This window comes from Elephas maximus, chromosome 24 (genome assembly GCF_024166365.1).
Source record: "Elephas maximus indicus isolate mEleMax1 chromosome 24, mEleMax1 primary haplotype, whole genome shotgun sequence".
NCBI lineage: Eukaryota > Metazoa > Chordata > Mammalia > Proboscidea > Elephantidae > Elephas > Elephas maximus.
In genome coordinates, this window is record NC_064842.1 from 11,855,531 (window position 1) to 11,927,619 (window position 72,089).

General features: G+C 41.0%; 1 long non-coding RNA gene and 1 pseudogene across 1 annotated transcript; both read right to left on the reverse strand.

The window, feature by feature from the left end:
• Nucleotides 1-12,049: 12,049 nt before the first annotated feature.
• Nucleotides 12,050-46,039, reverse strand: LOC126066732 (uncharacterized). The gene is made up of 3 exons (XR_007515235.1): nt 45,716-46,039; nt 13,036-13,156; nt 12,050-12,225 (listed from the first exon to the last, which is right to left on the reverse strand). It is a non-coding gene; the product is annotated as an uncharacterized LOC126066732 (long non-coding RNA).
• Nucleotides 46,040-68,675: 22,636 nt separating this feature from the next.
• LOC126066726 (zinc finger protein 131-like) lies at nt 68,676-69,854 on the reverse strand (annotated as a pseudogene).
• Nucleotides 69,855-72,089: the final 2,235 nt, after the last annotated feature.

The window sequence follows — 72,089 nt, forward strand, 5'->3', positions numbered from 1 at the left end:
ATAGGTTAGAGACCTATCCAGCAAGAATAGCCCAGGCGGCCTTTGGATTGTCACACCACTCCCTGTGTGAGCTACTCCCACCTCCCTAGGAAACGGGATCAATGCCTCCTTTGGTATAGACACAAACTACCCTGATTGCCCTTCCAGTGCCCAGGAAGGTATCCTTGCCTTCTACTTCTGTTTCCACTCTGAGGACTGAAATGTCAACCATGGAGTGTCACTGGAAAACATCTACTTTATCAGGACAGATTCTGCGATGAAATGTCCTAGTCAGCAACCCCTTGGCAGGGTCCCTTGTATGTCCTGCTTAGCCCTGAGCCCAGCAACCCACTGGGCTTTGACAGCAGAGTCACTCCAGTCCCTTCTGCAGCACCTGGGCCACCCCCCGGCTCATTGCTTGGTCCATGCCATGTCCTCCACTAGGCACTGCTGAATATTTCACCCAGGAGTTTAGGACTGCCCACCTGAGCCAGTAACTCTTTCTTCATTGGATTTTTCCTCTGAAGGCTGTCTGCAACTCCCTCCCTTCTGAATGTCTGGGCTGTGGCTAAATTTGGAGTGTCCAGGAACTTGTTGTCTTTGAATCTTCATCAAGACAGAGATGTTTCCTTGTGTGTGTATTTCTAGCGTGATACTATGGAGAAGGCTCTAGATTTAAAGTCAGAAAACTCACAACAATTTGAATTCTGCCTCTGCTTCTTACTATTTAACCTTTCTGAGCCTCAGTTTCCTCATCTGTGAGGTGGGGGTAAAATCATTTTACAAGGCTGCTTTGGTAATCAAAAATAAAAATCTGAAAGCACCTAGCACAGTGCCAGGCACACCAAGATGCTCAGTAAACATTAATTGAATGGGAACCCTTTTTCCTTGGTGATCTACGACCACCCTCTGGTGTGTGTAATGGGATACTCTTTGGATCTGACACTGGAGACTACGGTGGAGACCTTGGAAGACCCGCTAGCATGTCATCAATGTGTATCCACTAGGCTATGAGCAGGTTTGTAAATTCCAATGTTTCTGCATTGTTCTTGTTTATTTTATGTAATTTTCCACATTTAACAGAAGATCAGTTGGTGTAAAATTTAATTAAATTTATTTTATTGTGACCTACATAAGGAACATCACAAGTAGGAAAGAATTGTTTCATTTGAGCCTTCGTGGCTTCAGTCTTAAACATTAATAACAGCTGTATCGTATATTATTATGGGCACCTTCCACGTACATAGAAAAATGTCCCCAATGGCAGCGGAAGCTTCCCTTGATTACCCATTTTGCCTAATGTATGCATATAAATGCACATATATTTTTATATCTATGTTTACAGCTTTCTTAGTTAAGTGTCTGTGATCCATTCATATAAGATAAAACTTAGGTATTTCATACAGTTTGAAAACCTAGATGCTTGCCTTATGCTGCCTTACCCCACCCAGAGGGAGAGGTGAGGGTGCAAGTCTCCAGGCCTGCCTGACTCTGCTCCTGGTGGTCCCCCTGAAGAATTGATGCTGGGCGTCTGCAGCCTTCTGCTCCAGCCGGACTTGGGAATAATCCTCAAGTAATCTGCACCCTCCGCCCTGGAGACTTGGCATTTGCCCTCGTGGTTAAGTCAATAAAATGTAATAGGAATGGCCTGGACTACTAAACTGGGAAGTTACCCAGGATGCCCACTTGAGTTAGCCCACTTTGGGTGGTGTGAGCAAAGTGTCCCCTATGGTAGAGTTGGGGCCAACTCCTGCTTCCTCACTCCCAGTCCAGAGCTCTCTAGGGACCAAAACTAAACCAAACCCACTGACATCGAGTTGATTCCGACTCATAGCGACACTATAGGACAGAGTAGAACTGCCCCATAGAGTTTCCAAGGAGTGCATGGCGGATTTGAACTGCCAACCTCTTGGTTAGCAGCCGAGCACTTAACCACTAGCCACCAGGGTTTCCTTTGTAGGGACGGGCTTGTCATAACAGATGGAACTTGAGGAGGACTTTAAATATCAGTAGTACTTGGATGACTTGACGGGAGCAAGGAGGGCATTCCAGGCTAAAGTTTTGAAAACACAGTTTAATGTTCTAATGCTTGATAATTAGTTCACATGTCCAGCCTAACTGTCCAACCTAGACCATGACATAAAGTTCAGAGAGAGAGTTGGTCTCGTTTATGTCTTCTCTGTCCTCCAAAACACTTACCACAGTGCTGGACACATAACAAGTTCATAATAAAAATTATTAATTATTGCTCTGAACTTCACTGTTGTTGTTGTTGTTGTGGGTGCTGTTGAGTTGATTCCAACTCATAACGACCCCCATATGACACACTAGACCTGCCCCACAGGGTTTTCCTAGGTTTTTAATCTTTGCAGGATCAGATCGCCAGGTCTTCCTCCTTTGGAGCCACTGGGTAGGTTTGAACCACAAACCTTTTGGTTAGCACCCAAGCCTTTAACGCTTTGCACCACCAGGGCTCCTTGAACTTGACTGAGTAGGAGCCAGAATGGTGGAATTTTGTGAGTATCTGTAAAGAGTACTTAGTTGTTATGTCACATGAATAATGTGAACACCATTGAAACATAACCCAGTAACCCAGTGCCGTCAAGTCGATTCCAACTCATAGCATACCATTGAAACATAAGAGGATCAAATTATGCTTAACCACTGCCTATTCTCAACTGGACAACCAGCACAAAAAGGCATGATTCATCTGAAATCCACAATCAAAGGGACTGCACGTCTCTGTTTTCAACCCTTCACTCGGAGAATGCACATAGTCAGACTTCAGCTGAACAAAATCAGAGGACAGAGGCCACCAAAGTTGAGCCTGGTGAACTGTATCTTAAATAGTCTTCCTACTTTCGTGGGTGAGGGTAATCCATGTTATTAGTGTGGGGGTCAGTTTCCATTAAAATCATAACCAGAGAACCTAATATCATCAGATTTCAGGCTTTATGTGAGGCATGTTTCCCTGACACAGAGTACCATTATCCTCCTTACAAGGGGGGTATTTGAAAGCATTCCACACATTAATAGTAATAATAACTACCCTTCATTGAGTACTTCACTATGTGTCTGTCATGAATATAAGCATTTCATACAAATCTGCTCATATAAGCTGCTCAGCCTGCCTCTGACGTATGTATCATTGTTGTTAGTAGTCGTCGAGTAGGCTCCAGCTCATGGCGACCTTACGTATAACGCCATGAAACATTGCCCAGTCCTGCACTCTCCTCACAATTGTTGGTATGTTTGAGCCCATTGTGGTAGCTATTATGTGAATCTGTCTCATGGAGGCTTTCATTCCTTTTTGCTGACCTCTACCAAACATGATGTCTATTTCTAGGGATTGGTTTTGTCTGATGACGTGTCCAAAGTAAGCAAGCTGAAGTCTCACCACCCTTGCATCTAAAGAGCATTCTGGCTGTACTTCTGCCAAGGCTGGTTTGTTTGTTCTTCTGGCAGTCCAGGTATATTCAATATTATTTGCCAGCCTAAGACCCAGTTTATAGGTTCATAAACTGAGGCTTAGAGGAGGCAAGCAATTAGCCCAATTTGGCCCTCGGCAGCCTGCCTACAAAGCCTGTGCCCATGGCTACTGAACTCACTCTGCCCTCGGCAAGAGCCCAAGGAAGCCAGTGCAGAAGTGGCCTCAACACTTATCTCCCTTTCTGCCCTCTGTCTTTATTTTTCATGAGAATTTATACAGGAAATAGGGGGTCAGAAAATGAAGCTTGGATCTACATCCCCAACCTGTGAGAAATTAGGCCAGCTAGGTATCTTTGAACTTTTCCGTGGTTGCTGCAGTGGTTCTCAAAGTGTGCTCCTGGGCCAGCAGTATCAACATCACCTGGGAGCTTGTTAGAAACGCACATTCTTGGGCCCTGTTTTAGTTATCTAGTGCTGCTGTAACAGAAATACCACAAGTGGATGGCTTTAACAAACAGAAATTTATTTTCTCTCAGTCTAGTAGGCTAGAAGTCCAAAATCAGGGCATCACCTCCAGGGGAAGGCTTTCTCTCTCTGTCGATTCTGGAGGAAGGTCATTCTCATCCATCTTCCCCTCGATTAGGAGCTTCTCTGTGCAGGAACCCCAGGTTCAAAGGAAGTGCTCTGCTACCGGCACTGCTTTCTTGTTGGTTTGAGGTCCCCCCTCTCTGCTCACTTCCCTTTCATCTCTTGTAAGATAAAAGGTGGTACAGGCCACACCCCAAGGAAACTCCTGTTGCATTGGATCAGGGATGTGACCTTAGTAAGGGTCTTACAACGCCACCTTAATCCTCTTTAACTTAAAATTACAATCACAAAATGGAGGACAACCACACAAAACTGGAAATCACGGCTTAAAAAAGTTGACACATATTTTGGGGGGACACAATTCAATACATGACAACACCTAACCCAGACCTACTGAATCTGAAACTGGGGGTGAGCCCAGAAATCTGTGTTTTTAAAGCCCTCTGGGTGATTCTGATACAGGCCAATGTGTGAGAACCCCTCAATTAGTGGAATAACAAACAGACTGAGAAGGGAACATGCATTGAAGCCAGCAAAACACAGGAGGGTGGAATTCTCAAAACCAGTCTCGAGAATTTCATATTTACACAATATCCTGGGACTGGAAAGTTAAAAGAGAATTTAGAGGCTTTCTAACACAAGCTGCTCATTTCACACTTGGGAAAACTGAAGGTCAGGAAAGTAAAGCAAAGAGTTCTTTGTCACAAAGCGAGTTGGTGGCCAAGCCTTACTACAGAACCCAGGCCTGGTCTCCCAGCTCTGAGTTATCTGCCACTAGCTCACTTCCCTTCCAGTTTCCAAATATACCCTCAACAACTATGACTTCTCCCAAGCCAGTGCTTAGAGATTGGGTAGAAGCAATCTTTCTCCTTATCCTGACATAAATATAAATAGCGCTTTCTTTTCTTACATTTCTACTCTGCATTGATACTATATACTCTCAATTTTCAGAGCAATTTATCAAAGGTTTCATTCAAATTAGTATAATAATTTTATTTCCTCTTTCATCTCATAGCTAGTCTAGGACTGAAGTTGTTACATTTTTAGTTTTTTATTAGGAATTCACACATATTTTTTTTCCTGAAGAACTCAAGGCTATGTTTCTTTATCTCTTTGGAAGCTAATCATCTCAGATGACCCCGACCTTGATGTGCTCAGCAACACTGCTAACTGCCTTTGCTGAGATATGGGAAGCCATCTTTCTAAAGCCGCTCATTGCCATCACCAAATCTACTTTTTCCTACTCTCAAATAGCAAACCAAATGGCCAAAAAAAATTTAGTCAAAGTGATTGATTTGTGGGAATAACTAAATAATTGGCATTCAAGATGATAGGCAGTTGCCAGAATTTTAATATTTCCATCCATAGATGGGTTATTTGCTGAGCTGTTTTTGTTGCGTTTTATAGCTTGCTTGCTTGCCTTCTCTTTCTTTCTTCCTTTTTCATTTTCTCTTTTTTTCTTTCCTTCCTTCCTTCTTTCTTTCTTTCCTTCTTCCCAAACATTTCAGAAACTAGCCTGTTCAGTGGTAACCCCATCCACATTGAATGTTAAAGATGCTCTGAGTCCACACAGAGCTGGGCACCTTCCCATCAGGCAGGAAGGAGATACAGTCTTAGCTCTTCAGTAAATTCACTCAAGCTCTATCTCCACAGGGGTCATTTACTTTTCTTTATCTACGTTAAACTTCCTTCACTTTTAAAAAATCAGTTAAGTACTTACTATGCTACATTTTGGAGCCCTGGTGGCAAAATGGTTAAGAGCTCAGCTGTTAACCAAAAAGTCATCAGTTCGAATCCACCAGCCACTCCTTGGAAATCCTGTGAAGCAGGTCTACTCCGTCCTATAGGATTGCTATGAGTCGGAATCGACTCAATGGCAATAGGTTTGGTTTTTGGTTTATGCTACATTTTGGAGTTCCTAGAAAGTTAATGTGCTCAGCTGATAACCAAAAGTTTGGACATTCAAATCCACTCAGTGGCACCTAGGAAAAAAGTTCTAGGAATCTGAAATATGTGCTTTTGAAAATCCTACGGAGCACAGTTCTATTCTGACACATGGGGACGCCATGAGTCAAAGTCAACTCCGTGGCAACTGTTTTATGCTACCTTTTTGTAGGGGATTCTGGGAAGTCCCAGGGAATTAAAATATTTTTAAAAATTATGAATCCACACTCTGAGAGCTTGCAATCTAAATCCAATAGCAAGGATATGGCCATTGGTAGTAGCAGGGCAAAGAAATTAGTATTTAAAACAAGAAGGCGTTGAACTGTTTTGCATACTAGAGAGTAGCCTGGCTTGTATCAGAGCAAATTGTTCTTTATTAAAGTATTGTTTGTGTGTGAAAGGTAAATCTTCCCCTAGGCCATGAACTGGAAGGAATAACAAAGAAGGAAGAAAGAAAGAGTGTGCAAATACTCTGCTTGGGAAAATTTGGAGTTTCAGAATCAGTCACAAACAACTGAAGACACTAAGAATGTGAAGGAGAGAAGGTGACACAGAAGAAGGGCCTGGGGAGAAGACGGGGAGGAAAGAGAGGCCAAGAAGCGGGGGAAGCACCAGCAGCAAGAAATCCCCATGGTCCTGTGTCACTTGAGGGGATAAAGAAACGAGGGTGAGGTCAATGTGGGCCAAAATGGGATAGTAAGAGTAGATGGCATGAAAATCTTTTTGTACTAAAGTAAGCTCGGTCACTCATGCTCTTCAGCCCGGGTCTTTTTTTCTTTATTTTATTGAATTCATAGGAAGTCCTTAGGGCAAGTAAGAAGGGATGCAACTCCTAGGACCAGTTAAATTGACACTTTAATTAAAAACAATCTTGTTCCTTTTGAAAATCCTAAAATGATATGCCAGTATAGAGCTAGCGATTCTAAATCCTGATCTAGTGAAGGATCACTAAGAAATTTTTAATAATACAAAGTCCTGGGCCCCACCACAGATCTTCACCACCAGGGCTAATTACAAGAATATGTTTTTTAGAAGCCCCCCAGGGGATTCTGAGTCACATTCAGTGGTCTGTGCCAAAGCAACCTGAAAAATATACAGAAATTTTGCAGATGATTATTGTCAAAAACAATAGCAAATTCTGACTCCTTCTTTTTGTTAGGTTGATCACCCTTGTTCTGCAGCCTGGCTTCTCAAACTATTTCTGACTACTGATTAATTCAGAGGGATTTGTGGAGCAACCTCCATGTCTATTCCAAATTGTCGCTGAAAATAAGAAAAGAAAAAATATGTCACAAGAATAGTAAGGAACACTGCTCTTCATTTCAAGGACCAGTGAAGGATCAGGGCAAGTTATTTACAATCTCCTTGGAAGACAAGACTGTATCACCCAAGGTGACCCTGCCATGGACCATCAATGGTGTTCTGATTCCTCTCTGAGAACACTGCCCTGGGAGAGCAAGCCATGAATCCAATATATCAGTATCTCTTACCAAACATGCAGGAATGTCAGGGCAAAGGCATCATCCATGCCTAATGCCCAAAAAGGGCCCTGTCTTCCCCACTAGCCTGAATCTGACTCATACCCCACATACTGGGTGGCTTGAGAATTGGGATTTTGAGATGTGAGTCAGCAGGCTCCTGATACCCACATAATATTTTCATTGTGAGCTGTGACACTCATCATTAGACCATCCACCAAAAGAGCTGCATTGGTCAGTTGTTCATTTTGGTAGATATGATCTAAATCTTAAATCATAATCATTAAAAAGTCAACCTCCAAAGTCATAACAGATTTAAGACTTCCAGTGGTGTCAAACAGGTGGTCAGTAAATCAATCTGTAACACAAGCAAATTAACTGAATTTTTTTTTTAATTACCCTGTTGTTATTGTTGTTAGGTGCTGCCAAGTTGATTCCGGCTCATAGAGACTCCATGCACAACAGAACAAAACACTGCCCAGCCCTGCGCTATCCTCCCAGTCGTTGCTATGTTTGAGCCCATTGTTGCAGCCACTGTGTCAATCTGTCTCGTTGACGGTCTCCCGCTTTTTCTCTGACCCTCTACTTTACCAAGTATGATGTCCTTCTCCAGAAAGTAGTCCCTCCTGATAAAATGTCCCAAGTAGGTAAAAAATACCCTAGACTATTTTTATTGAATGCACTGATGCAATAAGACACCAAGAAAAATTGGATTTGCTTCTTTCTTTAAAGAAGGCAGCAGATTCTAGAAAGAGTAGGCAAAAGGAAGAAATAATCTCACCGGGTCACTAAATTATTGGTCAAATCAATTATTCACCATTGTCAATAGATATTGATTAAACAGCCACAGCTTTATTACCACAAAATGAGGAGCTATTTTATTTCTTAGTCCTTTCTGTTGGGGCCTGAGATCTTTAACTGCTTCTGTCCCTTCTCTACCAGAAGAATGCTCTTGAAGCATGGCTTGGATCAAAAACCCCCCATTGTCTCTTCCTTGCTGACCACAACCTTTTTTTTTTTTTTAAATTGAACTTTAGATGAAGATTTACAGAACAGACTAGTTTCTCATCAGTTAGTACACACATTGTTCTGTGACACTGGTTAACAACCCCATGACATGTCAACACTCCTCCTTCTCAACCTTGGGCTCCCTATCACCAGCTTTCTCTTCCTTCCTGCCTTCCAGTCCCCGCCCTAGGGCAGGTGCACCCCTTTAGTCTTGTTTTGTTTCATGGGCCTGTTCAATCTTTGGCTGAAGGGTGAACCTCAGGAGTGGCCTCACTACCGTGCTGAAAGGGTGTCCAGGGGCCATACTCTCAGGATTTCTCCAGTCTCTATCAGGTCAGCAAGTCTGGTCTTTCTTTTTGAGTTAGAATTTTGTTCTACATTCTTCTCCAGCTCTGCCCAGGACCCTCTATTATGATCCCTGTCAGAGCAGTCAGTGGTGGTAGCCGGGCACCAAGCAGCTGTACTGGACTCAGTCTGGTAGAGGCCATGGTAGATGTGGTCCATTAGTCCTTTGGACTAATCTTTCCTTTGTGTCTTTAGTTTTCTTCATTCTTCATTGCTCCCAAAGGGGTAAGACCAGTACAGTATCCTAGATGGCCGCTCACAGGCTTTTAAGACCCCAGACACTACTCACCAAAGTAGAAATGTAGAACATTTTCTTTAAAAACTCTGTCATGCCAACTGAGCTAGACATTCCCTGAGAACACAATGCTGACCACAATCTTGATCCTGGTATGCAAGTCCCTCACCTTCCTTTCTAACTCAGCTCCACATTTCTGCTTCATGCACTCTAAGCTCTAGCTTCCTGAAGAAACTCCAGAATCTCCTCCTTGATGAGCCTGGAATGCCTCTTGCTCCAATCCTCACCCACTTAACCCACTTCAAATGCTACTTCTTCCACTACCTCTTCCTTCCCGCCTCACTCTTCCTACACAGACTAACAACAGTTTCTCTGCATTGTTCTTTATCTCTGATAGTTGTGAACAGAGATTCTTTTCTGTACAGACACTGCAACTTCAGGGCGGGCAGGACTCACCTGGTGTGGACAATAGTGGGTTTTGACTCTACTTTGGTGTCTCCACCAGTGGGAGCTATGGTTGAGTTCCTCACTACTTACCAAGAGTAGCATGGACTACCTAGTCTCAAAGAATGAGCGTTCTTCAGGTTAGTATGACTCTAAGCCCACCTGCCTCCTTATTTTCTCTTTTATTTCTTGGTGCTTGGGTGCAAAGATTTGAGTTAATTATACTCTTCCCACCACCCCCACCCTGTCCCCTTTCTTCTAGGGAGCTTGCAAGTCTTCCTGAACCTGGCCTAAGTAACAAAAGTCATTTCATCAGCTGTAAATCATTCTCTGAGCCACTAGAATTGAATTTTCCCCAAATTGATCCCAAAAAACCTTCCCTTTCAACTTTACCTTCAACAAAAGGACGGAGGGGAGACTTCCATTCATCCCACCACAGCATACGACTTTCACGGTCCAATACTCGTCTGGTTTTCCAGCCTCACAGTCCACACTACTTCACTCCACAGGATACTAAATTATTTGCAACTTTCTCAAAATATGCCATGTTTTCCAAAGCCCCTATACCTTTGCACATGTTAGTATTTTCAGCTTCGGGAATCTTCTCCGCTTTTCTTCCCGATCCTCTCATTACTATTCCATCACTCTCCCCTCACTATCTTGTACTTACTAATTAAAATTTCAGAAGCTTTCTCAGTTGTCCTCCTCTTTGGATTGGTTGGCCATCCTCTGTTTTCCCACATAACTGAACATACCTCCATCAAAGCATTTACATACCTCATTGATGTTTCTCCATCTCAGCCATGAACAGTAAGCTCCTTGAGACTTGACCCTCCAGATAATTTTGTATGTTTTATTGGAACCTCAGAGCCACTGCACATCAACCATTTTTTGTATGAATGATAAAGGTAGATAGACAGAGAGATAGATAGATAGATAAAGTGGCCTTTCACCAGACCCCAGGGATTTTTTTCACAGACTTTTCATTTTATCTTCCACCTAAAGTGGAGTTAGGTGTGGCATTAAGAAGCAGCCTCATATATTATATGTAGGAAGACATTCTCAGGACTGCAAACCTGACCCTAGGGAAAATAAGAACCAAACCTTTGGGGAAGCTGTGTGTATATGTGTGTGTCTGTGTGTGTGTGTCTATGTGTGTGGGGGGTGTGTGTGCTTTGTGTGCGGGGTGTGTGGGGTGTGTGTGGGGGTGTGTGTGGTGTGTGTGTATTTGTGTGTGGTGTGTGTGTAAAGTGTGTGGGGGTGTGCGTGTGGGGTGTGTGTATAGTGTGTGGGTGTGTGTGGGGGTGTGTGTGGGGTGTGTGTATAGTGTGTGGGTGTGGGTGTGTGTATGTGTGTGTGGTGTTTGTGTATGGTGTGTGTGGGGTGTGTATGTGTGTGGTATGTGTGTGGTGTGTGTGTAGTGTGTGTGGGGTATGTATATGTGTGTGTGGTGTTTGTGTATGGTGTGTGTGTGTAGTGTGTGTGGGGGGGTGTGTGTGAGGTGTGTGGGGGGTGTGTATGTAAGTGGTATGTGTGTGGTGTGTGTGTGGTGTGTGTGTACAGTGCGTGGGGGTATGTGTGGTGTGTATGTGTGTGTGTACAGTGCGTGGGGGTATGTGTGGTGTGTATGTGTGTGTGTACAGTGCGTGGGGGTATGTGTGGTGTGTATGTGTGTGTGTGGTGTTTGTGTGGGGTGTGTGTGAGGTGTGTGTGGGGTGTGTGTGGGGTGTGTATGTGTGTGGTGTGTGTGGGGTGTGTATGTGTGTGGTGTGTGTGTGGTGTGTATGTGTGCATGTGGGTGGGGTGTGTGTGTGTGGTCATGTTGGAATGGCAGTAGACAGAGAGGCCTGGGGGGAAGTGGACCCTCAAAGCAGAGAGTAAGATGGATGAGAGTTATTACTGGTAATGGACAGTCTTAACCAGCTAAGTTCATTGTTTTCTCAGATCAAATCCATTTTCTCAGCACCTTTGTTATTTTTTTTTTTTTATTGGGCCTCTCCTTCTAGCAGGTCAGTTCGTACTTTAGCGCTTTCTGTCTCAGATGGTAACACCAGTATCTGCCTTCAGCAGACTCCCTCAAACGGGACTTCAGCCGGAAACACAGGTTTTTCTGAAGAGAAAGTGGGGAAGGAAGATAGAAAAATAGAGACAGAAGACTTTGGGTTTCATTTGGACTCTCTGCCTCATTTTCCCTGGACCTACTATCTAGTTTCTTTAGCAATTCTAGTTCGAAGGCTAATTAATGCCTGTAAATAAGATGTAAAGAAGACATTAGGAATATCAGATTGAATTATTGTGCTGGACCTGAATGGGAAGCCCTAATATAGTAAAACAGTGGCTTCCAAATTTTTTTCTTTTTTTTTTTTTTACCAATACACCCACACACATACACACACACACAATGAAACTGAAAAGTTTTACAAATCAATACAGGGTGTACCAACATCTTAGTGCAGTTTTAAGCCATAATAATTTCAGAAGGATAAATGATACAAACATAGAAAAATATCATTTGAAAGTTTATTTAAGTTTCTTGTATACTTATTTGCTGTTGTTGTCAGGTGCTGTCGAGTCGGTTCCGACTCACAGCAACCCTACGTACAACAGAATGAAACACTGCCCGGTCCTACGCCATCCTCGTGATCATCGTTATGCTTGAGCCCACTGTTGCAGCCACTGTGCCAATCCATCTCTATACTTATTTAGTTTTGTGAATTTTGAAGGACACATTTAAATTTTTTTTTGGTCAATATTTGCCATCTTCAATCAGAGGGTCTGAAAGAAAATTTAAAAAAAAAAGTATTTTTGAAAATACAGTTAAAACTGATTTAAAAGATTTTGGACATTCTGTATTTACCTTTAATACTCTTAGTACTATCTGATGCTTTCTAGTCTATTCAATTATATTCTACTCTATTGTATTCTATGTGTCTTTTTTAACTGCTGCTCTCACCCACATAAATTGACTTCATGACCCACTAATGGACACCACAACTCTAGAAGATGGGAGAGGTGTGAATTAGCTACCAGTGTGAATAGATGAAGGAAAAATTCAGTCCTTCCTGGTTTCAAGAACTTGGTCATCCTGAGCTTAGGAAAGATCCAGGGCCATCATTTTTTTTAAAAAAAAATAATAATTTTTATTGTGCCTTAAGTGAAAGTTTACAAATCAAGTCAGTCTCTCACACAAAAACCCATATACACCTTGCTACACACTCCCAATTACTCTTCCCCTGATGAGACAGCCTGCTCTCTCCCTCCACTCTCTCTTTTCGTGTCCATTTTGCCGGCTTCTAACCCTCTCCACCCTCTCATCTCCAGGGCCATCCATTTTAAAGATACCACCTGAACACCTGGTGAACAAAAGCCGTTGAAGCAATGGGGGCCTGAGATCTCTTGGGCTCCTTGGTGAAGAAAACAGTCCTCATCACTACTCAATGGAGGTGACTGTCTCCCATGGCTATGTGTATCACTGCAGGAAGTCATCATTTTAACAAAGTCTGAAAGCAATGGATTCTTGGGATGCATTGGTTCTGTGACAGAATGGAACTATTTCTGCACTCAAGAAACACCTGAAAATGTTACCTGTTAGCAGCAAAACTTGTCTCCTGCCAGCACTCTCTGCTCCCGATCCTTGGTAAGAATTATGGTCTTAATGAAGCACATGCAGACAGGCTTTTAAACAACAGTCACCAAGTTTAGAAGCCTAGAACAGGGGAGAAATAAAATCACACCCTCTGTGATGTAGCCTCAGGCAAAAGGTGCCTTATTCTGATCATTCCAGTTATCCTAACCACCTCCAGGATATGGGACTTATTATATGGCTATAATATTCCACTCTTCCTCAGCTATTTCCAGCTTTTGTTTTCTCAGCTTTTGTCACATGTGCTGTATGTTTCACATACAATTTAACTACAACTATCTCAACTTTTTTTTTTATCTCAACAACCCTACTATCTCCTGTGTGAGTCACTGTGTATTAGAGTGTTTTCAGCTGCAAGTAAACAGATAATTAAGTAAATATTTACACACTAAGAACACCATTATCTCCAGTAACAGAACAACAGAGATGAGGGTACCAGGGCTGGTTAATTCAGTGGCACAATGATCTCATCAAAGATCCTGATGTTTCCATTTCTCTGCTCTGCCATCCTCAGACAGAGCCTTTCATTCTTGAGCTCATCTCTTCATGGTCTCAATGTGGCTGCCGATGACCACTGCTCCTTATACAAAATCCTCTCGCCACTGAACCCAAATCCAGGAAGGGGGCTTTCTCCTCACACTTCCCATCTCAGAAGCTCCCAGCAGACTTCCCTGCAGGAACTATTGGTCAGGATTAGGTTCCATGCTTATGCACCAATTACAAGACAAGGCAGAGAAAGTGAGTCCCTGGCATTTTCAATTTCTACAGTGGGAGGCAGCCTGTACCATAAAGAAGGACGCACAGCACCTAAGCTAGTGCTCTGCACGCAGTAGGGCTCACTGCATTTATACACTGGTCCCTCTGTGATCACTCTCTGAGTGAGAGTGAGCACACAGGTTTTGTTTCAACACCATGTGAATCAGTTAACTTGGCTTTATTCAAAGGGTAATAGACTTCTCCCTTATCAGAGAGAAACCATTGCACATACTGTCAATTACTGTTCATAGAGATGCCTGATGGGAGGGTGCGCTGAAGGATCGATACAAAGCCATTCTCAAGGCTGTAAAACCAATTAGAACAACAGCTCTCTGATGCTGGGTCAGGAGGGCAACAATTGTTTTTCAAATAATAACACAGATGTCCCCATTGCTGTTTGACATATGAGGACAATGGCAATACAGAGATGTCTCTAGATCCCTGATACCACATCTCCAAGCCTGCATTTAACAACCAGAATAACCTCATAAACAGCACTTTCATCATGACATCCCTCCAGCAAAGATGTATTGGAAATTTACTCTGCAAAAGGCTCCACGGTAGGAAAGAGGTAGAGGGTGGGCAAGGGTAGAAAGCATCTTCGAATGTTGTTGTTTGCTCAATTTCTACCTCGTTTGTAGCTTATCTCTCTGAAATTAGATTCAGGGCTAATTGCATTATTATCTCATGCTGGGTTTTTCCTCACATTTAAAGCTCTCTGATATTAGAATGTGTTTTATAATCAATGGTATGTCATAAATTGGTCAATAATTTTTTCTTTCCTAGTGCTATACAATGGTCTTACAATCCTAGACTTGAAGAAATACAGTAGTACCCATTGCTGTTCTATGTGTGTTGGTCTTTTATCTGAAGACAGAAATCTTCCATATTTCCATCTTTCTGCCCCCTGCACCTAGCTCAGCACCTGGCAGATAGAAGGTGCTTAAAGAATATAATGAATGTATGAGCCAAGTCCCTCAAAGTCACAGCACATATCATACTAGGTTTTAATTTTGCTTTAGTATCTATTCTAGGATAGAAATAAACTAAAAAGAAGAGAAATGAGTGAGAGGAGCCTCTTGCATTCCTAACAGCAAACTCATAAAAGTGTTCCAAAAAAGTTTGACTATTTATTCAACAAATACTTACCGAGTGCTTAATATATGCTCAGCACTCTGAAGCTGCAATAAATACACCCTTCCCTATGTGGCAGCACTAAAAACTAAATGTGCAGCACTAAGGAGTATAAATTATGGCATACTGAGAAAACATCAGCCCACCTCATAGTTATAGGATCTCCTCTGTCTCCTGACACCCTCATTAGAGAAGTCAGTCTAATATTTGGGCACTAAGGATTCATATTCCTCCTAGCTTGGTGCTGGGCAATCTGGATTCAATTTGTCACCTACTGGTCATCAGAATTTAGTCAGCAGGTGTCCTCTTTTATCCTTGCACAGGATTTGTGGGGTCCTCCTGGTGTCTTTGTCCAAAAGAGTAGGGTCATTCTTTGGTCATGGGTCTGTGAATATGACCATCTACTAGGACCTTCCAAATCTCCCAGTTCTTTCCAGCCTGACTTGTAATCTTGTCTCCCTCTGCTCATTAGTGACACGTGTCTCAGTGTCATTCAGTGGCTTAGAGCTAAAGCTTACAAGTACAAATTTCTTTCAGGATTAATTAGAATTGAATTGCAAGCTCTGTCTTTTTTCATGGCTGAATGTATTGACAATCTGGAGCCCATCACATTTAATTCAAACCTCAGAGCACACATCAGACATCAGACACCAGAGCACGCATATACCTGAGGCAGGGCTGAATCCTGGACAGCCTTCCCCAAAGTTTACAACTATCTTGCTTGGAATGTCTGTCTTGAAAACTGTCCTGCCAAACCTATGGGCTTATTTTCTTTCCAATGAGACCATGTCAAGTTGAGGAGGATGTAGAGGGAAAAAATATTATTTGAGGATGAAAATTCAACCACTCTTTAAAAATAAAATGAATTATTTCATATCTATTATTAGATTAGTAAGATGCATTGCATTGGGTAAATCTGCTGCAAAGGGCCTCCTTAAAGTGTTAAAGAGCAAAGATGTCACCTTGAAGACTACGGTGCGCCTGACCCAAGCCATGGTATTTTCGATCGCATCATATGCATATGCATGTGAAAGCTGGACAATGAATAAGGAAGACCGAAGAAGAACTGATGCCTTTGAATTGTGGTGTTGGCAAAGAATATTGGATATAACATGGACTGCCAAAAGAATGAACAAATCTGTCTTAGAAGAAGTACAACCAGAATGCTCCTTAGAAGCAAGGATGGCGAGATTGCATCCTACATACTTTGGACGTGTTTTCAGGAGGGATCAGTCCCTGGAGAAGAACATCTCTGGCTGCCTTCAAGATTTTCTTTTTACCTTGATTTTCATCAGTTTGACTATGATGTGTCTATGTTTTATTGTTTGTATGTTATTTTAACTTGTCTTGTTTTGGGCTCTTTGAACTTCTTAGACCTTTGGTTTGATGTATTTCAGTATTTTGGGGGGAAATTTTCGGCCATTATTTCTTCATTCACATTTCCTCTCCTTCCTCCTTGGGTTTTATAAACACATCTTACACCATTTGATATTTTTTCACAGCTTTTGGATTTTTTTTTTTTTATTTAAGTTTGAATAAAAAAGAACAAAAAACCAAACCCATTGCCATCAAGTTAATTCCAACTCATAGCGACCCTATAAGTTTGAATAATGTCTGTTAATCTAGCTTCTTCAGCTATACCAAGCCTATTGATGAGCCAGTTAAAGAAATTCTTCATCCCTGATATTGTCTTTATATTTCTAGCATTTTCATTTGACTCTTTCTTCTAGTTTCCTTCTCTCTGTTGAAATTCCCCCACCTGTCCAGACATGTTGTCCACTTTTTTTTCCCTAAACTTTTTAAGAACATCTTAATTGTTATTATTTTAAAGTCTCTCTCTAATAGTTCCAATATGTAGGTCATTTCTGAGTCTAGTTCTATTGGTTACTTTGTATCCTGACAATGGGTTGTTTCCTCTTGGTATTTTATGTGTTCCTTATTTTTTTTCATTGAATTCCAGGCATGATGTATAGAACGGTAGAAATTATCTAAGCAGTACTTACTCCTGGAATTGGTAATCTTGTATCAGGCTGTTATTGTAAGGGTTGAGTCATTAAATTTACTTAGGGATTTTTTAGCAAAATAAGAGATTGGCATATAAAATAAAGGATATCACCCATGAGTATAGGGATCCATTAAAAAACCATCTATATGAGACCAAAAGTTCAACAATTACTCTAAAGCAAAGATGACAAGACAAGACAAGGCAGGGCAGGGAAACTGGAGTACTGGAAATGGAACAATCAAAGCCAAAAAAAAAAAAAACTATTGCCATTGAGCCAACTCCAAATGATAGCAACCCTATATGACAGAACAGAACTACCCTATAGGGTTTCCAAGACTGTAATCTTTATGGAATCAGCCTGCCACATCTTTCTCTCACAGAGCAGCTGGTGGGTTTGAACTACCAACCTTTCGGTTAGCAGCCTAGCACTTGACCGCTGCACTACCAGAGCTCCTTATGAAACAACCAGAACACAATTAATGAGACTGTTTACACATTGTGAAAAATGTAGCTAATATCATGGAACAATTTATGTAGAAATTGTCAAGTGGAACCCTAATTTGCTGTGTAAATTTCACCAAAAACACAATAAAATATTATTTAAAAAAAATCTCTTGGGGAGCATGTTAAATGCTTATTCTCAGATCCTGCTTTAAATATGGTAGATCAGAATCTCTGGAGTATGAGGCCTGAGAATACGAATTTTAACAAGTTTTCTAAAGGAGTTTTTTGTGCATTATAGTTTGTGAGTCACAGCTCAGAAGGAGACATGCTGAAGCGATTTAAACTGGTGTCAACTCTACCTTTTCGCTTGGCTTCTGCCACTGGTGTCTCTCTACTTCCAGATGCATCCTTCCTGAGGTTCTGAACCTGTTCTGACCAAAGACAACTCATGAATACCATCCTGGAATTCAGTGTCACTCCCAAGACCTGAAAGTTTGTGGCCTAACCATGACTGCTGGACTGCTGTGTGCCCTGTCCCAAGTCAAGCAACCTGGTATGTGTACCACTCAGAGATGGGTCTCCTTGCAGTCCCCAGGGGTCTCACCTTCCCTACCCACTATATTGGCCCAGTCCATGAAAGTAGCTTTCTCCCCAGATTTCCCCTACTATAGCTATCTAGTATCCAACATAAAGTCCAACACTAGTAATTTGTTCTGAATCCAAGCCATTCATTTAACAAAGGTTTATTAAATGGTTTACTATATCCCAAGCACTTAATTATGCAATAGGGCACAAAGATGATGAATAAGACTGTGTCTTCCCTACCTAGCAGATAATGTAAACAAATAATTACAAGATGGAGTGATAATGGAGAAGAAAATGTTAGGTACACAGGTGATACTAAGAAAAAAATGGTCAACTCTGCCTAGCTGAGTCAAGAAAAATTTCCAAGTTATTTGAATTAGGCCTTTTAGAATGAGTAGAAATTTGACAGATAAGCAAAGCAGAGAGTGCTCCAGGTATAAGGATTTCATGAAAGCCAGGGAACAGGGTGGCACATTCAAGGCTCTGTAAGCCTGGCACGGTTGGAGGGTTGGACTTTGAGACAGGAAAGTTGAAAGGAGATTCTCTATGCTTCCTTCCTGAATCCTTCTCACTCTGCCACCTTCTGGCTGATGGGAGACCAGCTGAGTGTGGGCAGATCACCTTTCACTGATCACTTTCCCCTCTAACTCTAAACTTCACCTGTTGCTTACATTTCTTCTCTTCAACTGAACCAGACTTCAGAAGCACCCTCCAGACACTAATAGACCACCTGGGTTCTCTCCCCTGGCCCAACCTTTGAAGACAGCCACACCTGGCAAACAAGTTTGCACTTGGTCCTAACTTTCTTTCCCACTCTACTCTTGTCTTGGTCATCTAGTGCTGCTGTAACACAAATACCACAAGTGGATGGCTTTAACAAAGAGAAATTTATTCTCTCACAGTCAAGTAGGCTACAAGTCCAAATTCAGGGCATCAGCTCCAGGGGAAGCCTTTCTCTCTCTATTGGCTGTGGAGGAAGGTACTTGTCCTCAGTCTTCCTTGGTCTGGGAGCATCTCAGCACAGGAACCTCAGGTCCAAAGGATCCGCTCTGCTCCCAGCACTGCCTTCTTGGTGGTACAAAGTTCCCACTCTCTGTTAGCTTCCCTTTCCGTTTATCTCTTGAGAAATAAAAGGTGGAGCAGGCTACACCCCAGGGAAGCTACCTTTACATTGGACGAAGGATGTGACCTGATAAGGGTGTTACAATCCCACCCTAATACACTTTAACATAAAATTACAATCACAAAATGGAAGGCAACCACAGAATACTGGGAATCATAGTCTAACCAAGTTGATACACATATTTTGGGGGGACATAATTTAACCTATGACAACTCTCCATCCCTTTCAGATGCATTTTCTTAGGTTCCTACACTTTTCTAACCAGAGCTACCCCAATCTTTACATGACAATCAGGATTCAGCACAGCCTTATTAGCTCAGGCACAGTGTAGATGAGGCTGCTGTGAAGGTTCTTCTCATTACTCACAGCCATTTCTGCTACATAAGTTCCAAGACACTACTGCTTATCAAATCCAACTGCTATTTTCCAGAGAACCCTGGTGGCGCAGTGGTAAAGAGCTCAGCTGCTAACCAAAAGGTTGGCAGCTCGAATCCACCAGCCACTCCTTGGGAACCCTGTGGGGCAGTTCTACTCTGTCCTATAGGGTCACTATGAGTTGGAATCAACTCAACGGCAACAGGTTTGGTTATATACAGTTTGCTCTTTTTCAGCAGATCATTAATCTTCCTTTGGCCAACAGGTTGGTGTCAGTGCCTTCTTAAATAATTATTTTCCTTGGTTTTAACATTCTCTGCTATATGAGCATAATAGCAGAAACTACTTCTTTTATGATGGTATTATTAATGATTTCAAAGTCCGGGTTTTATATCCATTTTCGCCCTTGATCAGAAGCGTTCCTTAGGATAGTGTTGCCTTTCTCCTGATGATTTGTACTGATCGTGTGGTCAGACCTGCTTTCACAGTTAAGCTTCTATTAACATTGAGCAGCAGGGCATGGTTATCAGCATCTATTTACTGAAGCAATTTAGTATGTCAACTCTTAATCTGGTTTCCCACCAAAGGCAACTTGTTCAACAATATAGCTTTATTTTGAAGGTTTTGTCATTATTATTGATAACAATATCTTAACAATATAGTTATTAAATAAGTTATTATTAAAGTATAGATTCCTTGAAAGCAGAAAGACAACATAACATTTATAATTTTATCCCTAGTACATGGCTACATGTCTGGCATATATAGATATACAAATAACATTGTTGAATTTAATTAAATTGAATCAGACTTTAAACTTTTTAAATAATTTTGATTCAAATCACAGAAATATGAAGTTCCATTTCTGCCAGTGGCATATTGGGTGATTTCAACTATCCACCCTTCTGAAAACAACTATAGACAACATTTTTTAAATATTTGTTTGAAAGCATAAATGAGCTAAAAGTACAGTGTGGAATAGTGAAGCCAATATCTGGAGAGGGAGGAAGACCAGAGAGATACACCCTGCATCTCAAGCCACTTTTCTCTAAGGTGCCTACCAATTAGAAACTGTCGTTGAGAAACCTAGAAAAACTACCAAGAGATTATGGGGCAAATAGTAGAATTCATGGTCTACCAAGGAGGAAGGGTCCTGGAAAACCCGTTAAAATTAGGGTTGATACCTAAAGAGCCACACCCCATGAAAAAATAGTGAACCAGAATTAGAAAAAGATTTTGGGATGGAGACTAGCATGCAGAAAGGTTGTTCAGGAGTTTTCTCAGATCATCATTGTCATAGTTATCTAGGGCTGTTTATAACAGAAATACCACAAGTGGATGGCTTTAACAGAAATTTATTCTCTTACAGTCTAGGAGGCTGGAAGTCCAAATTCATGGTGCCATCTCCTGGGGAATGCTTTCTCTCTGTTGGCTCTGAGGTAAGGTCTTCTTCATCAATCTTCCACTGATCTAGGAGCCTCTCAGCACAGGAACCCCGGGTCCAAAGGATACGCTCTGCTATAGGTGCTTCTTTCTTGGTGGCATGAGAGCCCGCTCCTCTCTGCTAGCTTCTCTTATATCTCAAAAGAGACTGACTCAAGATACAACCTAATCCTGTAGATTGAATCCTGCCTCATCAACATAACTGCCTCTAATCCTGCCTCATTAACATCATAGAGGTTAGGATATACAATACATAGGATAATCACATCAGATCACAAAATGGAGAACAACTACACAATAATGTGAATCATAGCCTAGCTAGGTTGACACACATTTTGGGGGGACACAATTCAACCCATAATGAAAACCTATCGGGGAAAGGAAAGAAGAAGATTTGGGCAAAGGGACAAGTTGACCTATGATAAAATGTCAATAAAAGCCCTAGTCAATCCTACAGGAAGTTCTGAAGCTGGGGTAGTCCTATAGAGTTTTCCCAAGTTGGAGCAAGAAGGCCAGAACTTTATGTCCCTACATAGACCAGTCATTGGTTGCAGGCTTGCCTTGGGAAGGGGATGTGGCATTGGCCAAAATGCCTCTCTTTAGCTGAGGACAATACGTGAAGAGGGCTGAAGATGAGGCCTGACTGCAAGTATCATTCCCACCAGCTTGGGGGGTAAATTCTTCAGTTCTGAAAGGAGATCTGGATAGCGTAACACAACAACTACTACAGGGACAGAAGTCCATCTTTGAATCATCTCAATTCCTGATTTCGTTTAGGTGGCCTGTGCTTACTAGTGCCCCTGGAGTAGTTGCCTGCTAGAAACAAATGTAAATTCTCTCTGGATAAAAATAACAGTCTAAGGAGATTAAAATTATGTTTAAATTTTATATACTATAACTAACACATAATCAAAAACAATCAGGCATACTATGAGACAAGAAGTATGACTTAAAACCAAGAGAAAAGGTAAATAAAACTAAAACAGAGCCACATGGGATCCAGATATAATTGATATTATACATAGACCTTCAAATAACTATGCTTAGTATTTTCAAGGAATGAAAAGATTAAAACAAGATTTTAATCATAGAGCTAAAAAGAAAAAAAAAAAAACATGAAAATTCCAGAGATGACAAATATGACAACTGAAAGTATGGGCTTAATAGCAGTTTATACACAACTGAAGAAAGAATTAAGGGAGTAGAAGATAAAAGTAGCCAGATTAAATCACGAAGAGAGACAAAAACACTGGGAAAGCACAGAAAAAATATAAAGAGACATATTTTTTTTTTTTTTTATAAGCTACTGAAGGGAAATCTACTATATTTTTACGCAAAAAATGGGTGCCTTCTATATTTGTTTGCCAACCACACCCTCCCCCATGAGGTATTTTCATAAGCACATTATGCTAGTTTTGTATGGCAACATGTGAAAAAAAAATTTGGCATAGCAAGGCTTATGAAAATACTTCACGGGGGGAGGGCGCTATTGGCGAATGTGTAAAAATACAGTAACGTATGCGTAATTACAATCTCAGAAAGGAGAGAGTGCAATAAAGTAATATCTGAAGAGAAAATGATTGAGAATTTTCCAAAACTGACAAAAGACCTCAAGCCACAGACTGAATAAGCAATGATTAAAAAAGAAAGAAAGAAAGCCACACCCAGACCCATCATAGTAATATTACTGAAAAACAATGAGAGAGAAAAATCCTAAATCACTTAATAAATACATTGCCTAAACATGAACCACAAGATTTATAGCTGTTTTTTTTTCTCAATAGAAACTTTAAGAGCCAGAAACCAATATAAGGATATCTTCAAAGTGCTGAAAGAAAATAAGCACCAAACTGGAATTCTCTATCCATAAAGAATGTTGTACAGAAATTCTATTATGAAAACATTCTGCATCCCACTTTGAAATGTGGCGTCTGGGGTCTTAAATGCTAATAAGCAGCCATCTAAGATGCATCAGTTGGTCTCAACCCACCTGGATCAAAGGAGAATGAAGAACACCAGGGTCACACGATAACTATGAGCCCAAGAGACAGAAAGGTCCCCGTGAACCAGAGACTTACATCATCCTGAGACCAGAAGAACTAGATGGTGCCTGGCCACAACCGATGACTGCCCTGACAGGGAGCACAACAGAGAACCCCTGAGGGAGCAGGAGAGCAGTGGGATAAAAATGCAGACCCCAAATTCTCATAAAAAGACCAGACTTAATGATCTGACTGAGACTAGAGGAATCCCAGTGGTCATGGTCCCCAAACCTTCTGTTGGCCCAGGACAGGAACCATTCCTGAAGACAGCTCATCAGACATGGAAGGGACTGGACAATGGGTTGGAGAGAGATACTGACGAAGAGTGAGCTACTTGTATCAGGTGGACACTTGAGACTGTGTTGGCATCTCCTGTCTGGAGGGGAGATAGGAGGGTAGAGAGGGTTAGAAACTAACAAAATTGTCACGAAAGGAGAGACTGGAAGGAGGGAGCGGGCTGACTCATTAGGGGGAGAGTAAGTGGGAGTATGGAGTAAGGTGTATATAAGCTTATATGTGACAGACTGACTTGATTTGTAAACTTTCACTTAAAGCACAATAAAGATTATTTTAAAAAAAAAGAATATTGTACAGAAAAGAAGGTGAAGTAAAGACATTTTCAGACAAAAACTGAGAAAATTAACCACCACCAGACTCACTCTAAAAAAAACACAAAAAGCCTTCTTCAGGAAGAAGAAAAAAGCTTAGAGATGCAGAATAGAATAAAGAGAAATGGAAAGGGAAATGATGTGTGTTGACCTAAATAAAAACTGACTGTTTTTTTTGTATAAAGCAGTAACAATAAAGTTTGTAGGGTTTAAAAATATATGGAGGGAATTAGGATACATGAAAAATAATAACTTATAAATAAATTTGGAAGGAGATAAATTGAACTAAAATATTTTGTTGTTGTATTTGTTGTTAGGTGCCATCCAGTCGATTCCGACTCATAGCGACCCTACGTACTACAGAATGAAACACTCTCGGTACTTCACCATCCTCATGATCATTGTTATGCTTGAGCCCATTGTTGCAGCCACTGTATCAATCCATCTCACTGAGGGTCTTCCACTATTTTGCTGACCCTCCAGTTTACTAAGCATGATGTTCATCTCCAGGGACTGGTCCCTCCTGATAACATGTCTTGTCATCCTTGCTTCTAAGGAGCATTCTGGCTGTATTTCTTCCAAGACAGATTTGTTCGTTCTTTTGCCAAACCAAACCCACTGCTGTCAAGTTGATTCCAACTCATAGCGACCCTATACAATCCATGGTATATTCAATATTCTTCGCCAACATCACAACTCAAAGGCGTCAATTCTTTGGAGAGGACAAGATGCAGGAGTAGTCAGATGCTTCCTGTGATCCCTCTTACAACAAAGACCCCCTAAAACAAGTGAATCTATTATATATGATAATCTAGGAGCCCTGAACATCAAAGACAAAGTTGAGGAGTCAGACTCAGTGGCAGGGGGAGGGAGAGACAGTTCAGAAGCAGTGAGGATTTGCCAGATCTGACCTGGCCAGCACCCTGCAGGTTGGATTGGCTGGTGCACATGGGCTGAGGCAAGCACTAGCACTCGGGATGCATTTTCCACATCAGGAGAAATTGAGAGGTGAAGGGTCTCCTCAAACCTCCAGAACCAGTGAGAAGTGGCACTTAATCAGTGAAAGATAAGCACAAGCATTACAAAGGAAACATGAGGGCAGTGGTGGTTCAGTGGTACAATACTTGTCTTCCATTCGAGAGACTAAGTTTTGATTCCAGGCCAATGCATCTCATGAACATCCATCACTCATTTGTCAAGGGAGGCTTGTGTGTTTCTATGATACTGAACAGGTTTCAGCAGAGCCTCCAGACTAAGACAGGCTAGGAAGAAAAGCTTAGCTATCTACTTCCAAAAATCAGCCAATTAAAACCCTGTGGATCATGACAGTCTGATCCACCACTGATCATGGGGATGGCACAGGATCCGGCAGCATTTCCCTCTGTTATGCATGGGGTCATCGTGAGTCAGGGTAACTGGATGACAGCTAACGAGAAGGGGGATGGCATTTATGGATGATGGAGTAACTACAATGTGTTGTTTAAGGACATTGTCAGAACAGGGACTTCCTGATAAGTGCACTCTTAACATTTACAATTATGCTTAGGCTCCACCTCGATCCTTCTTATACTTACGTATGTATTCGACACACCCACACCACCTCATGATTCAGATTCTGATTCGTTTAATCTGTGACTAGAAGAAGCAGTCCCTGAGGCCAGTTAACAGGTTTTTTTGTCCCTCTAAGTGTGTTTATAAGAAGATACTTTTACTTAAAAGAACTTCTCCTCCAAAGGAAAATCCTCATGGTAAAGAAAAAGAAGCCTTTTAAAGCTTGTGTTGGCGTGTCTACAACCAAGATTTACCAACATAACTGGCAGAGAGCAGGAGATGTGGGGGCTTGGCCTGGGGTTTCCTTTGGGGACAAAAATATTTAAGGCAAAAATATTTCAAATTAAAAAAAAAAAAGACTTCTACTTTAATGAAAAACTCCTACCCTCATAAAAACAACCTCCGGGGGCTTTGTTGAAAATTGTTAAGATAAAATATATCCCACATTTTACTCTTCACAAAAAGGCTTATTATGTTCTATCCCATTAACTTTCTCCTGGGGGTATTTCTGATGTCTGCAAAACATATTATAGCCATTTCCTGCTGAATGGGTTTGCAGTGCTGTCACGAAATTAAATTCAAGAAATGACTAAAACTGTGAACAAGCACTGGAGTACTTAAATGACGGGCTCATGGAGTAATAGATAAGAAGGTAAATATAAGTATCTACCTGATCCTGATATATGGTGGGCCTAGAGAGAAGCTGAAGGTGGAGCCAGCATCTTCCTGAGAACTTCCCTTCAGAGAAACTGCTCACCCTGCTGGCTGAATCCTAAATCAGCCTTTCCCTTGCCAAATGTCACTATGCCCAGCATCCATGCTTTCTGTTAATCCTGAGTCTCTCAAAACGCTGAAGATCGCTGCTCTCTAAAAAAGCAAGTGCCCCAGGCAAGGGCAGCAGAGTCCATTCGATGAAGAACCCTGAGTCTGCACATTCATACATGGCCTTTATTTTCTAATTTGAATGGAGGGACAGTGGGTGGGTCTCCATGGGAGGAAAAAGGAGAAGAAAGGGAGGGGGCGTGGCTGAGTAGATCAAGAGAAGACTGCCATGTTTTTATGCAAATAACGCATACCATGTGTGTTTGTTTGCAGGCCAAGCCCTCCTCTCCCCCAAGTATTATCATAAGTGCACTATGCTAATTTTTTTTTTTTTTTTACAGCAACATGTGGAAAAGGAATGTCACGACGGTGCTTGTGAGGTTGCGTGGACGGGTGGGGCAAAGCCAGCAAACGAACACAGAAGACATACATTATTTGCTTAAAAATAGGTATAGGTTCTCTCTCCTTTACTTACATATGATGTTTGCCCTGCCCAGTGTGGCCTCAACTACATGTTTTAATAGTTCTTTTATTCTGCTGGGCACAAAGAAACAGCCTTAGCTCAAAAAGAGCCCCCTTTAGGTCTGAGGACCATCATTTCAGGGGACAGCTAAGTCAATTGGCATAACAAAGTTTATTAAGAAAATGTTCTGCATCCAGCTTTGGTGAGTATTGTCTGTAGTCTTAAAAGCTAGCAAGTGGTAGTCTAAGATGCATCAATTGGTTCCAACCCACACAGAGCAAAGAAGAATGAAGAACACCAAAGGCAAAAAGAAAATATTAGCCCAAGAGACAAAAAGGGCCACACAAACCAGAGACTCCAACAGCCTGAGACCAGAAGAACTAGATGGTGCCCAGCTACCACCAATGACCCGCCTGACAGGGAACACAACAGAAAGTCCCTGGTGGAGCAGGAGAAAAGTGGGGTACAAACTCAAATTCTAGTAAAAAGACCAGACTTAATGGCCTGACTGAGACTGGGGGAACACCAGAAGACATGGTCTCTAGACTGTCTGTTAACTCAGAACTAAAACTATTCCCAAAGCTAACTCTTCAGATAAAGAATAGACTGGACTATTAGACATAAAATGATACTCGTGAAGTGTGCTTCTTAGTTCAAGCTGATGTTGTTGTTGTTGTTAGGTGCCGTTGAGTTGGTTCCAACTCATAGCAACCCCACGCACAACAGAATGAAACACTGCCTGGTCCTGAGCCATCCTTAAAATTGTCGTTATGCTTGAACTTATTGTTGTAGCCACTGTGTCAATCCACCTCATTGAGGGTCTTCCTCTTTTCCGCTGACCCTGTACTCTGCCAAGCATGATATCTTTCTCCAGGGACTGATCCTTCCTGACAAGGTGTCCAAAGTATGTAAGATGCAGCCTCGCCATCCTTGCTTCTAAGGAACGTTCTGGTTGTACTTCTTCTAAGACAGATTTGTTTGTTCTTTTGGCAGTCCATGGTATATTCAATATTCTTCACCAACACCACAATTCAAAGGCGTCAATTCTTCTTTGGTCTTCCTTATTCATTGTCCAGCTTTCACATGCATATGATGTGATTGAAAATACCATGGCTTGGGTCAGGCACACCTTAGTCTTCAAGGTGACATCTTTGCTCTTCAACACTTTACAGAGGTCCTTTGCAGCACATTTACCCAATGCAATGCGTCTTTTGATTTCTTGACTGCTGCTTCCATGGCTGTTAATTGTGGATCCAAGTAAAATGAAATCCTTGACAACTTCAATCTTTTCTCCATTTATCGTGATGTAGCTCATTGGTCCAGTTGTGAGGGTTTTTGTTTTCTTTATGTTGAGGTGCAATGCAGACTAAAGGCTGTGGTCTTTGATCTTCATTAGTAAGTGCTTCAAGTCCTCTTCACTTTCAGCAAGCAAGGTTGTGTCACTGTATAACGCAGGTTGTTAATGAGTCTTTCTCCAATCCTGATGCCCCATTCTTCTTCATACGGTCCAGCTTCTCAGATTATTTGCTCAGGATACAGATTGAAGAGGTATGGTGAAAGAATACAACCCTGACACACACCTTTCCTGACTTTAAACCAATCAGTATCCCCTTGTTCTGTCCGAACAACTGCCTCTTGATTTATGTAAAGGTTCTTCATAAGCACAACTAAGTGTTCTGGAATTCCCGTTCCATACACAAGACTTAATGGGCAGCTCCTGTGTGGAGGCGAGATGAGAAGGCAGAACGGGATAGGAGCTGGTTGAATGGACACAGGAAAGCCTGGGTGGAAAGGAGGAATGTGCTGTGACATTACAAGGATAGCAACTAGGGTTGCATAATAGTGTGTGTATTAATTTTTGTATGAGAAACTAACCTGAGCTGTAAACCTTCACCAAAAGCACAATTACAAAAAAAAAAAAAAAAGAGCCCCCTTTAACTAAGTGCAGTGCAGTGAATTACTTAATATGGCCCTTTTAGCCAGGAATCGTCTTGTAACTCCCACAAAATGATTGGGTGGGACTATGCAAATAAGCAACATCATGATAAACAGAGAAAAGATCGAAGTTGTCGAAGATCTCATTTTACTTGGATCTGCAATCAATGCCCGCAGCAGTCAAGAAATCAGAAGACGTATTGCATTGGGCAAATCTGCTGTAAAGACCTCTTTAAAGTATGTATTCAAAAGCAAAGATGTCAGTTTGAGGACTCAGGTGGGCCTGACCCAAGCCATGGTGTTTTCAATTGCCTCATATGCATGCGAAAGGTGGACAATGAATAAGCTGGACAATGAAGAATTGACGCCTTTGAATTATGATGTTGAATATATTGAATATTACCATAGACTGCTAGAAGAACAAACGAATTTCTCTTGGCAGAAGTACAGCCCGAGTGCTCCTTAGAAGCAAGGATGGCAAGACTTCATCTCACATACTTTGGACATATTATCGGGGGGGCCAGCCCCTGGAGAAAGACATCATGCTTGGTAAAGTAAAGGGTCAGCAAAAGAGAGGATGACCCTCAATGAGATGGACTGACACAGTGGCTGCAACAATGGGCTCAACCATAGGAATGATTGTGAGGATGGAGCAGGACCAGGCAGGGCTTCATTCTATTTAACATAGGGTCACTATGAGTTGGAACCAACTCAATAAAACCTTATAAAAACAACAAATGCAAATAAGTTGTTTGTGATCCACCAAGGGGTTTGGACAGCTTGCTAACAATGCAAATAAGGTGTATGAACCCCTAACAAGAGGACTGGTCAGGCTTAAAAAGAGAACCAATCCCAGAGCAGAAGGGGACCTCACTACCATCAAGGAAGAACAGCTAGGAGTAGAGCACGTCCTTTGCATCCGGGATCCCTATGCTGAGAACCTCCTGGACCCAGGAGACAGAGAGAGAGAGCTATAACACCAGAGATGGCATAAGATGGCGTGGAACAGAGGCAAAGAAAAGGCAGCAGAGAAATGGTGGTAGTAGAGCCAGGAGACTGGCTTGAAACAGTGCAGTGGGCCTCTCGGCCCACAGAGCGAGATAGGTAGGTGGGTACAGTGGACATGCTGACACACAGAGCGAGAGAGCTGAGAGCCTTCAGACAGGAGGCTCGCTGGCAGAGTAGGTTGCCTCAGGGCACTTATCAGCAGAGCTAAAGAGCTTTGTAACACTTGCCCAAGCAAGGCAGAGACCAGGCCGAAGAGGGGCCAAGGGCCAAGGGCCAAGAGAGGAGGCCTGTCCTGAAAAGGTCAAGAGGAGCCTGTCCTGAGTGGGCTGAGAGGAGCCTGTCCTGAGTGGGCCGAGAGGAGGCATGCACAGCTGAGAGGAGCTGAGAGAGCTGTCCTGCACTGAAGAAGGGAAACTTTGCCTACATGTTTCCTGATCCTGATCCCAAGTTGTAACCCATTACTTCCCTAAAAAAACCCCTAACCATGAGTATGGTCTGTGAGATCTGTGTGGCCGTTGCAACAAATTATCCAACCCAGCAGAGAAATAGAGAGTGCCATGGGAGGGATGGCTGGTGTCAGAATTGGTAAAAAAATAAATAAATAAATAAAGATTGGAAGGTGGAGGTATGTTTGATCTCTACATCATAGGAATCAGCCTTGGGCTATTGATCTTGATTCTCTCTCCTCCCCCTTGTGAAGTTAGACAAGGGAGTCTGACAACACCATGCCATTTTTACACTAAGAATGGAGTCCCTGGGTGATGCAAACAGTTAACGTGTTTAGCTGTTAACTAAAATGTTGGAGGTTCTAGTATGCTCAGAGGTGCCTTGGAAGAAAGGTTTGGCAATCTACTTCAGAAAAATTAGTTACTGAAAACCCTATGGAACATAGTTCTACTGTGACACACATGGGGTCACCATGAGTCAGAATCGACTTGATGGCAACTGATTACTAGTTAACTAAGGATGCAAACCAGGTTCTTTAATAGACCATAGTATACAAATCACCTTCCTGTTTAAAAAATAATGATTTATAAAGTAACCCAATCATATTTAGGAACATATAAAAATTGGAAAGAAAAAAAATATTGTCCATAATCTCACCACCCCAACAAAGCCCAATGTTATTATTTAGATATAATGTCTTCAAGTCTTTCTTCCTAGGAGTAGGGTTCTTTTCATTAATCGTATAGAGAATACATCAAAATAAAGAAATGGTAAAGTAGACTATTACGTGGACATACAATCTCCTCATAGTGAAAGCTAACATTTGCTTTCCCAGGGTCCCTGGAGCTGGGCACAAGCATGTGATACAGACAGCCAATCTGCTTAGCGGAAACTACGTTATCCAGTGTACGCAGAAAGCCTGCAGAGCTGTTCTCATGTGATATTGTATCAGAAGCATGTTTCCACACTGTTAGATAGCATATCAGTATGGCTTTTATTTGCAAACAACAGAACCAACTCATAACTATTGTACGCACAAATGCAATCTATTAAAGGAACCACAGCACTCACAGAAGCTCTGGCAGGGCCAAAAATCAGGCTTAGGAGGCTTCCGTTGCCCCTTATAAATAGGGTGCCCTAACACCTTTGCCATTAAAAAAGGATTTCCCGTGATGTCCCTGTTCTCGATCACTCTATAATGAATCAAAGGACATGTGGGTGTGTCTGATTGGCCAATCCCATGTCCCATACCTGCACCCTCTCTACAGGGAGGTTGAAAAAGGAAATTTTGACTTCAAACCATGGGGAGACTGGATATCTATATTATATTGCCATATCTACATTTAAGAGTGTCAGGTATTCCAAATTATTGCAAAAATATAATGAGAATAATATTTTTAAAATAATTAAAAAAATTTTTTTTCATCTTCCCTTTAAATCATGTTCTCATGCACCCTGCTGTTCCCACATATGAGCCATGAGGGAGAGATGAGTCCAGCCTGGAACAAAGAGCCCACCGAGCCACTTTGAACCTCAAAGCTAATTTCCCTGACCCCTTTTTAGGGAGACAGACATCTTGAAAGCTAGGCATGCCTAAGAGAAAACTACTTCCTAAATTCCTTTAGTTGCTATTAGCATATCAAGAGCCAGACATAGTGGAATATTCAATAGATCATAGAGGTTTTACTATTAGACCAGGAATAGAAATAACCTGTCTTTTGATGTGAAGGAAGTAGAAAGCCTAGCTCCCCTGCTGGCAGGAAAAAGAAAGCAAAGGAGGAAGGAGAAAGAGGCAGTGGGTCCTGACCTCTCCCAGGGAGATGAGGAGGAAGAGCCTCAGCCTAGATTCCCATCGGGCACTCTGGATGGTGTGTCACAGGTGAACCAAGGTCATAACCCAGGGCAGCCCAGGCTTAGTCAGAAACAGTCTACATTAGTGCTTCCATGGGAAGAAAAGGCAGATGTCCCTGCATGGCCCCAAAGGAGGAAAGGACTCCACTGAGATTCAGAGTAAACAGCTTTCAGAGGCTGTAACAAATGGCCACAAATGGCGTGACTTAGGACAACACACATTTATTCTCTTAGATTTGGTAGGCCAGAAGTCCAAAATCAACTTGACTTACTAAAACTAAGGTGTTGGCAGGGCCACGCTCCCTCCAGGGACTCTAGGGAAGAGTCCATTTCCTTGCCTTTTCTAGTCTAGAGCTGCATTCCTGGCACTGGAATCATTCCCTGCTTTCGTCAGCTCATGGCCCCTCATGTTCAATTGCTTTGCTAGAAACATAAGGGAGTTCTTGGAAAGCAGGACAAAGAGGACCAATTGTTCTCACACATTGCTTTGAAGAGTCAGAATTGCTGCATTTCTTTTAGAAAGCAATCTGGCAGTATACATCAAGACACTTAAAACTGTAAGCCTAATTATAGCCCTTCTGGGAATCTTTTCTGAACAAAGAACCAAAAACACAGGAACAGTTTTTTGCCTGGGGATGATGATTGAAACATTATACAGAGAGGTGGCAAATTTACTCACACTATACTCAGATGCACAAAGCAATAAAGCTTTCCTTTTCTTTTTTTCCTGTAACTAACCTACTCTTCCTCCTGCCATCACCCGCTCTCCTGACTGACCTGTGGGTAAAGAGGTGCAGTTTCCTAACAAAAATATCACAAGTAGGTGACTTTAAAGAACAGAAATTTGTTTTCTCAACAGTTAGGAAACTAGAAGTCCAAATTCAGGGCACTGGCCCTAGGCATTCAACTGTGTGGTTTATAACAAATTATGGTTAACATTGTGCAGAGTGGGAATTCCAGAATGCTTAATTGTGCTCATGAGGAACCTGTACATAGATCAAGAGCAGTCGTTCAAACAGAACAAGGGAATACTGCGTGGTTTAAAGTCAGGAAAGGTGTGTGTCACAGTTGTATCCTTTCACCATACTTATTCAATTTGTATGCTGAGCAAATAATCCAAGAAGCTGGACTATATGAAGAAAGACAGAGCATCAGGATTGGGGGAAGACTTACTAACAACCTGTAATATGCAGATGGCACAACCTTGCTTACTGAAAGTGAAGAGGGCTTGAAGCACTTACTGATGAAGACCAAAGACCACAGCCTTCAGTATAGATTACACCTCAACATGAAGAAAACAGAAATCCTCACAGCTGGACCAATGAGCAAAATCATGATGAACCAATGAGCTCCAGCATAACAACGATCATCGTGAATGAGGGTGGCACAGGATTGGGCAGTGTTCCATTCTGTTGTACATATGGCAGAGAGTTGTCTTATATAAAAATAAAAAATAAAAAAATAATTTTTTTTGTCTTATATAAAAAAATCGTTTTTAAAAAAAAATTTTTTTTTTTAGGAGTGTCCAAATTATTTGCTTATCATTCTTCAATGACTCCCTATTGCAAAATTCAAGTTGCTAAGCACAATGTACAGGCCCTCCTGACCTGGTTTCCGACTATGTTTCTACCCTTGTATCTCAACGCATTCTCTCCCTCTCCATTCCACCACTATCTTTCCCTCTGCCCTTGCTGTATGCTCCAAGTACGCCAGGTTTGTTTCAATTGCCTGCCTGGGCTGTGCTCTTCCAGACCTAGAGACCTTCTCAGACGATATATCAACTTCCAATAACCAATATTTTATCCTTCTTTTATATGGATAACTCCTACCTACCCTTTAGCTATCAGTCTACAAATCATCTCCTCTGAGATTTTTTTCTTTGAGTTAGATGAACCATTATGTGCTTCTTCTGGTACCCTTTCCTACTTTGTTCCTGGACTTTACCACACTATATCATAATGACTTAGCTATTTAATCTGCCACAAGAATAAAAGTTCTCTGAGTGCAAGGACCTTATGTGTCTTGTACAATACACCTACTCCTCACTTATCGACTCTCTCGTTATCCAACATATCGTATTTATGACAACAGTAAAAAATCTACTATCCGACTATTGTGCACATAAACAACATACATCTGGCAGCAATGAACACCAAGGTGCAAGGCAAGAGTAAGGCTGGCTGTGATGGTTAAAGTTATGTGTCAGCTTGGTTGGGCCACGAGTCTCAGTGGTTTGGCAGTTATATAATGATGTGATTTGGCAGTTACGTAATGATGTAACTTGGCAGTTAGGTAATGATGTACTCATCTTCCATTTTTGTGATCTGATGTGGTCATCCTCCATTTTTGCATAATGCTGATTTTTGCATAATGACCTGGTCTTTGGAACCTAACCATGTCGACAAGTAAGGAGTGGGTGTATTACTTTCCCATCATTGAACACAGTACCTGGTCCATAGAATGGTTTTAATAAATATTAGTTAGATGAAGTAATTAAGAAAAAGAAGGAGGGAGGGTAAAAAAGAAAGAAGATGAAGGGGAGAAACTCAAGGTCTTTCTTTTCTACCTTCCAAGTCCTTACCTGGTATTAAGATAAATTTAAATGTTAGGTTAAATAAGATAGTGTTCCCATATATACTAATGTACATATAAAAATGTTAGGCCAATGTGAGGTATCATGGCATGTATAGCCACACGTCTTTCATTTCCAAAAAGCTGCACTTTAACTCTATCCAGCTTCCTATCTCAGAAACATACCAAGGAGCATCAGAAAGGCTAAGTGAGAGAATGCATTGGGTTAGTCCAGATCGTGTCCCCCTCGTATTTGGCGGCCATACAAAGCATGTGGCTTACCGATGGTGGGTAAATGGATTTATTAATGAAAGATGTTATAGAAATAGATTTTACAATGCATCAATTTGGAGGATAGAAGGAGAAAGAATTCTCTGTATTGTTTCTAAATTCATATTTGGATATTCCTGCTTAACCTATTTGACAGTAAGCCACGTAGGCAGAAACTACAACCTCCACCTTCCTCTATAACTCCCCTCAGTACCCAGCACTCAGCACAGCAAATCATCAATCAGTACTGCTGACTCACTCCTTTTCATCTACCACACCTCTATTTCCGAGTGGTCCTCCCAGTGTCCTAGAGGGAGGGGTTAATTCATTCCTCACCCAGGGGCCCTGGCACCAGCTCTTTTCCTCCTAATCACCATTCAAATGTACCTTTCCTCACCAGTTACGTGTAGCAGCTCCAAACTAGGTGATACAATTACCTTCTAGGTGAAATTTCTAACTTTATTAGCTGGTTGCAGAGGCTTCTCAGAGATATATTGGAACATTGAGTCTAGCCCTGTTTGAACACTAGCAACTATATTGAAAAGAACTCAGCTGCAAACTTTAGATGACCTAATAAGTTCTTTTTCATCTGTAGTATCTCTGATTACAGGCATGTCATTTTTACTCCAGTTCCAGAATAAATTTGTTACTTTCTGAAGACAGGGGGAAAAACAAAACTCATTAGCTGTTTATGAGGCCAGAAGCATGGAATTTAGAGAGGTTCGGGTTTAAAAACACACTTGGCATACCACATTCAGAGGCTCCATAGAAACAAACTTAGTCACCGGGTCTGTACGTGCAACATTAACAACTAACACTCATAGGAAGAAACACCCCTATATGGGCACATGTGGTGCAACTGTGAAATTTCTACAGGTTCTGAGTGTCTAATAAGGACTCTCTACCTCTGAGTAGAAACTTTCGCCCCAATAGGCCAAACTATTTGCAAATACTATCCCAGAAGAGAATTTCTCATGTTATTTTAAAATACAAGAGTTTATGTTCAAGTGACTTTCCCAAAGTACAACTATATGCTGAGTCCTGTGAGTCCTCGTAGTGAATCAACAAACCTGGGGGTGGCCTTGGGGAACCCCAGCACACCCCTGTAGTCATAAAAGTTTGCAATTAGAAGGCACTTATTGTATAGGGTAGCTATGAGTCAGAATCGACTAGACAGCACAATGGGATTGTCAGTGACATTATCCTTAACATTGGAGTTGTCCCTTGTTTAGATTTCTAAAGAGTGCATCCCTCTAAGGTGCACATTCTTCCTCCTGGTTGCTCCCAGTGGAGACACACTGTCATCCTCTTATTTTCTCTTCTTGATGCTGTGTATGCTTTTCTTCTTGTGGAAACTACTTAGAGGAGCTGCTGGTATAACAAGATGCTGCTTGCAAAACAGGGTCACTTCACGCCCCAGTGGCCTGGCGGAACTCTACATTCATTCTATTTTAGTGCTACTCCTTTTCTGGAATACTTGCTGTTTTCCCACCCAGATTAGAAAAACTTTGTCTTGATCTTTGATTTTAATGTAGGATGATTCAAATTCTATTTGCTCTCTTCAATGTCATACCCAACACTTGTTTGTAGTTGCCCCTGCCTGTGTTCTCATTGACCCGAGTCACTTCAAAGGTGCTTCCTAGGCAAGACAAGATGCTTTGAAAAGATGTTTTTCAAATGATCCTTTGGCAAGGAACTTACAAGGCAAAAGTTTATACTTGTTACACCAATCTTATTTGATTGAATCTATTTTAGAAAGTGGAAAAAAGGATACCAGGGCTACCAATCCCAAGCCAAGACCACTCGATCAGCACTTGACATAAAATCCAGATAAAATTTTAGGAAGTGTAATTAGAAGACCTCTGAAAGACTCCACTGGGTTGAAGTCAGTCCTTACCATTGATGTAACATGTGGATTAGAAACCAGGGCTTGGCTTTCTCTGAAAGTACGTGAAATCACACCAATAAGGATTCCTTCCAAGAATGGTTGGTCAATAGGAGAATTCTAAAAACAAGAACCTATTAGACCTACATGAAAAGTCAGTCAAGCTTCTCACATACATCAGGCTTGGTTTCCTCAATTATAAAATGTGGTGATAATAGCATCTACCTCTTTTCATAGGGTTGTTGTTAGGATTATATGAATTCATACAGTTAATGCTTAAAATACTGCCTGGCACCTACAAAGCATGGTACTTCATAATTATTTGATATCATTAATATTATTACAGACGCTTGAGGCTTCTTTTCACAAGAAAGAAACACTCATTTTCAAAGCTGGTAAAGTGTATAACCCAATCACTCTCTACTATGGTTTGCATCATTAGAAGAAGACTTGACATTGTACCTTCAAGGAGTGAAAAGCAGGAACTAACCCAAGTTACAGTGAGAAGACAGGAATTGAAGCTGGTCTGTAATATAGACCACTCCTTTACCGGGAGCTAAAAATGGCAGCATTTAAAAAGATTTCTGCATAACTCTTGAAAATCTAAAATGTTCCATGATATGTTTTCCTGGGCTCAGGACTAGCCAAGCGTGAAGTTTCCTGGAAGCCCCTCCTTAGTCTTTCTATTGTCCATGCCACCCCCACCTCAAGGCCTGGGAATAAGTCAGCATTCAGTACACTGTGGTCACTTCAATGCAATGCATTCTCTTCCAATCAAATGATGAACAACCCAACGAGAATTACGATGTGTTCTTGAGTTCCAACATCTGGGTATTTGATAACATCCGAACATGGGTTCCTGTGGAAACACAAATAATGCTGCTTCCTCTAAGTCATATGCCAAACACATTCCAAGTCCTGAAGACATTGTAAGAAGTGGTAAACACATTTACCAAATTTTTTAAAGGATTTCTCCTATATGAAGTGCAAAATGTTCTGATGCTCATTAGTCATGGGGTTTATTTAAATATATATTTGAGTGCAGCTTACCATTTAGCTGGAAGAATTACCTTAGACTTAGAACATAAATCTCGGAAACAGAACATGAAAGATAATACGAATTTTCTTTTTCAGACTGGCAAAAGTCCCATACTTCTTTTTTTTTGTTTGTTTCTTAAAGTAAGCCTCTCCTTGGTTTTACGTTTGTTGACATAGTGTTGGCTTTAGCTCAAACCTCACTACTTGAAATTGGAATTTCCAGAAATCACTTGCAGATGAGAATCATAACAGTAAGTATTATAACATTCCAGTGGTCCACTGAAGAAACCTTCTCCAAAGGGATTTTCAGTGATATTTTTTAGTAGATATATTTAGAAGGAAGAAGTATCTCTAATGTGCTTTTTGTCATCTCTTCATTCACATTCATGTTGTCAGAAATTTCATATTCCCCAGTACATAATCAAGGAAAAAAAAAAATTTTCATGGGTTCAGAGATCTAACAGATGCATTGCTGTCTTACTGGATATTTTCATGTTGGGATATATGGGTTTTGACGCCCAGTGGCTACATGTCAGAGGAATGACTGTTATCCTATTTTGCACATGTCATGAAACAAATCTGAAGCTATAATGAGCAAAAATGTTCCTGCTTTCAATGTATTCATAGTTTAGTAAGAAACATGATATATAGTACGTGTGTGTGTCTTAGTCGTCTAGTGCTGCTGTAACAGAAATACCACAAGTGGGTGGCTTTAGCAAAGAGAAATTTATTCTCTCACAGTCTAGTATGCTAAAAGTCCATATTCAAGGCATCAGGTCAAAGGAAGGCTTTCTCTTTCTGTGGGCTCTAAGGAAAGGTCCTTGTCATCAATCTTACCCTGGTCTAGGAGCTTCTCCAAGCAGGAACCCCAGGTCCAAATGATGTTTCTAGTCCCAGCACTGCTTTCTTGGTGCTGTGAGGCCCCCTGTCTCTCTGTTTGTTTCTCTCTTTTATATCTCAAAAGAGATTGGCTTAAGACACAACCTAATCTTGTAGATTGAGTCCTGCCTCATTAACTGCCGCTAATCCCATCTCATTAACATCATAGAGATAGGATTTACAACACATAGGAAAATCACATCAGATGACAAAATGTTGGATAATCACACAATATTAGGAATCATGGCCTAGCCAGGTGACATACATTTTGGGGGGACACAATTCAATCCATAACAGTGTGTGTTCACACATAATCACACATATACTGGAAAATTACAAAGATTAAAACTTTAGAATATGAATTGGATTGAAGGGGATAAAAATAGGTAGTTAACACCTATGAAAGGAGAAGATCAGAGAGAAGGAAAGGCGGTAACATTTATTGAGCAACTACGCTGTGCAGAAACTGTGGTTTTACATGTATTATCTCCTTCAATCCTCACACCAATCTGGTCAGTATTATTTGAGAGATGAGGAGCTTAGATCTAAACCAAGGTCAGTAGACCAAAAGTTTAGCTTTTGCCCAATATGATGCATTAACTCACCAGACCACATGCTATTAATTTCTTTTTATTTAAATGTTGTTCCCTATATTTTTGTTCCTTTTCAGTATATGTGTATGTGTGCACTTGTGCACACATTTTATATTGTGTTTATTACTATCCTTTTATAACACCATAAAGTCAAGGATATTCTCACTCCTTCCTGGTACTTATTACAGCTTTAGCACTGGCTGGCAGAGGTAATGTTTGTTCTTGTTGTTAGGTGCCGTCGAGTTGGTTCCAACTCATAGCGACCCTACGCACAACATAAAGAAACACTGCCCGGTCCTGAGCCATCCTTACAATTGTTGTTTTGCTTGAGCTCATTGTTGTAGCCACTGTGTCAATCCACCTCATTGAGGGCCTTCCTCTTTTCTGCTGACCCTGTACTTTGCCAAGCATGATGTCCTTCTCCAGGGGCTGATCCCTCCTGACAACATGTCCAAAGTATGTAAGACGCAATCTCGCCATCCTTGCTTCTAAGGAGCATTCTGGTTGTACTTACTCTAAGATAGATTTGTTCGTTCTTTTGGCAGTCCATGGTATATTCAATATTCTTCGCCAACACCACAATTCAAAGGCGTCAATTCTTCTTTGGTCTTCCTTATTCATTGTCCAGCTTTCACATGCATACAATGCTATTGAAAATACCATGGGTTGGGTCAGGTGCACCTTAGTCTTCAAGGTGACATCTTTGCTCTTCAACACTTTAAAGAGGTCCTTTGCAGCAGTTAAACCCAATGCAATGTGTCTTTTGATTTCTTGACTGCTGCTTCCATGGCTGTTGATTGTGGATCCAAGTAAAATGAAATCCCTGACAACTTCAATGTTTTCTCCGTTTATCGTGATGTTGTGTATTGGTCCATTTGGGAGGATTTTTGTTTCCTTTTTGTTGAGGTGCAATCTATACTGAAGGCTGTGGTTTTTGATCTTCATCAGTAAGTGCTTCAAGTCCTCTTCACTTTCAGCAAGCAAGGTTGTGTCATCTGCACAACGCAGGTTGTTAATGAGTCTTCCTCCAATCCTGATGCCCTGTTCTTCTTCATATGTCCAGCTTCTCATATTATTTGCTCAGCATACAGACTGAATAGGTATGGTGAAAGAATACAACCCTGACACACACCTTTCCTGACTTTAAACCAATCAGTATCCCCTTGTTCTGTCAGAACAACTGCCTCTTGATCTATGTAAAGATTCCTCATGAGCACAATTAAGTGTTCTGGAATTCCCATTTTTCTCAGTGTTATCCATAGTTTGTTATGATCCACACAGTCGAATGCCTTTGCATAGTCAAGAAAACACAAGTAAACATCCTTCTGGTATTTTCTGCTTTCAGCCAGGACATTAGCAATGATATCCCTGGTTCCACGTCTTCTTCTGAAACCAGCCTGAATTTCTGGCAGTTCCCTGTCGATATATTGCTGCAGCCATTTTTGAATGATCTTCAGCAAAATTTTGCTTGCTTATGGTATTAATGATATTGTTCTATAATTTCCCCTTTCAGTTGAATCACCTTTCTTGGGAAAAGGCATAAATATGGACCTCTTCCAGTCAGTTGGCCAGGAAGCTGTCTTCCATATTTCTTGGCATAGATGAATGAGCACCTCCAGCTCTGCATTCATTTGTTGAAAATCTCAATTGATATTCCATCAGTTCCTGGAGACTTGTTTTTTGCCAATGCCTTCAGAGCAGCCTGGACTTCTTCCTTCAGTACCATTGGTTCCTGATTATATGCTACCTCTTGAAATGGTTGAACATCGACTAATTCTTTTTGGTACAATGACCCTGTATATTCCTTCTATCTTTTTTTGATGCTTCCTGCGTTGTTTAATATTTTCCCCATAGAATCCTTTGCCGTTGCAACTCAAGGCTTGAACTTTTTCTTCAGTTCTTTCTGCTTGAGAAACATCGAGGGTGTTCTTCCCTTTTGGTTTTCCATCTCCAGCTCTTTGCACATGTCATTATCATACTTCACTTTGTCTTCTCGAGAGGCCCTTTGAAATCTTCTGTTCCGTTCTTTTACTTCATCAATTCTTCCTTTTGCTTTAGCTGCTTGATGTTCGAGAGCAAGTTTCAGAGTCTCCTCTGATATCCATCTTGGTCTTTTCTTTCTTCCCTGTCTTTTCAATGACCTCTTGCTTTCTTCATGTATGATGTCCTTGATGTCATTCCACAACTCGTCTGGTCTTCAGTCACTAGTGTTCAATGCATCAGATCTATTCTTCAGATGGTTTCTAAATTCAGGTGGTATATACTCAAGGTTGTATTTTGGCTCTCGTGGACTTGCTCTGATTTTCTTCAGTTTCAGCTTGAACTTGTCTGTTCCACAGTCGGCCCCTGGCCTTGTTCTGACTGATGATATTGAGCTTTTCCATCATCTCTTTCCACAGATGTAGTCAATTTGATTTGTGTGTTCCATCTGGCAAGGTCCCTGTGTACAGGTTCCATTTATGTTGGTGAAAGAAGGTATTTGCAATGAAGAAGGCATTGGTCTTGCAAAATTCTACCATCCGATCTCCAGCATTGTTTCCGTCACCAAGGCCATATTTTCCAACTACTGATCCTTCTTCTTTGTTTCCAACTTTCGCATTCCAATCGCCAGTAATTATCAATGCATATTGATTGCATGTTGATCAATTTCATACTGCAGCAGCTAATAAAAATCTTCTATTTCTTCATCTTTGGCCCTAGTGGTTGGTGCATAAATTTGAATAATAGTCGTATTAACTGGTCTTCTTTAGGTGTACGGATATCATTCTATCACTGACAGCGTTGTACTTCAGGATAGATCTTGAAATGTTCTTTTTGACGATGAATGCAACACTATTCCCCTTCAAGCTCTCATTCCCAGCATAGTAGACTATGATTGTCCAATTCAAAATGGCCAATACCAGTGCATTTCAGCACACTAATGCCTAGGATACCAATGTTTATGCATTCCATTTCATTTTTAACAATTTTCAATTTTCCTAGATTCATACTTCATACTTTTCAGGTTCTGATTATTAATGGATGTTTGCAGCTATTTCTTCTCATTTTGAGTCATGCCACATCAGCAAATAAAGGTCCTGAAAGCTTTGAGGAGGCAGCTCTTTCCCAGTCATCTTTTGAGTGTCTTCCAACCTGGGGGGCTCATCTCTCAGCACTATATCAGACTATGTTCCACTGCTATTCATAAGGTTTTCACTGGCTAATGCTTTTCGGAAGTAGACTGCCAGGTCCTTCTTCCTAGTCTGTCTTAGTCTGGAAGCCCGGCTGAAACCTGTCCTCCATGGTTGACCCTGCTGGTATCTGAATACTGGTGGCATAGCTTCCAGCATCACAGGAACACACAAGCCCCCACAGTACGACAAACTGACAGACACGTGGGGGCAGACAAGTAGGCGAGGTAATTTTTAGATGACATAAAAGAAAATAAAACTTTAATCAATCAACGAATTGGAATTGATTTTCCTCCCCACTAAAATGGTTAAAATCAACTGTCCACTTTACCACAATGTAGGGAAAGCCTATAAAATTAAATAATGAGCAAAAACAATGGAAACCCTCTATCAAATAAAATCGTATGTGTGACTCTAATGCATAAAGCTAATAGGGATGGTACTGCTCCAGTGGCAACAGGGTAGAGCAGGATTTCCTTCAACTTGGCCCTACTCTGTTGACTGTCTCCAGACCCCTTGGAGTCCACAAACTACAATTTTAGAAATAACTTGAGAATACTTTAGCCTATAATCTCAGTTTCCAGAGCAATATTCCCATGTTCAGCTTCAATAGGAGAGTTTAAAAAATAATAATAATAAGACTGGGATCCAATTTCTTCTTCAATTGACTAATAAACCAATATATGGCAGAGTCATTTTTCTATGCTAGAAGATTATTCTCAAGGCAATTGCCTAAGAATCTGGATAAGAAGATGCAAAGGAAATGTCCAAGCCATTTAGTGACAGTATGAATATAAAAACAGAACAGATGTTTTCCTCATCAAAATCTTAATCTAGAATATACCACTTCAAGTGTAATGTAGTCGAATTAAAATCAGGAAGTTAGTGCTGTGATCCATGTAATTATCCTGATTTTTTGGTTTATAACTGCTTAGAAATTAGAAAAAGAGAAGAAAGGGAAACAGTAAATCAGGGAAGTCAGAATCCAGTCAGCAGGACATTTGACAGCAGTCCACTTCACTCACATTTTATGAAATGGGCTAAGAACTGAGTTCACAGAAGTGGGAAATAAGGGCCTTTTCTGGCTTGTGTCTTTGAATATCTCAAGTAATCTGCAAACATTTGCACACTGAAACTTAATATAAGTAAAAGCAAGTAGGATGCTTTCATGGTCCCCAGATAATTAGTATATATTTTCTCATAGCAGAGTTCAAAACCCCATCCTTTAGAAACTTCAAATAATTCAGCCTGAAATCAGACAGTGAGCTCTGTACGTGAAAAATGTTAATGAACAAAAAAGGATAACAACTCAGTAGGAAAAAAATGGGCTAAGGTGAGGCAACCAAAAGAAGTTAACAAGTTCAAAATCATGAGTAATCAGAGAAATAAAATCAAAACAAAATATCACTTTCAACTACATAGACTGGCAAAAAGAACTTTTTTAAGCTGAATAGTTCCAAGATTTAGCCAGGGTGTGGATTTTATGGCAGAGTTTGGATATCGGCATGTTAATTTCAAGATGTCTATTAGATATCTAAGTTGAAATGTCAAGTAGATGCTCAGTTATATAAGTCAGGAGTCTGGGGGAGAGGTTTAGGCAAGAGATATAAATTTGCCTATCATCATGCCTACAGCCATGAACCTGGATGAAATCACCAAGGGAATGAGTGTAGTTAAAAAAGAGAATAAGATCAAGGACTAAGACTTGGATTTCTCCAGCACTGAAAAACAGGGATAAAAGGAGGACTCAGCAAAGGAAACCGAAAAGGGGTATTCAGTAAGTGCTGAGGAAAACAAGACAGTGTGGTGTCCATGAAGCTAAGGAGGGGTGATTGGCCATATCAAATGCTACTGAAAGTTCAAGTTCAAAAGGCTAAAAATTTATCATTGGAAACAATAACAGAGAGGTTGATATCAAAAACTCAGAGGAAGAGAAGTAGGTGACTACCAACAGGGGTAAGAGGAAAATGTTTCACTAGATAATCTTTGATAAGTTTTTTGAATTTTTATCCATGTGAATGTACTTTCTGCTCAGATTTTTTAAAAATGTGTAATTTTATTTTTTAATTCAAAGGATAGATATTAACAGCCAGCCAATTAGACATAGTTGAAAGAATTAGAATTAGTGAAATATAAGATATGTACCAAAAAAAAAAAAAAAAAAACAACATAGAAAGGCAAAGAGCTTGTAGAATATGATAGAAAGGTTAAGAGATATGAAAACTAAATGAAAAAATATATCATGCATCTAATCAGTTTCCCAAAAAGATAGAATAAAAACAATAGGGAGAGGCAATAGTTAAATGTATCATGGCTATAAATGCATCATAGTTAATAGATAACATGAATCTATGGACCCAAGAGATTCAAGATATTTCTAACAGGAAAAATAAAAACAAACCCATGCCTAGACATGTTGTAATAAAGTTGAAAAAACAACAAAGAGAAATTTGTTAAAGTAGCCAGAAAGAAAGGAATGATGATAAGAATGGCAACAGACTTCTCAAAAGCAATATTTGGATCCAGAAAGCAGTGGAATAGTACCAAGCCCATCCTGAGACAAGCTCTTAACAAGTCATGCCAAACTTTTCCTGATGCTACTATTTGCTTTCTTTGTATTAGTATAACTCACTTAGGTTCTCATTTGGCCCAAAGTAGTATGTTTAGCATCCAGTGAATGATATTTCCCTGTTCTCTGCACAAATTCAGGGCTTCATTTGAGACGTCATCATTGTAGTCACTGTAGCTGAGGCTGAATCTTGGCCCTGCTAAGTCCCCTTTCCTTAAGCAAAAGCTTAAAAAGCTCTTTCCTACAGAATTTCTCAACTAGGTAGGCCTTTGTTAATGGGCACCATGTAAAATTTCAAAAAAAAAAAAAGAGAGAGAGAGAAACAGCCTTAGTTATTCACCTTTTTGTTCAATCAGTCCCAAAGTAAGTTCTCTAATGACATGGAGGTGAAATTCTGCTTTGAGGCTGTGGCCTGACACTTTATTTTTACTAGTTTTTGTTTGTACAATTGGTTTGATCTTTAGGAAGACAGACTCAGTGTTCCTATTTAAAGCCGTTAACTTCACACTGAAATTAGAATACATTTTTAAAGGAGAAAAAAAGCCTGCAGAATGAATAGATTAATCAATAGCTTAGAAATAGCTGAAGAGGAAATTGATGCACTGAAAAATAGAGCTAAGGAAATACCCCTGAGGGCAGCATAAAGAGATAAATAGATGGAAAATGAGAGGTTAATAAGCACAGAGAAGAGAATGAGAAAATTCAATACACTCTCCAGAAGGAGAGAATACAGACTAGACAATTTTTTTTTTTTAATAAAAATAACCTAGAATTTTCCAGTACTAAAACTAAATAAGAAGACGTGATGGAAGAAGCATACATGAGTGCTGAGCTGGCCCCTGCACATACCTATATTCTGGCACTGTGATACCATATGGTGAGTATCGATTTTCTTGTCTATCTCCCCCACTGATATTTAAGCCAGTTACAAATAAGAAATCCATCACATTCATTTCTGTGTCTTTAGCACCTCCGCAGGGCTTTGTAGAGCTTATTAAACATTTGTTGGTGGTAGAGGATAAAAAACAGGAGCTGTTTATTAAGAAAGTACTTACTACACATTTGTTGAATGAAGGGGGCATGCACTGTGGAGTGTGGCCATTTCTTGTGCAGGTGGTTGTATGACATCAGCCTCTCCCCAGCCACAGGATGCTGCTGTTGGGGCTGGGGTGAGGAAGAGACCTCCACTCCGAAGGAAGGGTTGGTGCAAGGTCTGCAGCTAAGACCATTTCTCAGACTTGTCCTGCCATTTTATTTCCTCTTCTCAGTTATCTTAATACAAGAGCCTGGTTGTGAACGGAACACCAGAATGGAAATAATAAGAATGCTCATGTGTTGTGAAAAACATAACCAAGCTAACTGAACTATTCGTGTAGAAATTGTTGAATGGGAACCTAAACTGCTGTGTAAACCTTCACCAAAAACACAATAAAATATTATTTTTTTAATGGTGTCTATTCGTCTATCTGCCTAATCAAACTTTCGAATAAAGTTTTATAACATCAAAAATAAAGCCTTGATTTTAACCTGAAGCACAAGGAATGAGAACAAAGGCCATAATAACAAGATAGACAGGGAGATAACAAGTGAAAAAATAACAACAAAAGACCATGAGTCATTAAACCCCAGAGGAATGGAAATTTAGCAAAAAAAAAAGCCGAAACTGAAAACTGAGAGAGGTCTACTAAACTTAGATTTCCTGTAAATGTCTAATCTGCTGTTCCACCAAATATCTAAGTTGTGATGCAAACTGATAACACTTGGCATTCATAGAAGTTTTTCATTTTTTGGCAGTCTCGACATAAAATCTGAGTATGAATCCTGACAGCTCTACTTTGAGGGCTGCTGGTTAGGAGCCAGAAGGAGTGTGTGTGTCCACACGCCTTTTGTGCGAGTTTTGCACATATTCATTTCTTTCCTCTACAATTTCCCATCATCTACCACTTAAATTATCATGGCAGATTTTAGGCAGAGTACCATCTTCAGCTTGTCCTCCATGTTCCTGTCAGGATTATGTCTTCGTTCAGAGTTAGCTGGCCCCAGTTTTGCGCCAGTCACTGAAATGTGTTCCAGGCTGAAGATGAAAGTGTGATGAGCCCAATGTTCTCCTGATGTAAGGAACCATCCCTACATGTTTGTAAGGGGTGTTACCTACAATTATCTGCCTTTGATTATATCACTCACAGGATGAGAACAGAAATGAAAGAAAATCAGCTATGCAGAAAAAATGATTTCCCCATTTCAGGGGACGATGATCCGATAGGTAAGGTAAGCACAGCGCTAATCTTGTTTACCAGATCATCTGTAGTGAACAATCTCATATTTTTTCAGCATATCAAAGCTTCTGCTTCTAGGTATGGTTGACATCTGTTTTTCTCCCAACCCCACAGCACCTACCTACAGAATCAAAGCCTCTTTTCAGTTTACAACCCCTGACAGGGATGGATTACTCAGTAAGCAAGGTAAGCACAGGCTTACTTGTGCTTATTTACTAATTTGTAGTGAACAATTTCACCCGTTTTCCCCCCACATCTTGAAATGGGGAAATTGTTCACTACAGATTAGTAAGTAAGTTCGTGCTTACCTTGCTTAGTGGGGAATCCAACGCTGCCCCCTCCAAAGGAGACAGAAAAAAGGAAACGCATCAAAGAACTGAAATACTACCCCCCTTCTTCTACTGCACCATCCTTTTCTTGTGGAAAAAACTAGACTCAAATGAGGCTATCTTATCTGTAAAAGGCTAGACCATCTCTCCAAGTTTGGATGTATGATAAGTCAAATCTTATTCCAGAGCCCAATGACACAAAGAAAGGGTAAATACACATTGACATTAAAAAGCTGGTGGTGTTTTTATACATCCAATGTGCTCTGGCCCTAAAAGAAACTGAGTCTGAGTGGTGCCACCTGCACTAATTTCCAAGCTCAAGTTCATGGGACTTGTCACCCACCTCACTGCTGAATGGCCTTCAAGGAGCCTCCCAACTGTAATTCATACTGTCCAATTCCTGAGGATTTAGTTGGGTATTTCACAACTGTCGAATAAATTGTCCCCCCAAAATTACCTTAGGACACATATATAAAATATCTAAAGAGGGATAGGTACATATGCAATGATGTGCTAAGATGTGGGAATATATATATATATATATATATATATTCTGAAAAATAATAGAAGCCCCACAAAATTACGGTAATAAAAATCAAACTGTCATAATTATTGCTACAAATCATATGCGTGATCTGAAGTCAAATAAATGTAAGGCTAATAAAACCAAAGAGCCAAGATTTTCATTTAAGATGATAATCTAAAGACAAAAAACAAGAAAGGAAAAAAAAAAAACTAAATGGGCCATTTTAATTAAACAGTCCAGAAATACCTGATTTTATAACCTCATCTCTTCTAGAAATATGGCTTCTTGTTAATAATTTAACCTCAGCAGTTCCCACCTGTGGACTTCGGGGAGTACAGTTTAACAAACCACTTACAACGGCTATAAATTCCTCAAATAAGACAAAGTTAAATGGCTACTGACCACTCAATATGTATATTAACAACTCTCTGAAGCCTCATCTAATTTTTAAAACATTACTATTTTGACATTTACTCATTTTAATAAGACTTGGGGATTTTCTGAAAACCTCATATATCTCTTCTCCAGGGATGGGGCCTCCTTAAGGTACCAAATGTTCCAAAGCCTGTGTGTTCCCATCTATTGTCATTCCCAATGTTCATGACTTGAGTTTCCATTTCAGCCTTCCAAGGCCTTCAGTTGACATGAGAGATAGGATATCATTGGAACATAAGAACAGGAAAACTGACTAAGAGCTACAGGGAGCAATGATTCTCATATAAATCCCTCCAAAGGACTGGGCAATACAGAGATGATTTTAACTGGTATTCATGCCTGTGCAAATGTTTCACTAGATAATATTTGCTAACTTTTGAATATATCATGATAAGCAGAGAAAAGATTGACGTTTTCAATTGCTCCATATGCATGGAAAAACTGGACAATGAATAAGGAAGACCAAAGAAGAATTAAGGCCTTTGAATTACAGCGTTGACAAAGAATATTGAATATACCATGGACTGCCAAAAGAACTAACAAATCTGTCTTGGACGAAGTGTAATCAGAATGCTCCTTGGAAGCAAGGATGGTGAGACTACGTCTCACACACTTTGCACATTTTGTCAGCAGGGATCAATTCCTGGAGAGGGACATCATGCTTGGTAAAGTAGAGGGTAAAAGAGGAAGACCCTCACAAGATGGATTGACACAGTGGTTGCAACAATGGGCTTAAGTATAACAATTGTGAAGATGGCGCAGGACCTGGGCAGTGTTTTGTTTTGTTGTACATAGGGTTTCTGTGAGTCAGAACTGACTCAACAGCACCTAACGACAATAACATGCCCATGCAAAGTCTAATCCAATAGAAGTGCAGAAGGAGCCATATGTCAGCTGCTAGGGAGAAAACAGAGAAGGAGCTTATTCTTCAGGTGGGCAAAAAGAATGCTGGTAAGAGTTAAGTGAGATGGTAAGATCCTAATCCACAGGGCTAAGGTCGAGGGCACAGCATGGTACAAACAGGAAACTTGAAGAGGGGAGTGGTGGTTCAGTAGTAGAATTCTCATCTCCCATGCTGGAGACCTGGGTTGAATTCCCAGCCAACGCATCTCATGTACAGTTACCAACTGTCTGTCAGTGGAGACCTGGCTATAGCTATGATGCTAAGCAGGTTTTGGCAGAGCTTCTAGACTAAGACAGACAAGAAAGAAAGGCCTGGCCATCAACTTCTAAAAATCAGCCAATGAAAACGTTATGGATTACACAGAACATTGATCCACAACCGATCTTGGAGGTGATGCAGGACCAGGTAGGGTTTAGTTCCATTGTGTATGGGGTCACCAGGTGTTGGGGCCGACTCTACAGCAGCTAACCACAATAGGAAACTTGAAGCTGAACAAGAAACTCACATTACCTTTTAGGAGAACAATACAGCTTCATGACCCCAACAACCATGGTTCACTCCAGGTCGCCAGAAACCCAGAGCAGCAAGATGATTTCCATGCACGAAACTGATGGATATGTAGCTTCCTGAGTCCCCCGGTTCACGTCCTCAGCGGAGTGGAGGCTGCGGGTAGAAGGCATCAGTGTCTACAGCTGGATTGGGCTGGAGAAAGCAGGGGATGAAGCCCACAGAGCTCCCATCACCTCACTTAGCCTGTGAGATAAATAATAATGCTGGGTATCAGGTTTCTTATGTCCTTGAAGCAATTCCATTACTGATTTGTTGATGCATCTCCCTCAAACTCCACTGTCTGGCATCGTTGAAATGTATCATTAAGTCAGTATTTGATGTTTTTAATAGTTTGAGCTACTCCTTCACATTTTAACTACTCTATTTACTCAACTTTAAGACACACAGTTTTTCACATTTTAACATTTCTTAAATCAGGATCCATCTTATAATGGATGGTGTCTCACAAACGCTGTTGGTCAGGTAGCCATCATGGCAGAGCTGCCACTGCCTGCACCTGCAAAAACTTGTGAATCCTGGAGCTTGTCTGGACAACTGCAAGCCCTAAGCATTTCAATCAAGAAAGTATTGAAGGACAACCTGAAGAAAAAATATGATTCTCAGTTGTTATTGTATGGTAAGATCAAGAAATTGCCTGCATGAAAACATGTGGAAAGGGTATGAGGAAAATCAAGAGGCAGAGGGAGGCACATTTTTAAGGAAAGTTTTCAATGGCGCAAAGAACAGCACAGAGGGGAAAACATGAACATTGTGGACAAAAGGTGATTCAGAAAAGTCAGATCCACTTTGACAATCCATCTCATTGAGGGTCTTCTTTTTCACTGACCCTCTACTTTACCAAGCATGATGTCCTTCTGCAGGGACTGGTCCCTCCTGATAACATGTCCAAAGTACATGAGACAAAGTCTTGCCATCCTTGCTTCTAAGGAGCATTCTGGTTGTACTTCTTCCAAGACAGATTTGTTCATTCATCTGGCAGTCTGTGGTATACTCGATATTCTTCACCAACACCATAATTCAAAGGCATCATTGCAACGCAAAGCTTTCGGCTTCAGAAATGCCAAGTGTGTTCTTCCCTTTTGGTATTCTAACCCCAGGTCTTTGCATGTTTCATTATAATACTTTGTCTTCTCAAGCTGTTCTTTGAAATCTTTTGTTCAGCTCTTTTACTTCATCATTTCTTCCATTTGCTTTAGCTATTTGGTGTTCAAGAACAAGTTTCAGAGTCTCTTCCAACATCCATTTTGGTCTTACGAGTCTACTCATTTGCTGTTTGCCTCCCCTGCAAGGATGTTAACATCTCTTTTGTTCAGCGATGTACTCCCCATGCCAAGAAAAGTGCCTGCTATGAAGTAGAGTCTCCGGTATAGTCGTTGAATGAATTAAAAACTATGAATCCATTAATTGACAGGGTGAAGTAGAACAGATTAAATTATGTGCCCATTTTAGACAAGGGAACTAAGGTACAGATTGAATGGTATCTCAAAGTCCTAATCAGAGGCAAAAATTGGATTGCTGCTCCCCCTCCCTTTCTGAAGTTGTTTTGTTTTTTTCACCATAGCATACAATATCCCTCCACAAATTTAGTGAAGTTCCAGTTAGTTAAAGTATCAAGTCTTGGGAATATGTAGAGATCACAAACAGGTAGGTTAACATTTTTTCAGTCGCCTTCAAAACCTAAAATGTGAAAATAGTTGACCATAATTTCCCCTGTTTTTTCATTCTTTCTATGCAATTATACCCTTCTGATACAAGGAAACAGTTCAAGACAAGCTGACCATACTAGGACTTCATCAGCGTCCACTCCAGCAATATAATGATAATAATATTTTCCATCAGGTGAAGACCTCAAAACTTACTACACTACATTGAATCTTCCTCTCTCACCAGATATCTCCCAGAGGCCAACTAAGAAATAATCTTCAAACAAGTGGACCACGGAGTTCCTAAATGCTAGATTTAAAACTTAATCTCGCTTTTCTTCTCCACAGAAAACACTTGACCACTGTCCTCATACACTGTATCACTGAGTTCTCCCCATGGTCTTCTCATAACTTTAGTTCTTCTTTTTTAAAAGTATTGGTTACAGGTTTGGAAAAATTCTGAAGTTTGCAAATGTCTGCTTTTGTTTGTTTGTCTTTCTTTAGGTCTTTCTTCACTGGCTAAAATATTCAGAAATCAGAAACTGTGTGCCTCCCTCTAGCCTGCCTTCCAACACATGAGCTAAACCAACATTTCCCAAAATTTGTTCCCCAGGAGACTAGTTTTATGCACAGATAAGTTTGGGAAGTCCTGCATCTAACATGCCACCCTTATAGATTCATGTTGCATAAATGTATATTAAAGGTTCTTTGGAGCCGCTGGTAGATTCTGACTGCTGACCTTCCGATTAGCAGCTGAACTCTTAACCACTGTGCCATCAGGGCTCTAAGAAGCACTTCAGTGCTTAACTTCGTTTAAGCCAGAATTTTCCAAAATTATTTGACCAACAAAGTTCTTTTTTTACTTAATGCCTGCTAACTCCTCTTTGAATTAGTGTTTCTTGAAAGGCATTTCGAAAAATGTTGCTTAAGGTCTTTATAATCTCAGCCCCACACACCTTCCCAATGGCCACTGCTACCAAAGTAAAACAATCTTAGAAAATGATTTGCAGCTAGTCCTGCCTCCCCACCACTCAGCGAACACCTACATTCACCTCTCTGGGACTGCTGCAGGTCTGGCCTGCTTCTGAAGCTGAGACTGTCCTTGAAGGTTCTGCATTCCTGTGCCCTTCTCCCTGGCATTCGTTCAGCTTCCTCTGGCCAGGTTGGGCAGTACTTGTCTCCTCAGAGTCTGACCTGAATAGACCCAGCTATCTGACGTGTTTAATAATTCTTCACCCCATGCTTCACCCTTTCTCCCAGGCATTCTGCTCCAGGCTGTAAATGTTCCCTGCCATTTAAGCAATCGCCTCCTGAGCCCGGATTAAGTTGATGACGGAGGGTGTTAGGGTGGCCAAGAGGTAGGAAAAAAAATCACTTGTGGCTTCCCATTCAACTCAACTACCTCTGTTAATGAAGGATAATCCAATGCAGTCTCCAGATGGAACCCCCAGAAGTACTTTGGGAAGCATGGTGTGCTCCCACTTAGGACCATTCCAATCTAAGGGTCATCATTGATATTGCCCTAAAATCTAACTGACCTTTAGATTTTCATCCACTCAACCACTTGGGCCAACCAATCTCATATAAGGAAAGTATAAAAATAGACAACTTCATCTCAGTAGTCAGGGCAAGTGCCAATACTAACTGATTCTCATAGGAAGTTTCTGGAGGCTTCTAGAAATAGATAATGCCTCGGTGGAATTACAAAATAGTACTGCGAGAGAGCTTCTGCACTGAGAGAGCTTCACCTCTAAAATACGCACCAGCTATGTGCCCCAGAGGATTCCCTGGGTGGTACAAACAGTTAACATGCTCAGCTGCTAACCAAAAGGTTGGTAGTTTGAGTTCACCCAGAGGCATCTGGGAAAAAAAGGCCTGGTGATCTACTTCCAAAAAAAAATCAGCCATTGAAAACCCTATGGAGCACAGTTCTACTCTGACAAGCACGGGGTCACCATGAGTTGGAGTCAACTTGATGGCAACTGGTTGGTTGGTAATATAACCCAGAACTCACACTCTCTGAGGAATGCTCACTTGAACAGCATGGACAGAAGCCACCAAATGTTCAGATTCTGGAAATATGTACAAAGATAAGAAAAAAGCCACAAGTCTCCTAAGAACAGGTCTTGTTTCCACTGATGATTCTGCTTTAATCGTTTTTGCAGCTCAGTGTTCACTGTCAAACCTTTTAAGGGTTTGTAACTTGGCTACCTTCAAGATGGCTCAGTCACATGACACCTTGGAAAATGCTGTCGTTTTTCATTCTCTTCAGAGGACACCCTTAGGCAGGAGTTAACACCATAGGTTTGGGGCTGGTTGGATACAGGGTGCAGTCAGATCATGGTGCTCGGTGGCTTCAGGAAGCTCCCCATAGGAGGGGTGCAAGATACCAGCAAAGGAAGCAGAAATGGCAGATTAAAATAATAGTAAGAAGAAGGAAAAGGAGAAGGCAGCAGCAGCGGTCATGATTTTGCAGGTGTAATTAAAAAATTTAAAAAAGACAGACAAGTTGACAGAACTTGCAGCTCTAAAGAAAATGCTCAGCAAATGAAAGGCAGCAGGAAAAGGAACCACGACAAAGCTTGGCTCTTTCCTCATCAAGCCAAACACTGAAGCGAAGGGAGCAAGAACGTGAAGGAGTTAAGAACGCTTTGGCACAGTTATGTTTGTCTGAACTTGCATCCTATTGTAAATACCCCTGGCCCCTCACTAAAAATGTATCCAGTATTTTAACTGGCCAATAGTATTCATTCTGTAATAATAAAAATGAATAGAAATAATTTTAGTCACTTCCATTGTTTTCTCTAATTACATGAAATTTTCTACAAATCAGCCACATCCACAGTTTGAGCTGAAAATGCTGCTGTTGAAGATGAGATCTTTGGGCACAGAAAATTCTATCACACCTCCTCCCTCTGCCACCAAAGCTAGATAAATCAGTGAGTGGCCTAGGCCTCTCAAGGTACCTTCTGTCCTTGACATTGCCCCTGCTTCTTCTGGTCTCCCTTCTGCTCTCCGTCCCTGCTTGCAGACCCTTTGTCCAGGACAAGACGGATAGAAGGGGAGAACGTCCAGAAGTAAGGGCTTTCAAAGGCCCTTAAAACTGCAGCCTCACCCACCCAATTTGAAATTGATTAAAGCAAGAGTATAGAGCTGTTTCTCGGATCATATTACTGAGGCTTGACGCTAAACAATGGTGGGGATTTTGCTTGTTAGCTTTTGAAATGCAATTTTCTATGACCTTCTGACTTATGTAAAATATTACAATCACGCATTTGAGAAACAGCAACTCAAGTTTCCTCCTGACCAGCGAGATGTGTCCTTTTTCCTCCTCCCCAGAGCAAACACATATTCTGATATTGATCTGCTGTCAGAAGGTGATTCCTGCACAAAATTAGTCTGCAAATCATCTCGCACCTAACTAGATGCCTTTGAGTACAAATAAGAGGATGATTCATCTTTTCAAAACAGAATGTAACTGGAAAAAGTGTTGTATGGCTTTAATTTCTCCTTTGGATTTGTTGGCGGTGCGGGGGGGGGGACCTAACTCAGCTATTACTGAATGAACTACTTATTCTTCAACATTGAGTCTCACTTGAGGAGGAGGGTACAGAACCAGTCTGCTGGCTTTAGAACAGCTGGTTCGCTCACTGCTTACACTCAGCACATTTTCTAGTTGTGTCAGGGCCTGCCTGGGGTTGCAACCTGGGAAGCAATGATATTCTTGAGGCAAGTGGGACTTCTGAAATCAGCCAGGGGCCAGGAAACTTGGGAGTTCAAGTTCAAAACTCATAAAGTGGCCCAGATCAGCTGCTTCTCTGTGTTTGAGACTCAGCCACTTGGGAAAACCTAATTATTCTTCATCACCGTCAGTATCTTCATCATCATTACCATGATCATCCCCCGAAGGAATTAATCAAGCTCCCACCTGGTGCAGTACAATCAGGAAGGAAGCAATCTCTCCCTCACCAAGTCTCCCATTGTGCTTCTTTCTCCGCACAGTTTGTCACCCTGTATCAGAACTAATGGTGCAGGTGTACGCATGCAAAAAACTCCTCTGCAGTCCATGAGGTGCGGCACTGAAGATACTGTGTCTTATTCATTGTTTTTGCTCACACAGTGTTCTGCACAGTGATACCCAAAGGAGAACTCCAGACATGTTTGTACATCAAACCAAATCAAAATTCATCACCCAACATAAAATATCGACGTGCCTGTCATGGATTGAATTACGTTCCCCCAAAAATGTGTGTATCAACTTGGTTATTGAATTATCTTCCCCCAAAAATGTGTGTATCAGCTTGGTTAGGTCATGATTCCCACTATTCTGTGGTTGTCTTCCATTTTGTGATTGTAATTTTATGTTGAGAGGATTAGGGTGGGGTTGTAACACCACCCTCACTCAGCTCACCTCCCTGATCCAAGGTAAAGGGAGTTTCCCTGGAGTGTGGCCTGCACCACCTCTTATCTCTCAAGAGATAAAAGGAAACGGAAGTAAGCAGAGAGTTGGGGGCCTAATACCACCAAGAAAGCACCACCAGAAACAGAGCACGTCCTTTGGACTCGGGGTCCCTGCACCTGAGAAGCTCCTCGACCGTGGGAAGATTGAGGACAAGGACCTTCTTCAAGAGCCGATAGAGAGGGGAAGCCTTCCCCTGGAGCTGATACCTTGAATTTGGACTTTACCGCAAGGAAATGAATTTCTCTTTGTTAAAGCCATCCACTTGTGATATTTCTGTTGTGGCAGCACTAGATGACTAAGACAGTGCCCATTTATATAAAGATACTTGAAGACACTTTGATAAGTACACATTTCAAAAAATTACACAGATTAAAAATATACAAGTAGGCCTCCATTATCCTTGTTAATGAAAAAAAAAAAAAAAAGAATGAAGTACGAATCCACAACAGAACTTAATCAAGAGACCATCAACATGGGCCACAGGAATGGTATATGATTTTTATGCAGTGATTTGGTATGTAATCAGTTTCCACCAAAATTAGCTTGCATTCCCCAAGAAGCAAGATCATGGTGAATCTAATCCAGTGTGTACTGGGTGACAAAGGATATGTTAGTGAGAAATGAACTAAACATACCAAATGAATCATAATATGAATAAACTCTGTGTGTGGGTGTGTGTGAGAGCCTAAGAACGTATGTATGTGCGTGTGTGGTGCATGTGTGTGAGTATCTGTGAGCACGTGTATGTCTGTGTGTGTACCTGTGTATTTGTGATCCAGGTCTTATTGGATTTACCTTAGGCACAAAACTGTGGTACATGTGCATCTGATATATTTTAAAAATATGTCTATCACATAGAGTTTATAGGTTTAGTTAGTCTTATTTATCAATATTGGAGTTCAAGGTTAGCTCACTTGGTTACTAACCAAAAAGTTGGATGTTTGAGCCCACCCAGAGGCACCTTGGAAGAAAGGCTTGGTGATCTGCTTCCAAGAATCAGCCATTCTCCTCTGACACGCATGGCATCACCATGAGTCAGAACTGGCTTGATGGGAACTGGTATATAGCGCTTACCATGAATCAGGCTTTGTTCTAAGCCAGGGGTCAGGAAACTATGGCCCATGGGCCAAATCTAGGCTGCCACCTATTGTTCTAAATAAAGTTTTATTATAACACAGTCACGCCCATTTATTTACATAGTATTATGGCTGATTTCATACTCAAGTGGTTGTGACAAAGACCATATGGGTCACAAAGCCTAAAATATTTGCCATCTGGCCCATTGGAGAAAGCTTGCCAATGCCTGTTCTGTGCACTTTACAATTTCTATATCATTTAATGCAGATATTAAGGTAGATACAGGGCTTATAACAACCTAGAAAGTAGATACTATTATTGGAAGAAATCATCCATTCATGCCTAGTAAATTAAAAATATTTTTTGAGAGTTTTACTAGCCTTATAATGGTCCAGATTAGAAGAGAGTTGAAGAACTCACAACATCCCAGGGCTTCGTATTCAAATCATTCTATAGACAATAAACTCAGAAGTAAAATATTAAAAAAAAAAAAAAAGTTATATCGGAAATGAAGACTAAATTGTTAAACTATAAATTGCTCAAGATAGGATAGTTTTGAAGTAAAACTTAATAAAGAACATTGAAGAAAAGTATAAAAACAATCAAAACCAAAAACAAACCCACTGCCATCGAGTCGATTCCAACTCATAGCGACCCTATAGGACAGGGTAGAACTGCCCGATAAGAGTTTCCAAGGAGCACCTAGGGGATTTGAACTACCAACCTCTTGGTTAGCAGCCATAGCACTTAACCGCTGCACCACCAGGGTTTCCAAAAATAATCAAGAGAATATAAATGGGATACAGAAAAGTATAAAGGGTGGCAAAGAAAGTGGTTGGAAAGGAAAATAGGCAAGGGCATTGAATATTTTATTACCTAAAAAACAAATTCTTAAAAGAGAATAAAACTAATATTTAAAATGTCAAGGCAGTAAAAGCTTCCATAAATAAAAGGAGACCTGAATCCACAAATTGAAAGGGCCCGCCAGATAGAGGGGGGGAAAAAAAAAGAGGGGAAAGTGACCCGGAATTATCAACTATGAGGCATGTCCTTATATAACCATTATGTATTAAAGATAATATAAAAATCCTCGTGGCCTCTTCTGTGCAATGGGTTTCTCTTCATATATGGCCTTTCTGGCACTGGGTTTATAGTTCTGCCAAAATGATTGGTTAGCCTACTAATGCAAATAGAGTGTGCAAAACCACCCAATAGGATTAAATGACTTTGTGGAAATTGGCAATTACTGTGTAAATTAAGTGATTTATGGCCTATTGAGGGGATTGGTCAGTTCGTGGTCCTGGTGGGAGGGCCATGCCTTGAAATTGACAAAAATTTCCTTACATAAGGGCCAATCACACAGAGGTTCAGATGGGACCTCCCGGAGCGGAGCATGTCCTTTGGCCTGTGGTCCCTGTGCTGAGAACCTCCTGGACCAAGAAGAGAGAGCTGTAACACTGAAGACAGCAAGAAGTGGTGGCTAACACAGCAGAGCCCATGGGCAGAGAAATGGTGGCAACAGCAGGGGCGACAAGAACCACAGGACTGGCAGATGGCTGCAGTGGGCTTGCCAGCCCACTGAGTGAGAAAGAGCTGAGCACCCTCAGGCAGGAAGCTTACTGGTGGAGCAAGGTGCCTCCAGGCACTTATCTGCAAAGCTAAAGAGCTGTAGCAGGGCAGAGCCCTAGAGAAGGCCCAGTGGTAGGCCCAGCCGAGAAGCAGCTGAGAGCTGCCTTGGTTGGGAACGTTCCTAATTGAAGAACTGTCTCCTCAGTTTTATCCTATTACTTCCAAGTTGATCCTGATTCCAAATTGCAACCCGTTACCTCCCTAATAAACCACATAATCGTGAGTGTGATCTGGGAGTTCGCGTGGCCATTTGCTATGAATTCTTGAGCCCAGCAGAGAAATAGAGAGTGTCACTGGGGGTGGGAGGAGGGGGCTAGTGTCAGCAATGGTGAAAAAATTGGAGAGTGGAGGTATGTTTGACCTCCACCTCATAGGGATCAGCTTCATGCTGATTTTGATTTGCATGCCTCCTCCTGAAGTTAGCCGAAGACTGACTAGATTACTGCTTCCAGGCAAAAAGTGAAATACCTCTCAAAGGCAAGAAAATTGGAGTGGCATCAGATTTCACGAAAGCAAGTTAGAAAGCAAGACAACAGTGGAGAAGGATTTTTAGCAAACTTAAGGAAAGAGACTGTAAACTAAGGATATTATATCCAACCCAGCTGGTTTTCAAGACCAGAGAAATACATCTCGAATGTGCCGGAGCTAAGGAAATGCTGCACACGTACGCTCTGTCGAAGCGTTCTAGGAGAGGATGTGCTTCATCCGACAAACAATGCCTGGAAACCAGCTCAAAAGGACTGGCAGTGAGCATTGTGTATATTCAATTAGAGAGGTAATCATAAACAAGGGTGGGTCACAGGCTAAGTAATAACATGCAACCACTTCATGTTTGACAACATCACAAGAACACAACTAGAAAAATGGGAAATGAGGGAAAGGAAAAAGAATAAAATCATTGACTATTGTATAAACCACAGGAGGAAGTCAAAGGAGATCATTTAAAACTAACTGACAATTAAAGTTAAATAAAAAGGTGGGGGGAGGAGGTTTGAGGGCACTACAAGACATATTAAAATGTAATAAAAATTAAAACTTTCCTAAATGACAAAATTAAAATCTTAAAAAAAATCAGAGGGGATACCACATAGAGAAAGAAACACTGTAAATTTAGAATAGTACACACAGTAATTACAACTTAAGATAATAGAGCGAAACAGAAACGACAAAACATTACAATCAATATCAGTAAATGTGAAAAGGCTTATCTCACCTATTAAAAGAAAATAACTTTCAAATTGGCACACAAAGCAAAACTTAACTTTTATGCTATATACCAGAGATGCTTAAAATGCACTCATTCAAAAAGACTAAAGATTCAAAATTCCAAAGATTAGTCTAAAGGCTAAAATTCAAGAAAGAGCAAAGGGAGGACCAAAATTATCAGGTAAAAGAAAGCAAAGGTTAGAATCCTGATACTAGACAAAGTAGACTGCAAGCCAGAAATCATTGAGTCAAAGAAGGACATTTTATAATGTTGAAGGCCACATTTCACAATGAAGACATAAGAGTTGTGAATATCTAAGCACCAAATAACCCAACAACCACCTATAGAAAACACAAGGTATGGGAAATACAAGCAGAAATAAGAAGAAGCACAATAACAGGAGACTTGAACACATTACTCAGAATGATACAGGGCAAATGAACCAAAAAAAGTAAGATCAGAAAAGGCCTAAACAACACAAATCCCATGGGGCAGTTCTACTCTGTCCCATAGAGTCACTACAAGTTGGAATCGACTTGACAACAATGGATTTTTTGGTAGAAACACCCTCATCAATAAGGTGGTAAAAATGTTACCAGTAGAACTTTTCAGGCACAATGCAACAAACAGTGACATTAGAAATAAAGTCACTAGTGAGCAATCCTTGGGCAAAGAGAAATACAAACAGAAATTACAGAATTTTTGAAAAACAATGATAATGAAAACACTATACATTAACCTATGAGATGCATTAAAACAGTGATCACAGAATTCATATCTCTGAACAGTTATATCAATAAAATAGAAGAATGAAAACTAGTAAAAAAAAAAAGAACTGGTAAATTCAAAAAAAAAAAAAGGAAATAGTAAGTTTACATGCAAAGATTAATGAGGTAGACAAAGTTAATAAGGGAATATAACAAACAACTCTATGCCAAAAAATTTGAATAAACAAACTCCTTGAAAACCTCAACTTATAAAAACTTACACAAGAAAAAAGAAAACCTGACTTGTAACAATGAATTAAAAAAAAAAATTAACCTATAATTTAAAATTTCCCCCTCCAAAAAAAAATCTCTAGGCCCAGAATGCTTCACCAATGAATTCATCCAAACATTTAAGAAGGAATCACAAAATAACAGCAACCTTATAAAAAAAATTTCCAGAGAATAAAAAACGTGGGAACATTTCCCTACTCATTTTATGAGGCCAGCATACCGTTGATAACAAAATTTGACAAGGATATTTCAAGAGAGAAAAAATTAAAGAACACCCTCTGTTTTCCTACTATAAAACAAATTTACTTATAATGCCCCCCAAATTTGTTTACACAGTAAGCCTTCATTGCTATCAGAATTCTTTTTCTGCAGGAAGGTTTCTTGCAGGCCACCTAAAAAGGCAGGAGTTAAACATTTTGAAAACTACTGATCTCAGCCTCTCATATGCCAACTATAATTAAATGAACCGTGACCCCTTGAAGTGTTGTACCTCGAAGAATTCTGAGGCTATCTCTGGGTTCAGCTGGAAAAGGAGCCATGTTTGCTCAGTGAATCAGTACGATTTTGGCTGCAAAGAACAGAAGTCCAAGCAAACTAGCCTAATCAACATGAGAACTGTTTCACGTTAATAAAAGTCCAGAGCAGAGGCGTTATCTACAGAAAATAGTGCCTACGGTAAGTACTGAAATAGCACCCTGTCTACCTGCTTGAGGAGATGTTGGGACATACAGGGTTAATAGAAACTGCTCAGTAGCGCCCTCCCCCCCTTCGAGTGACACCCAGGGCACATGTCATGCCTGCCATGCCCCAGATACACCTCTGGAGAGGGTAGGACCGACTTCAGGTGAGGTTTAATCCAACAACTCAACAACATTGCCATCTTTCTCTCTCTAAATTCTGTCTTCCACTGAGCCAATGTCATCCTGATTCTGGCTCCCCTGTGGTCTCAAAAGGGCTGCCAGAAAACCCTGGGACTTCATGTATTCTCATACACGTTCAGATTAAAACTGGCCATCTTCGTCCCAGCATTTCTCTTTGTAGTCCTAAAATCCACTCTGCCTGAACTAGCTGAGCTCAGGTACCGATCCTGAACCAAATGGATATAGTGAAGAGGCGGAAAGTAGGTCACACGCTGGACCCCTGGAGCCATGTTTTGGATTACCTATCCCTGAACCACACAGGTCGGGCTGTAAAGAAGGGGAAGTTCGGAGTGAACACTAAAGAAGCCACCATTAAATGTCTTCTAACATTAGCAGTGACTGTCATGGAGTGAGAAGTGTCAGCCACATGCCAGGTATCTGTTCTCCCTAATCTGTAAGTTTTACCTCAGACCCCGATGTGAGAGAAAGGAGAAGCTGAACAAGAGCTGAGGAGCAACCACTGTTCCCAGGGGCAATGGAGCAAAGGAAAAATGAACAGCCTCCGGCTCCATAAACTTTCTTTTGGAAAAATTTGCTGGTCTCTTAACCACCACAGGTACCCAGAACTAAATCACCCTATCCCAAGGCTTCTTCTCTTCCAGTCATGAGAACCTGATGTGCCCCATCTTCCCCACCCCAATCCTCCAAAACAGGAGACAGCAGCCATTTTGTCCATGTGGAATAAAGATACCTTGTAGAAATGTCCAAACTAGCACATCTGTAAGAGCTACTGTTTTTTGAGTGCCCGACAGGAAGCCAGCAGAGCAAGCTAAAGTTGCTCTCCTATGGCCAGCACTGGAGGAGAACACAGGTGAGAAACAAGGTAAGAAAGCAACACAAAGAAATGAGGAAGAGCCATTCAGAAAAGACAGCCTGGGCATGCCACGTTCTTTCAACAAAGCAGATACAGTACTTCCAAAAGGAAAGAGTGTTCATCTGACCACAGGAAAGACTTGCTTCCATTTCTTATCCTCCCAGGTTCATGACCCCTGTGAAAAATACAGTTTTCACAATATTAAATTTGTGTATGAACCATAAGCTTTATTTTACAGTTTATGAGACCAGAGTTCTGAAGGGTGGTCCAAGAGGAAAGGCTTTTCTAACTACAGACAAACAGGAAACAAGTTAGATACCCTGGGTGATTTTTGGATTGGCTGGCAGGCATTTTCTCTCTTTATATTGGACTGTTTCCAGCAGAGTCAATTGATTGGGATTTCAGCTCCTGGGAAAGTTAAGCATTTACATGAAATAGAAACTTAGGTTTCTATTTGTGCAGCTCCATGTTGGGCCTAGTTTAGCTAAGTCAGGTTATCACCTTGGAAGGGACTTCACAGCAACCACAGACACCTACAGGCCGAGAGTTTGAATGTAATACACTCTTTTCCTGCCCCACCTCTAAGGCAAAGCCATTCTCCCAGAACAAATCACAGGCAGGCACTTCCACTGCATATCCAGAACACATGGAATGGAACGTGAACTCACTGACGGCCCAGGGCCTTGTGCTGGCATCCTCCAGAAAAACGCTCCTTTCTGGCAAGGACTCATTAATGTTATGCTGGCTGTTTTCTATTTGTCCTCATGCACACCCCATCCACTGTCCACCCTCCTCCACCCTGCTCGGTGCCCTGGGAGGCTGACCAACAAGCCCTCGGGTTTCCAGTAGGGTCCAGCCAGTGGGGAGTACTGGGGTGCGATGGGAGAGAGAGAAGGAGGGTCAGGGTCAGTGTGCCCTGACTCCCTCACTGCTCCTGTCAGGCAGCCTTCACCACATAATTCTTTCTCTGGGTTCCAGTGACCCTCCTCACTTACCACAAAGGCCTGCCACACATACCCCTGGGCCTCCATTACTCTGTCTAGGGTATTGCACCAGCCCTAGGGTTTTTTTCTATACCCTAGACTCTCTGAAAACAGTTCGTTCAATAAACTCCATCCAACCATCTGCCGCCTCCTCAGGTTCTGCTGTTGAGTGTCTGATTCTACAGGTGAAGAAAATAAACTCAGGAAAGGAAAACAGGAGCATTTGGAGCATTTGGAGGCCAGGGCTGTACAGCTTAATCAAAGTTCAGGAACCCATCCCTAATGGTCACTCCAGGATATCCCAAATCTGAATACAGGAAGGAACACTGGCGTCCATCTTTGTTGTGGGTCTAGAAAGACTGAGAGTGAATATCTGCTTTACTTAAATGCAGGATCTGCACAATAAATGTGAAGACCTGAATAAATAAATTCTGAATAAATTAGAAGTATCTGATTATTTGGGAAATAGTCTTTCCCCCAAATATTTGGGAACATTCTTTCTCTTTAACAAGCATATGAAATTTCATTTTCTTGGTTTTTTCTTTTGTCATATTATTTTTTTTAAGTATTTAAAAATCATTCCTTGCATGGCTATGCTTCTAGAACTTTCTTGCTCTGTAGGAGTGGCCGGAAAGAAAGAAAATGCTTGCCACCAGTCTTGCTGACCAGTTTGGTCTTAACCCAGAGGTCTAGAAGGGTTTGTATTGCTCTCTAGTTAAAATTCTGATTTCTAACCCCTTCTGAATGCTCCTTCTTTAACGCCCTAAACAGACACACCCAAATGGGAAACAAAAAGAGAAATATGTAAATGACTGTCAGCTGTTTGATCTGGTCAGACTTGACCAGACACTTCAGACAAAGTAACGAACCACCATTTTGGAGTCAGGAGACCTAGATTCAAACACCGGTCCATCACCTTAATAGCTATATCATTGAAATGTTTGGATGCTCATATCTGTCACCTGTAAAATGGGTATAACAAAATATACTCAGTGGCACAGTGATGTTGTAAAGTGTAAATAAGATAATTTACAGAAAAGCATATAAAAATCCAATATGCCAGGCAAATGTAGGTTTTAACACAAACCTCAAAAAAATTAGAAACAGTGGAATCTCCAAAGATTATTAGTTTAAATATTAAGGGCTTGGTGGCGACTGAAAACAACATGGAGTTTGTCTTTGGCGTTTGCAACCTAATTAGGGAAACGATTTGAATATATCTTTAATAATTTTTAAATAGTACAAGCAAGTGTGTTCTGGAGTACTAAATTGTATCGTTAAAAAAATAAGTTCTTTATAACCAGGGTTCAGAGAAGAAAAAGAGTAATGTGGATTAGCTGGTATAATTGCGAATGTCTTCACAGAGGAATTTTGAGTGTAATAATACTTGTTTTAGCCGCCAACAAGTTGCCCCAACTGATAGCAACCCCATGCACAACAGAACAAAATACTGCCGGTCCTGTACCATCCCCACGATCAGTTGCAAACTGTAGTGTAACAATAATAAAATTTTATATTTATTGGTACGTATTAGGTGCCAGGCATCATTTTAAGCTCTATCTGTGTTTTAATTAAGCCTCATAACAACTATTTAAGAAAGTGATTACAATTTTCCCTGTTGTACAAAGAAGAAGCTCAGGTTTGGAGAATTTAAGTAATTTGCTCAAGGCACACAATTAAGCAAATGGAAAAACAAAAATTCAAACCTGGGCTTTCTTACTCCAGAGCTCTCTGCCTTTCTGCCTCTCTGTGTGTGCACCTGCTAATGGCACCTGCTAATGGCACACTCTGCACAGGTCAGTGAACAATTTGCCACCTGGCCATTTCCATGTTGGCTCCTTCTTATTCAGTAGCTAAGTAAGAATTAGGAGTTTGCTTCCGGGTCCTATGTAACCTTGGGAAATATTTTAACATTTGCTGCAAAATTTTCCTTATCACTAAATTTGAAATCGTGATACTTTCACAAATGTACCCCAGATACTTTCTAGGCTTAAAAATAAACTGAACTAATAAATAAATAAAGTGAGAATAAAAGGGAAGTCTATTGAAAAATACGAGCCACCGGAAAGACTAATTGCTGTCATCATTACTATTTATTAGTTTTATCATTGTTCTATCCAAAGCCATAGCCAGAAAAAACATTACTGCAGCCTATGATGACAAGGATGGACTGAGCAAAAAGGTGGCTGTATCAGCATAGACTTGAGCACCTCTGCCCATGAGCCACTGGGTGTGCACCCCTGCAAGGGATGGGATGGTAGACGTGCAGACCTGGACTATTTAAGTGTTACACATGGGGTAGCCATGACTTGGAATCGACTCAATTGTAACTGTTATGGATTGAACTGTGTCCTCCAAAAACGTGTGTCAACTTGGCTAGGCCATGATTCCCAGTATTGTGTGGCTGTCCACCATTTTGTGATCTGATGTGATTATCCTTTATGTTGTAAATTCTGACCTCTATGATGGTAATGAGGCAGTCATGTTATTGAGACAGGACACAATCTATAGGATTAGGTTGTATCTTGAGTCAAGCTCTTTTAAGATATAAAAGAGAGAAGCAAAGAGAAGAAGGACCTTATGCCACCAAAAAGGCAGCACCTGGAGCATAGCTCATCCTTTGAACCCGGGCTCCCTGCACTGAGAAGAGGCTCCTTTACCAGGGGAAGATTATGATAAGAACCTTTCCCCAGAACTAACAGACAAGGCCTTCCCTGAAGCTGGCACCCTGAATTTGGACTTCTAGCCTCCTAAACTGTGAGAAAATGAATTTCTGTTTTGTAAAGTCTTCCACTTGTGGTATTTCTGTTATAGCAGCACCAGATAACTGAGACAGAAACTAATGACAACAACAACACATGTAGGCAGAGGAAGGAAGTAAATCTTTTAGGAGGCAATTACTTGTTTTCTGTTTATTTTTCTGCTTGTGTTATTTTATACAGGAATACTTAATGTCTCCTTTTCAAATTTCTCTGGATACATACTCCTTCAGTGCAAGCAAGACACCATCAGTTGTCATTGTGTCAACTCAAACTCATGGCCACCCCATGTGTGTCACGGTAGAACTGTACTGCATAGGATCTTCAATGGCTGCGATCTTTCAGAAGAAGATCACCAGACCTTTCTTCCAAGGCCCCTGTGGGTGGATTCAAACTGCCAACTGTTTGGTTAGCAGCTGAGTGTATTAACCATTTGTACCACCCAGTGACTACAAGCAAGACACAGGGCTCTTAAATAAAAGAAGAAATAGGAATAGTAGCAAACAGTTGTGAGATGTATTTCTTTCTTCTTTTTAAATATATAGACTTCTACCTGGCAGTGTATAGAAACCCTAAGGGAGCACTGAGCAGAATTTTTAAAAAGCACTTCCACTGATTCGGTCAATACTAGCTTCATGATGAAACCTCAGCAAACTCAGACGAATGAGTCTGCTATTAACTGGCAGAAATCAGTCAGAAGATTCTGCTGCTGCCAAATTCACCATATGAAAATGTTGCTGACTGAGAGGGAACTAAGGTAGGCCCTTAGACCAAGTTTGGTAGGCCAAATTTTACTTTATTTATTTTTTTAATGTGGTTGTTTTATTTTTTGAGTAACACTGATTAAAAATATTTACACACCTACTTATAAGTCCATAGTTTAGCACTCTTATTTGTATGGCTTTAAAAGTTATAGCACAAGACCTTTACATTAAGGATTGGGGGAAAAGATTCCATTCAAAACAAAGCCTGATATATTATACACATGTTTTTGTCTGTACTTTATTTTAAATACATTAATTTTTAAAATGATGCTCATCTTTTTTTTTTTCATCTGGTGATGTCTTAGTCATCTAGTGGTGCTATAACAGAAATACCACAAGCGAATGGCTTTAACAAGCAGAAATTTATCTCTCACAGTCTAGTAGGCTAGAAGTCCAAATTCAGGTCAGCTTCAGGGGAAGTCTTTCTCTCTGTGTCAGGTCTGGAGAAAGGTCCTTGTAACCAATCTTCCTGTAGTCAAGGAGGTTCTCAGCACAGGGACCCCCAGTCCAAAGGACCCGCTATGCTCCAGGTGCTTCTTTCTTTGTGGTGAAGTCCCCATTCTCTCTCACGTCCCTCTCATTTTATCTCTTGTAAGATAAAACATGGTGCAGACCACACCCCAGGGAAATTCCCTTTACATTTGATCAGGTATGTGACCTCTGTAAGGGTGTTACAATCCCACCCTAATCCTCTTTAATATAATCTAATCTTGTCTCATTAACCACAGGCAGAGATTAGGATTTACAACACATAGGAAAATTACAATCACAAAATGGAGGAAAACCTCACAACACTAGGAATCAAGGCCTAATCAAGTTGATGCATATTTTGGGGGGACACAATTCTATCCATGACAGGTGGTAAAATACTAGTGCAATCTTTTCAACAAAATAAAGTTTATCACAGATGTAAATGAATTTTCCCATTTGAAAATGGCCCATTCAGCTACCATTAAATAAAATTCCTCAACCTAACTTAAATGAAAAAGAATTGGTGGTTGACATTTATAAGCAAAAATATAAAATACTATAGCATCAACTACATTGTTCCTTACCACACAAACTTTGAAAGAACCAGAGATACTTTACAGAAGTTTAGTTGGTTTTGAAAAGGTACAGGGGTGGTTTTTTTGTTTTTTTTTTAACCTTCTAGAAATTTTGCCACCGCGACTCTGTTCCTGTTGCAGAGTTGGCATCTGTGACTACTGGGGTAGACAAGAATGTTATTCAAACTAAAGGGAAGCCAGAAGCTAAAATTTACCTGCACAATAACAGTGCACTTTTCTTCATGCAGCCTTGCGTTTCCTATGTATTCAATTTTCTAACATGCATTAGAATACATAAACATGTATTCTGCTGATTTTACATTTGATTTTACAATAGGGAAAAAAATTTGAGGAAGAGTATGACCTGGGAAAGAGAAGGGAGAACCCTTGCCACAATGAAAATAGATACATTCATACCCAACTACATAATAAGAATATAACACATTTATGTTTCCAGATATATACTTTCGCAAAGTTTCCCATTCATTTATGGAAAAGTTCCCTCTTCTGTGGCATTAAGTGGGGTAGAAACTGACGTGTATCAATAGAAACAGCCAGCAAAACAGGAAATAGTTAACTTTGGTCCACTTTCCTGTAAACAAGGACAGTCACACTGCCCATAATCAGCTGAAAAACCCAACATGTAAATTTAAAAATATATTCATTTGTTATTTCATTTTAAAACTGACAGCACTGTTCTGTCTTCATTCCCTGCCTTTTCAGCCTGAAAATCCACTGTTGGTGTGGTCTCTAAACCCTCAGCTTCTCTCGATCTTCCCCGGCATCCTCAGCAGTAACTGCTTGGCAAGGCTTTCTCTCCTCCTGGTTCATGATTGCAGGGGTCACTTGATCCAAGTCTGCTTCTAGAACTCAGTTTGTACTTCCATTAGCATCTGATTTACCCATTCAACATGCAGCAACTCCACGTGGACTTCTGTGCCTTTTTCAGTATGAATTTGCGCCACTTCTAGGTAACTCACCTGGACCTGCTCTAGAAGCTCACTTGTGTGACTCGTGTACTTGGCCGTCCTGGAGCAGACCTGGATGAAACTGTTCCACGGTCGCTTGTGGTGAATCTACCTGGACCTGAAGCAGTGGTAGCCCACGTACCTTACCAACTTGGTCTGTAATCGTCATTGATGTTACAGGTTCGGTTTACACATGTGTTTCCACTGAAAGAACTTCTTTGGTTACCAGACACTCTGAAATATTGTGAGTATCACTAAGATGCCTCCTTAAGTCATTTCCTTGCATAAACCACAAATCACATGGAGTACAATGGTTGGGTTTATCTCCAGTGTGAATTAGTAAGCCATCTTTACACTGGTCCCAGTTGTTGAACACAGTGTTACAGACCTGGCATTCATAAAGCTTCTTTCTTCCCTTTTTTGTCCCGACCCCAGCTTGGCATGCTGTCAGGTGACATTTGAGTGTGCTATTTCTAGCAAATCGTTCATGACAATTCGGACATTCAAAAGGTTCTTCACCTGTATGTTTTTGAAGATGCTCTTTAAAATGTCCAAAGTGGTCAAACTATTCCTCACAGTACCGGCAGATGTGAGTTTTTTTCCAGTTCTTTGCTTCTTACTGACTCCACCTTCTTCAAGGTGCTAACAACTGAGGTGTTGTTTCCAGGCGCTCTCCCGAGTATACCTTTTATTGCACATTTCACAGTTGAAACTCTGAGTGGAGTGTGATTTCATGCGCCCCTGTTTGTTCGTGGGGTCAGATGCACCGCCATCTTCTTCTTTAATCTGCCCTTTTCTGTCACCTTGACGGTACTTGCTGGTAATATCCGTGAACAGAGCTAAAGTGGCATCATCAGAGGAAGCTGTGCTCTGAATGCACTTCGGCTAATGTTTCCAGGCCTTCATCCTCCACTTCTGTTGTGCCCTCCGCAGCCTCCACCTCAATTACAACAGGTTCTGATTCTGCAGATGGCAATGACTCAGTGACGACATCGGAAGTTTCTGCAAACTTTTTTTTGCCTCATTTTTTCCTGTGTTTATTTTCCTCATGTGGAGCTGCACTTTCTCTGTTCCTGACTTTAAGGGCTTTGATGCCTTCCAGCATTTGTAGAAACTGCAGCTTTCCATACATCATTGGCTTCTTCTCCTCCTTGTATCATTGACTTTGCTCTGAAATGACAAAAGGCCATCTTACTGACACCTTGCATCTCCACCAAAGGTTCCTGAGTAAATCCCTGAAAGAATCTGTAGAAGAGCTTACTGCAAGCAGCCAGAACAGCCTTGTGGGCCTTAAAATGGTGCCCATCGATAATCAGGGTGATGTCAGTAAACCGTGCGGCTCTCGCTGTTCATTCCAGCAGTCCAGGATCATGTTATGACGTTCATGGAACTCCTGAAGGCATTCCATTGTCTCTTCAGCCTCCACAGCAGTTGGCTTGCTCTAGTTCCTGACCCTCCCACTCTTCTTGCTCTCCCTCAAATCCTTTCCTTCCCTGCTCTCCCCTCCCAGGGCGTAAATCGCCCCACACCTTTCCCTACCCCTAGGCTGTGGCTTGCCCTCCATTTTCTCCACACTCCCAGCAAGAGCCTTGGTGCTCCAACCACTGGCGTCCAGCTGGCACGAGCACTGCTGCCCCACAGCTATCACATGGGCTGTGGTAGCCGGGATTTTAAAATACATAATGTTGAAGTAATAAGGCAGGAAGAACTTACCTTGAATCTGATAACCTGCAAAAGTAACGGGAATAGAATGACGTCTCCAGGTGCTTGCAAAGTCTAGTGAATTAAAGGGAATTTTTATTTGGCTAAAGAGAATGCTGGGGCAGAACCCCAGAAGACAGAAATCTTGACAAGCAATTATTCATTTAGCGTTTCATTCATTCATAAGTCATTCAGTGATTGTCAAATAACCGACAATATATCAGGGCTCAAACACTGGGTTAGGAGTTGGGGATCAAAAATGAATAAGCATAGTCCCTAATAAAAGGGGTTCACAGTCTAATGGCAGAAGCAGATATAAACAGAGGAGTCTAATGCGATGAGTTTGTGTTCAGTTGTACACGTTATAGGAACACCTGATGGGGCACACGGAGGAAGGAGGGGTGCTTCCTGGAGAAGTGACACCTGAGCTGAGAGTTAAGTGTCAGTAGGAGCTGGCCAGTTGAGGGAGACATTTCACAGCAGAAAATGAGAGAATTGTGTGTCCGAGTAGAACCGTGCTCCATAGGGCTTTCAATGGCTAATTTTTCTAAAGTCAATAGCCAGGGTTTTCTTCCTAGGCACCTGTGGGTAGACTGAAACTTCCAACCTTTCAGTGAGCAGCCGACCACATAAACTGTTTGCACCACCCAGGGACACTATCCCATTGGCCGGGGGTTCTCAAACGTCAGTATGCTTCAGAATTACCGCAAGGGACTTTTAAAACACAGGTTACTAGAACCCACCCTCAGAGTTTCTGATTCAGTGAGTGTTGGGTGGCACCTGAGAATTTGCATGTCTAACCTGTTCCCAAGTGACGCTGGTGCAGCTGGTCCCGAAACCATACCCTGGGCAACGGAAGCGGCAAACAGGGTTTCCAGCAAGGGAGTGATAAGGTGAGCTGTGCCTCCTGGGAGACTCCTTAGCTCCTCGTGCAGCCTGGACCGAGGAGTCAAGGACTGGAGGCGAGGAGACCCAGAGGACAAGGAAGTAGAAAAACCAAATCATAACCCTGCTAGTTAGCAAAAATATCATAATGGACAAATCTGTGCATCGTGTTTACAATTTCAAGTTCTTTTATTTAATTAGGGCATTGAAAGTGAACAACTTTGAAAGAAAATATATTTGAGAGAAAAGAGGTAAACTGGAGCTACGCACATTTCCTATCGAGAAATGGGCCTAACTGATTAAAACAAGAGAATAGAGATTAGCTTCCCACCTTGGATTGCTTGTCCCAGTCTATACTGTTTGAAGAGATAGTACATAGGATCTCACCATCCTACTCTGTGAAGTGGAAGAATTCCCACCCTGAGAGAACAATGAGAAGTTAGGGCTTTCGGAATTTGAAAGCAAACAGTGTGTAACCCATTGATCACAACCGTTGCCGAGTCGATTCTGACTCACAGTGACCTTATAGGATG